Source organism: Choristoneura fumiferana, chromosome 9, assembly GCF_025370935.1.
Source record: "Choristoneura fumiferana chromosome 9, NRCan_CFum_1, whole genome shotgun sequence".
NCBI lineage: Eukaryota > Metazoa > Arthropoda > Insecta > Lepidoptera > Tortricidae > Choristoneura > Choristoneura fumiferana.
The window spans coordinates 4,862,396-4,927,196 of record NC_133480.1 but is presented as its reverse complement, the minus strand read 5'-3'; the positions used below and the strand labels follow the sequence as shown (position 1 = coordinate 4,927,196).

Sequence of the window (64,801 nt, the reverse complement as noted above, 5' to 3'; positions counted from 1 at the left end):
TCTGCCACCTACATTAGTCTGTTCATATTTATTAATTTCTCAGAAATTGGTTGTCTGGAAGAGATCGCTTTTTAGCGATAAGACCGCCTGATTACCTGGTTTTTTATATTTTTGTAATGTCTTTGTACTGCTTTTGGTGATCAATAAAGAATGTTTGTATTGTATTGTATTGTTGTAAAAGCTTGTGGTTGTGGCTCATCATCTCGATTTATACCGGGTGGGCCCTATAAGAGGCGCAAATAATCAAAACATACTCGTAGATCGCACTCGTAAGGTACTCGTCAAACAGAACGACATTATTAAGTATAAGCAACTATTAAAAATAATTCATTCGTCCTCTGAGAATGTGAGGGCTTGTGCCGTAGTTTTCACGCATATCCAGGTATAACTGGTCAAGTTTAAAATAATCAAAAACAAAATTTCAATTTTGGAATTTCTTCTCATGTGGGTATTTATAATATAAAAATATTTAGCCGAATAGAGAGATGGTCAAAGAGTAAAGGTAGACCAAAAGAAAATGGCGGGAAAACCAAAGCGCTTTCGGTGCAATGCTGAGGATAGGGAGGAGTCAAATGGCAGAAAAGAGAAGCCTTTGCCCAATAGGACATAATAACGTCTACATAAAAGAAAAGTAACAATAGTATATCGTAATTTTACATTGAATGCAAAAAAACTTAACTAAACTATATCCCAACCGATTTCATAATACAGTTCACAAATTATAGTAAAATGGGTACACTACATAAATACGAAAAACGAAATTCCGAAAGTCGGAATTCAAAATACCGATTTTTATAATTCCGAAAATTAAAAATAGCTAATATTTAAAATTACGATTTTCAAAATTCCGAATTTTAATAAACCGTTGAAATTACTGGCACTTGAGGTATCCAATCTTAGGCGTCTAGGTTGGCAACGCATCTGTAATACCCCTGGTGTTGCAGATGTTTATGGGCGGTGGTGATCTCTTACCATCAGGAGACCCACTTGCTCGTTTGCCATCCAGTCGAATAATAAAAAAAAACAAACAATAAGAAGTTCGACTCATAATAATCTGAAATGTCAAAAATACGAATTCCGATTACTAAAATACCGATTTTCAAAATATCATTACACCGATCAATAATAAATCACGACTTATTAAATTAACTTAAGCTATAATATGTAAGTAATATTGGCCTAAAACAGTATTTACTGTATGATGATTTCAGCAATGTCACAAGTCGGAAAAATAAATTTCGTTTTTAAGTGATCGGAATTATATGTCTTAGGAATTGTGAAAATCGAGTTATGAAAATCGAATTAGCAAATTCGGAATAAAAATATTCGGAGTATTGGGTGTTCCGGCAAAAAATTAAGGATTCTGTGGTACCTACTACTAAGCCGTGGCGCTTTTGCTTCTTCTAACTAATCTTCCTTCACAAAATCCTAAAACTTATGAAGTTTGGCAAGTTCTAGTCTGGTTCCTGTAATACCGTCGCGGTGAACGGCCGCCGATCCAGTTCATGCGTTTCCAGAACGATATATTAATGTGTTTCCAAAAACGATGTGACAGGGTAAGGATTATGTACATTAGAACAAGAATAGGTATTTCGACTGTTGCAGATTTTATATAATGCAGAAAAGGATGTAAACGGTGCAGGAAACGACGATTATGATAATTCTACTTTCTACTTGTTTTATTCAGGATCTGTTTTACCACTACTATTTGTCAAAATATTTTTTTGTGGCACAATAATGTAATGCCATATTTATTCGGACAAAATAGACAGAGACGTCATCAGGGATATCTGTTAGATACAATTTATCAATGAAGGGTAAAGCAGACCCAAAGTTTATTGAATTCGTGGGGCATGTGTATACGAGTTTGGCCCACTCTCCATACAACATTACCTATAACTGAATACATTTGTGGGCCAGATTTTTGCCGCTCAGTATATATTTAAGCATGGCAAGTATTCAGAGCTCAAGAACAATTACGACTTTGTACCTATAGCAGTCGAGACTGCTGGGCCTTGGTGTGTCGAAGCAAAGCGTTTCATTAGGGATCTGGGGCGGCGTATGAGGGACAGGGGGGGGCGACCCGCGGTCCGGTTCTTTTCTGGTGCAGCGTATATCTTTAGCGATTCAGCGGGGCAATGCGGCAAGTATTTATGGTACGTTTGGGTCTGGATTGCATCGGTCCGGGGATTGCTTTGGGGTTTAGGTTAAGTTAGGTTAGACTAATGACGAAGTATATTGCGGATCTACAATTTGTTTTGTTGACGAAGCCTGTTGCGGATATTGCGATAAAGGTACAAGGACTTCAAACTCCTGTAGTCGCATGATTTTTGAAAGGCATAATGTAATGTTTGTCATATTTTTTTTAGTCCTCATTTTTTTCCCGCCCATACAGCAACATTTTCAATTTTCATTTTTAAATGATCATCATGGAGAGCTCTGTAGGAGTTAGGTTAGGTTAGGTTTAACAATTCTGAACAATAAATTGATTCAGCGAAAAAAGAGTTAAGAGAAACAATAGTCATTATGATAAACTTTACGATTATAATGCAACTTGCACGACTTTTTTTGCAGGTCTTATTTGGGTTTTAGCTGTCAAAAATACTATTACACATCGAAATGTACAGAATACCCGCCCTCCCGTTACCCATTCGCATAAGTTTGGGGCTCGATCTTCGAGCCATTATCCCTCAACCCACATTCGACACGCGCGACAAAATATCTATCGTTTTTATTTATCGATACTATTGCAACTTTGTAGCCACCGGTTGACCTATTTGTTGGATAAATATTGGTTTAATCGCGAGTTTACGAGTAAATTACATCTCAGATATACAAATACTTATGGTGGATTATTTACTTTGACTGATCGATTCAACTTTGAACATAATAACTTGCTTGGTACAATGTCAAGTCTTTTAAATTGAACTGAAGCACACTTCTAGTTTGGTAGAATCTGACGGTTTTTTTATTGAAATATAGAGTAGATAAATATTGAAAGCACAACTGGAGTAAAAACTATGCCAAAAATAATCTAACAATATAAAAAATAAAAATAATAAACAAGTCTTGTCTCTGCGGAAGATTGCGTAAGGTTGGCTGCATTTCCGTGCTGAATTGTGATGCCAATACTCGTACTTTGGGCGATAAATGCACTTTGGTCATAATCTATCTATCTATACTAATATTAGAAAGAGGAAAGATTTGGATTTTTGGATGTTGGTTACGAATAAACTCGAAAACTACTGGACCTATTTCAAAAATTCTTTCGCCATTAGAATGCCTAATTATTCCAAAGTGCCGTAGGCTATATTTACTATCATAAAATATTAGGGTTCCGTACTAAAACTTCAATAATTTAAATCAAGTGGAAAAAATTTGCTGCAAAATATCTTTCATCGCGTGCGCTACGGAAACTATTGATGATAGAACAAAAAAATGTTCTACGATATTAAAGAATATATCGATATCTACAAAAAAATCTCTATATCATACGTCCAACTATTGTAGTTATGTCACTATAACTATTTTTTTGCGTTTTAAAAGTTGATAGAAATGCCGACCAAAATTAGACCACGTTATCTATATCTTTGCAGTAATTTCTCCAAATAAATAATTTCGTATTCGCCTGTTTCACTACCTGTGGATTACCTACTTTTTAAATTGCATGAGATACACCTCTACGTCGATGCGCCCCGGCTTCGCGCGGGTATAGTTTTTGAGAAAAGCAGGTGGAGGCCTTTGAGAAATGTTCGAAGAAGAGTTATTTTGAAAATTGTACCCGTGCGGAGCCGGGGCGGGGCGCTAGTCTATCTTTATATTATAAACTAGCTTTTGCCCGCAGCTTCGCTCGCGTTAAATTTTGAGTAACATACATTTACTTTCTGCGAACCTTTTTTCGTGTTTTGATTAATTTTCGGAGGATTACATGGAAATACAAATACGGACAGATTTTCTTTTAGACAGATGGTGCAAATTTTGTAATACAAAATCTACCTACATACGTAATTAATTATGATTCTTACCAGCTTTGAAACCCTCCTTCGCTGATTCAGGGTTGAAATTTTAGAAAACGTTAAAGTACTACGCGTTTCTTTTGCCCGCGACTTCATACACCATATAGGATTATATCCCGAGAAATTGTAAAGTAGTGCACCCTAGTGCACCTCTGCATTACTTTAGGTCCATCTATGCCAAATTTCACACCGTAGCATGCTGAACGGTTGTGTTGCTCTGAAAATGAGCTCTGGTTGAGTTCGAAACGCGTCAGTGTAAAGTGGTGGTGGTGATAGATGAATTTATGTGATTTGTGTGTTCTTACAGTGTGGAGGTGGAGGAACTGCATGAACACACATTGCATGGGCACAAAAGTAGCTATCATAAAGGTCGCGGGTGGGCAAAGTAATTGTGTCAGCTCGTTGAACGTACATGTAAAATTTCGTATCTATGCTATCAGCCCTTGAGGAGTTCCGTCATCAGCAGACGACCCTAGCTGCAGCATCAGGCGGTGTTTATAATATAAACGCATTGTCATTGATTAACAATCATGTAAAATCTTTTGCGTGTGCCATTAACTTTTGAGGAGTTCCCTTCTATGGAGACGATCCTCGCCAGGATGAGCAGGATGTCACTGCTAAATAATTGTTACCAGATTTACATCAGTTTGCCAAATCTCCAGTACCCAGTTTTATTGGATTAGCTTATGCGTTTTCTGATTCAGTTGGTATATAAAATTCTCTTTATTCGTTTTATTCCGTGGGATATTCGGAATATATTTGGAACAGTTTTTACCTATTAGTATTATCTACCTGCATGCCAAATTTGAAGTCTTTAATATTTACAATTACGGAGTTAGGGCCACTTTGAAGCGAAAATATAAATCCCATTTTATTCCCTATCCCATAGGAATTTTGATAAATCCTAAAAATTGTTTTTAGCTGTTAGTATTACCTACTTGCTCGCCAAATTTGAACTCTCTAATAGTTAGAGTTACGGTAAAAGGGTCAATAATTAAAAGTGAAAAATACAAATCCTTTTTATTCACTATCCCGTGGGAATTTCGTAAAATCCTGAAAGTCGTTTTTAGCTGTTAGTATTACCTACTTGCATGCCAAATTTGAAGTTTCTAATAATTATAGTTACGCAAATAGGGCCATTTTGAAGTGAAAATATAAATCCCATTTTATTTCCTATCCCGTGGGAATTTTGCTAAATCCTGAAAATTGTTTTTAGCTGTTAGTATTACCTACTTTTTCGCCAAATTTGAAGTCCGTTATAATTATAGTTACGGAAATAGGGTCATTAATTAAAAGTGAAAATACAAATCCCATTTATTCACTATCCCGTGGTAATTTCGTAAAATCCTGAAAAGAGTTTTTAGCTGTTAGTACCTATTACCTACTTGCATGCCAAATTTGAAGTTTCTAATAATTATAGTTACGGAAATAGGGCCATTTCAAAGTGAAAATATAAATCCCATTTATTCCCTATCCCGTGGAAATTTCGAAAAATCCTTTCTTAGCGGATGCCTACGTCATAACATCTACCTGCATGCCAAATTTCAGCCCGAACCGTCCAGTGGTTTGGGCTATGCGTTGATAGATCACTATGTCAGTCAGTCACCTTTGAGTTTTATAGATTTAAAGACAAAAATGAATCGCCAAAATATATGTACGCGCATAACTTTCGAACGACGGCACCGAATTGGATAATTATTTTTTTGCCGTATTCCTTATTGTCAGGACAAGATATATGTGCTAAACAAAATTTTTAAAAATGGAATGGGGGAAGCCGCGGGCAACAGCTAGTTTCAAATAATTCTTGTTTTACTTGATCGAAAAGTTTGTAAGCATCCGGGTTCCATGGAGCCGAAGTATTCGTAGCTTTTTGAGTAATACTTCATTTCAAAATCTACTCGTGTACCTACATGAATATTTCTAAAGTGACACAGCACCTATGTAATTAATGGTTCCGAGGGAGATCTTCATAAAATTATTCATGAAATCTCTTCCACAAAGAGAATTTCCAAATTTCAGAATTTATCAATTCTCTTGGGTTTAGGTCATTGAACCGAGATGTATAGCTAAGTGATTCTTAAGTGATTTAAGATGGATAATTGCGTGTTAAGTGTGTAAGTGTTGAGACTGTGAGTGATCTCTCAATTCCAAGATCACTGGCCCTTTGTGTACCCCTCTTATCCAGAATTTATAAAAAAAGTTTGGAAAGCTTCGCGAAAATTTTAGTTAAAAGAAAACTGTGAATCCCATCTCATATCCCGTCAACCTTCGTTCCACTGCTCGGCACAGGCCTCTTTTCAGAATAAGAGAGCTAGAGGTGTAGTTCCCACGCGGGCGCAATGTGGATCAAACTTCACGCACATCACTGAGTTGTTTTGCAAGTGTATGCGGATTTCCCTGCGACGTTTTCCCAAGCCCGAACCCATGATCCTCTCTCTACTTGAGAGGCCATAATAAGCCTTAAGGGTTCGCTGGAACTCCAGCTCAAGCCCAAAACACCAGTGTCCAGTAGTGGGGCAACCTATGGAACAGTCTCATAAAACATACGACGACATTAAAAATACCTAATTTGCGGAAAAATCTCTCCGTACCGCGACCTCGAATACTAGGCTCGCATAAGCTATAAGAGCAACGTAAACCTACCCTTGTAGGTAGGTTCGATCCCTACTCCTAGGGGAGGTTGCTTTAGGGGCGGGCGGAGACTCTACAAGTGAGTTCAGAGGTCAGAGCCCCAATGCGGAAGGATTGCTTAATATTCGATACGGGGTACCAGGAGAGCATAAAATGGAGGACATTTTTGGCTGAAAATAAGAAGAATTGGGCATGTTTTCAAAACAGACAAAACCTTTCAGAGCGCAGGGGTTATTTACCACGGTACCTATACATTATTTTTTGCCAAATGAAGGTGAGAAATAGTACCTCTTCGCAAAGTTGCTCGGAAACTTTCGTGTTCCATTTAAAAATAGAACATAGGAAGTGCTTTTTTATCTTCAAAATTATAAAAAAAACAACACTTTCTTACCTAGGCGTTTAGTAAATAAATGTATTGAAGCACATTTCCCGCTTTGCTAACTTTTTAAAACATGAAACAATGAGGGCTATCGCGTATGAATTCGCCGCTAGAGGCGCTAGTGTAGCGTGAGGTCTCCGAAATGTCAAATCTCATAGTTTTTGGGTGAGCTACGCGGGTTTATTTATAATTAGAATAATATTGTGAATATTTTGCAATATCTGAAATTAATTATGGCAAATATGCGTTCCGGGGCAATGAATGTCTGTGTTTTGAGACAGTTTTGTCTTTCGGAAACCTTTGTCCTCCCTTTTTTCCAAACAAAACGGGGACTATGTAGCACTGTGGCATGCTCGATATTTTTATGGTACGGTTTTAAGGTGTATTAAATATGATTTTAATCTAAACTTTGTTTTCACGCCCGTAATAACAAACTTTGAAAGCCATACTTAAAAACCTCACGCAACAGTGCGCCATCTAGTGAGACAAAAAACGATAGCCCTCATTGCACGTTTACAATGAGCTAGGAAAATTAATAGCTGATATTGTATATAGCGTTGGGGATGCCACAATAATAGGGAAATTAGTCATGTCATCATGATTATGATGGTAACCTAATGCGACAGCTTCTAGTTATTAAGAGAGAAGAGTTGCCTATTTGCTTATAATAAATCCATAGTTACTAATATTATAAATGCGAAAGTGTGTGTGTGTGTTGTCCGTCTTTCACGCCGTAACGGAGCGACGGATCGACGTGATTTTTGGCATAGAGGTAGTTTATGGGCCCGAGAGTGACATAGGCTACTTTTATCTCGGAAAAATGCACAGTTCCCGAGGGAACAGCGCGCGATAACCGAATACCACGCGGGCGGAGCCGCGGGCAAAGCTAGTAAATAAATAAAACTATTTTAGATCAATAGTGAGTAAATAATTGAAAGTGAAAGTGAATCGATGAAAAAAAATTATGCATGTGGTCTAGTGCGCATGTCAAACTTGAATCAGCTCAACGCGGAAGGGTTGTTTAATATTTCTGCATTAAGACCAGGAGAAAATAAAATCAAAATAGTAAATGATTAAAAGTGCAAGTGAATCAATGTAAGAAACAAACAAAATGATGGTTGCGTTTAGATGCGCATGTCAAACAGGGGTCAGCTCAACGCGGAAGGGTTGTTTAATATTTCTGCCTCAAGACCAGGAGAAAATAAAATCAAAATAGTAAATGATTAAAAGTGCAAGTGAATCGATGAAATAAATAAATAAAATGATGCATGTGCTGTGCGCATGTCAAAAGGTCCGGGTCATTGGCTCGAATGCAGAAGGGTTGTTTAAAATTTCTTTCCAGGTACCAGGACGTTATAAAATGAAGGGGTAAATTGTTACAGGTGAAAATATAAAATAACGGCAGACCTCAGTGCACATGTCATAGGGGAGTTAATTAATAGAGTTGAAAATGTGAAATAGTACGTTTGAATAAACTTCGGGCAACTACTGCAGTGATTGCTAGTCTTTGATTGGCTAGTCAAGGTCAAGTAGGATAGTTGTTGTTGAGTTGGGCCACCGGATATTACTATCGGTGTCAGTAGTAAATGTTTAGTCATGACGTCGTGTTAATATTATGGGGAAACTCTGTAGAGATTGACAGAGTATTTGAAATTCATAAAAAGTGCATAAGGGTGTTATGTAATGCTCGGGTGAACGATAGTTGTGTCCCATTATTTAGAAAATTAAACATTTTACCACTGCCATGTTTGTGCATTAGGGATTAGGTAGGGACGTATGTGTTTTTGTTAACTGGCTCCCTGAATACTTTAAAAAATGCAGCGAAGTCATACCGAGGAGGACACGGGCACGGGGGAGATTGCAGATGCGTTGCCAACCTAATAAATAAATATCCTGGGACAAATGACTGACACCAATTGACCTAGTCCCAAACTAAGCAAAGCTTGTACTATGGGTACTAGACAACGGATAAACAAACTTATATAGATAAATACATACTTAAATACATATTAAACATCCAAGACCCCGTCGTCGCCCCGCCTAGGATCGAACCCGTGCCTCAAGCTTCGTTGTCAGGTTCTCTAACCCCTTGGCTTGTCACGTGTCATAGTGAAAACATACAACAGCTAGAAATTAATAAAATTCACTTGAATAAAAAAATATATGTAATCGTAAGTACATAACTCATAATTAACATGAATTAAATCCACGTAAGGTATAGAAGATAAACTCACAAAAACTTTTTTATTGGTTCGGTATTTAGTATTTGACATTGGATAACCCGTATTCCCTCTATTGGTTAATATCCCTGTGGCCCATGTCAAGGCCATGGCTGGAACGCGGAAGAGTTGCTCAAAATGTCTTCCTGCCTACTAGGAAATCATAAAATGAAGAAGTTTATCGAAAAACTCCCTTATTTCGGCCTGTTACGTCCCACTGTAGAGCACAGCAGGCTACTCCGAAACTCGAAACTCGAAGTTCGTGTCGTGCGGTCCCTCTCGCTCTCGTATTAAATAGTATAAGTGTCAGAGGGACCGCACGACACGAACTTCGAGTTTCAAGTTTCGGAGTAGCCCTGCAGGCGTCCTTCAGAATGAGAGGGCTTTGGGATGTAGTTCCCACGTGGATAAGGAACTTTAACACACCACTGAGACACTCAGAGGTGCGAGTCTGGATTCGATCGAACCCACGATCCTCTGCTTGACAGGCCATAGTTATATAGGTCAAACAAACCACTAGGCGTGGACTCTCTATGATGAGTTATGTTGTGTGTATACTTACTTTTAAAAAGCGGCCAAGTGCGAGTCGGACTCGCCCATAAAGGGTTCCGTAGGATCAAGAACATAATATAAAAGTTTCCTTTACGATTTATGACGTATTAAAAAAAAGCTACTTACTAGTACTCGTTCAAATCAATTTTCGGTGAAAGTTTGCATGGTAATGTACATCATATATTTTTTTTAGGTTTATCATTCTCTTATTTTAGAAGTTACAAGAGGGGGGACAACACATTTTACCACTTTGGAAGTGTCTCTCGCGCAAACTATTCAGTTTAGAAAAAAATGATATTAGAAAGCTCAATATAATTTTTTAAGACCTATCCATAGATATCCCACACGTATGGGTTTGATGAAAAAAAAAAATTGAGGTGCAGTTCTTAGTATGGGAACCCCCAGTTTTTTTTTTTTTTTTTGTGTGAAAATCTTAATGCAGTTCACAGGATACATCTACTTACCAAGTTTCAATAGTATAGTTCTTATAGTTTCTGAAAGTGGCTGTGACATACGCACGGACAGACAGACAGACAGACATGACGAATCCATAAGGGTTCCGTTTTTTGCCATTTGGCTACGGAACCATAAAAAACCTAAGCATCCCACAACATCCCACTAATATTATAAATGCAAAAGTTTGTAAGTCTGTTTGTTACTTCATTATATCTAAACCGCTGAACCAATTTAGATGAAATTTGGTATACAGAAAGCATGAGTCCCGGGGAAGGACATAGGATAGTTTCCGAGGGATAAAGATAAACGAATTTTACGCATATGGTCGCGGGCAACATACTTAGGGGAGCTGGTAATACTTACATAACTCTACACACAGGTTGTTAGCGGGAAAGGAAATTATGGTCGCGGGCAACATACTTACTAGGGGAGCTGGTAATACTTACATAACTCTACACACAGGTTGTTAGCGGGAAGGCAACTTTAATTTAGACTAAAATAAAGATAAAGATTAACCATAGACAATAACAATAACATGAAACTACCGTGAGACTCACTCATATTAAATATATTGACCTGGAACGCGACTCAGCGGCTGCTGCAACACGCGCTCTGCGCGCCGCCGCTCTGACGAAGGGCTACCGATTAGTCCGAAACATGTCGACCTAAACTCTATTTAAGATGTGAGTTATCCGTGTCAATATACTTAATAACAATAACACTTTGATGTTTAACAACACCGTAACTTGCGTGACGAAACTGGAGCGGCCTGCTCGCTCCTGCGCCCCTGGGACGTCTATCCGTGTCAGACCAATCTAGTTCGGTCCCCTTTGTTATTTCGTTAACATCTCGAGCACAATTCATTCTAGATAACGATAGATAAGTTAAATTAACATGTTAATATTATGGTTTACAATTATTATGGTTAGAAAGTTGGAGGAAAAAAAAACTCCCAACATAACGACACATATGTGGAAATAACTAACCTAACCAACAAAAAGTTGGAAAACTTTGCACTTCAAAGTTCAATATCTCAAAAACGGCTAAACCAATTTTGATGAAACATATTTAATAACCATCGGTAGAAAACCTGATTTAAATAAAAAAAACTGCATTCAAATCTGTCCACTCGTTTAAGAGCTACGGCGCCTCAGACAGACACACAGATACACATACATACAGAGCGGTCACACTTATAACACTCCTCTTTTTGAGTCGGGGGTTAAAAAAATATGTGACGTGATAGATGCTGCCCGTTTCCACTCTACATCTATAGAATCCCACCTAAGTTTGTTATATAATTACCACGTTACCCTTACGTTTAAGGATTCTTCATTCCATACGGCATAAAATGTCGTTGTCGTATTGGTGTTTTAACTGTAATAAATAAATAAAACGTCGTCTTGAAATGAGATGTTGCTCACACTATAGTTCCTTGATTATTTAGTAAGTAATTATCCTTTATACTTGTGTTATTTATGTATGTAATTTTTATTGCTCTTCTCTACCACTCAAAGGTTGACTGGCAGAGATCCCTGCAGGGATAAGTCCGCCCTTGTACTTAACACTTAACTTTTTTTATGTAACCTTTTCGTTTTTCCTTTTTGTACAGTAAAGAGTATAAACAAACACGTCTAACGCTATCTGTAACGAATTATACATAGTTTAGTCCAGTTTCGAGATATTATTTTTGTGATACTGATAATATAAGTTTAGGGATAGAGCTTGTGAAATTCACACTTTGACAAGTGTATTTTATTTATAGAATCGGGTAGCTTTTACTTGGTAAAGTCTCTAGTAAATGAAGACTTCTTTTTACAAGTTACTTGACCTTTTAGTCAAGATTAATTTGGGACCTTGAAAAAAAAATTAATTATTCGGCGATGGCAATACGTTCAATAAAAACTGTGGTCTACTTCTATACTAGCTGCTTGGCCCGAATTCGCACGGCTATAAAGTTTACAGTTTAGTTTATATGTTTTCCAAAAGATGTCACTACTACGTTCAGACGTATTTTTGAATCACGGTATCGTTTGGTTTGGTCGTATCAGAAACTATTAGTAGTACTGTTAGGTAGAGTTTTGTTGAGAATACATTTTGTTTAGACCTGACAGTCCTTCCCCTTTTACGGCCTAGGTATATACAAATCTACCCCGCAGGCATGGCAATCTTCTGTGAGTGAGTGAATACACTCATTTCTTTGTACGTATGTTGGTCTATTACTTTAGCCTAAACGGCTGGACGAGCTTTAACATAGGTATTGACAATTCTCGCCCTGAGAATGTCGTTGATGAGACGTGCCGTGCGTACGCACCCTGCGTCGTTTACGTATAATACTTAGCCAACCATGCGCTACCTCGCGGGTTCGAAGGGCAGGCCGCGCCTTGGTCTTCGCTATTGATGATGATGCCGAAGTGAAGACAGACCCTCTCCCGAGCCCCTGGGTTCGGTCTGGACAGCCGCCGCCTCCTGTGGCAAGCTGCCGCCGATTCTGGTGATGGGTTTGAGGTTATGATGACGAAATTAAACCACGATTGAGTTTACCACTATATTTTCACGTTACTGATACCGTACAAAAGTATGCTTCTAAAAATATGAATGAGATGACCTTAGATTACTTTAAATGGTACAAATTGCAACGGAGAGCTCCGCTCTGACCCGGGCCGTTTTTGACCAACCGTTTAACTTAGAGAATGACTGAATATCTGAATGACTGACTGTTACACAGACATACTCGTAATGAGTACATACGGGCTGTCAAAACAATAATAACTGATTTAAGGGTCTATCACACATTTCCATAAAGTGACTTCTACACGACCCACTATGTTACGTTTTGCGTAAACAATAGATATAAAGTACTATTAGATTCGTCAGAACTGTCGTAGTGACGTAGGGTAATTCATATTTCGAACTATAAAATAATCAAAAACCTGTCTGCCTGAAAATATACTTTTAATAAAAGTAAGATGGAAAAATCAAGTGTCGTAGTCTAGAACACTGTAAAATTAACTTAAACTTCAAGAGTAAGCGAGCTGCACACATATTGCCGACAGTATTCAAGCCACCATTCTGTGGTTTAAATGGCCGTCCTTTATCTGCCCTAAATTTTGGGTTTCAGGCCTTTCAGTGCGAAATAAACCTGATTCTTTATAGCAGCTCTGATTTGGGGGGTGTTTGGGGGACTCGGTTCTGAAGTAATTCTCTTTTTAGGGTTCCGTAGCCGAAGGGTGATAAACAGAACCATTACTGTTGGTTAGCTATCTTTAACCAATAGTGGATTGGATAACGATGTACCTACACTTCAATTAGGTCTGCTGATTTCACAATTATGTAAATAGTTTCTGAGAAATTGATATAATTCAACTGCCTCGCTGTCGGCCTATGTCTGTCACAGTCACAGGGCTTGACTCCCGAAAAACGTAATTATATATCAGCTGAAATTTATACTTACATAATTTATATTTCTTGTAGCTACAACATACTCAATAATCAATATTAAAAAAAATGAGGGGATCCCCGTAAAGAAAACATACATAGGTAAGTACAGATGTATTAAATAAAGTTTTGCCATCGTATTTTATCGGCAAAGTAGGTACGTATTAAACTTGGTTTCTCAATTAAGTAGCTTCAACAAACTTCAGTAAGCTAGTTGAGAAAGCACGAACAATACGAACTTTTCCGACAAAATACGATGACAAAACATTATTCACGAGACCTGTACCTACTATTTTTTATTGTTGTTTATTTATTCATAGGTAACGTTTAAATGCACAAACTTTAAACTCAAAATAATAAAAGAGACGAATATACTGCATATCAACAAATAATAAGAACTCTTAAGGAAACAATTAAATCCTTGTAAGTTGTCTGCCAGCGGCGGTAATTTATAAACTTAAAACAGATACTTACTCATAGACCTGTATGGTCAGTGGGGCTACGCCGAAATTCGAAAATCAAAGTTCGTGTCGTTCCATCCCTGTGACACATACTATTTAATAAGAGAGTGAAAGGGGCGGTACTACGATACGAATTTCGATTTTAGAATTTCGGAATAGGCCATCTGGTTGATGTTTATCGATATACGGACTCCTCGGCGCGCAAGTATTGTTCGCACTTGGCATGTTTTGCGTTTAAACGCTGCCCTAGAAATCAGGGGATTAGGGGGGGAAATTTGTAACAATTGTTTTGGGAAAACAATTGCTTGAATTTAGTGAAGGTGGATAAGTAACGTAGTAGGTAGTTAGGTACATTTGTGTATTGAAATTGTGTGGATTTTTCGGAACGAAATAGAAAGACGAGCTTAATTTTATTCGGGGCACGTATTTGAATATCGGAAAATGATAGTTAAAACATCAACGACCAAAATATTGAAAATCAGAATGTCGAACGAAGGTCGACATTCAAACCGTCGAAAGTATAAATTATCAAACGGAACAATTATCGAATGCTAAAATTTCGAAAATCCTAACATCGACATGTTGAGCAAATTGGTCTCATTGGTTGCATTTTAGTAGAAAATTAGAAAAAAGGCCATAACTCCTAAACTATGAAAAATCTGGAACATTATATAAGTACATGGGGGTGATTGGATTCCCCTTGAGTTCATCTGCCTCTAGCCTTTTGCTTGACACTATTTCCTGGAACATTCTGTATATGTCGTCACGCAAAGCTGCTAATTGTTAGTAAGAAGGTCGTAATCAATTTAAGACGAACGGATAGAGAACATGGTCGAATGACTAGAGGCTTTATTGTCTAACACACTTGGAATCACAATCGTTTTCACCAGCTCTTTCTGTTACACTGTACCTATTATAAAACTAGAAAGAGACGGCAAATGCGATCGCGAACGTCAGTGCGTTAAACAATTCAGCCTCTGGTTAAGCCGCAGGTTCACGCGGATGTAGGCCGCTTCCAAACGAAGCAGCTGGAGGTTGGGGAAGGAAAGCTCTATGCCCAACAGTGGACGTCATTCGGCTGACCTCATGATGATGACGATGATGGATCAATTCAAAGAACTAAAGCATAATTTCAAATGTGACACAGTTCTTTTCACTTGTAATTTCTTTTAGCTGCGATGAAATATTCTAACCTTATTAGCATATCTCCATTCACGGAATCCAATCCTTAATTCATTAAGTAACACGCGTGTGTACTTAATGTAGAACGATGAATGAAGGCTTGTTTCGTGCCTACTGGGTGTGCTAGCTGAAAACGGTTGCGTTCGTGGAAAGTCCTACGCGATATGTGTTTCCACTGTTTGAATACCCACGATACGACATTTAAATTAACTAAAGTGCCCTCAAGTGGATAAATTTGAAAATAAAGAAAGAAAGAAAAACATATATTCGTGACATTTTATAAAACAAAGAAAAAAGGCAACCGATATAGTATGTGTCAATCTCGCAACTGACGCTGGTCTTTCGTTGGAATCTCAGTTTAAAGTAACACCAACAATAAACAAGACAACTAAAAATTTGGTTCACTAATGTCTAAACAAAACATTTTTTTACAAATGATTTGTTTCACGAATGTTTCATTTAGCCACATGCATTTTATTCTGAAACCTACGTTCTACACAGTGGTCATAAAGCGGCTGCTGATGGAGATCGTTGCGAGTTCTGCCTTCTGGCCGAAAGACGTCGTGTTCCAGTAAATTTCAGGTACCTACCACATCTCTGACAAATACGTAGGAGTCACGTTTCGTCTTTTAAAAAGTATTTTAGTCTGTAAGGTTAGATAACATAAAATAAATGATTTGATGATATTGGTTGTTTTTTTTATTTACAATAATCTAATATTTTTTGAAATAACGGAATGAATTATCAAAATAGAAATAAATTCATTCAGCCAGAAAAAAGAAAAAAAAAATACTACAAAAACAATCAAACTAAGATGTGAAGCCAAAATGGTCTCCACCCAGCGCATCTTAAAACATCTTTTGGAGGGAAAATTTCCTGATGAACTTCGGACATTATTATCACTGGTCTAAGAATACACCTGTAGAAGATATTCGTGTCGTGTAACATTGGAAACAGTCCTTACAACCAAGTGTGATCAGGGCTCGTTAGTTGAGTGGCCCTCGATTCGGCCACATTTTGAGAACCACGTGGGTTGTAGGCGTTCTCAAACAATGCCAAGGCTACGCGATAGCTCCTGGAAGACATCTAATTATATTGAATATAATTGGATTGATTGGTGTGTTGGCATTGAGGAGAAATTTTGGGGTATCCTGTGATTAAATGTTGCGTAATAATGAATGGCCTCTTTTTTGAAACTGGCAAAAAAAATCGACGGAGTTTTGTGAAAATTTGTAGGTATCCTATTACTATACTTTATTGTCAGAGCTTTATTAAGCCGTGGTGGCATAGTGGTTTGACCTATCGCCTCATGTGCGGAATTACATTAGAAATTTACCACGTGCTTTGCGGTGAAGGAAAACATCGTGAGGAAACCTTGCACAAACCTGCGAAGCAATTTAATGGTGTGTGTGAAGTTCCCAATCCGCACTGGGCCCGCGTGGGAACTATGGCCCAAGCCCTCTTGTTCTGAGAGGAGGCCTGTGTCCAGCAGTGGACGTATATAGGCTGGGATGATGATGATGATGATTATCAGAGCTCTGTTCTTGAGAAAAATGTACACAGTTTGGGGTCACTTTAGATTGGTTACTAACTAGACAAAACGATTCTGCACTGCAGTATCGTAGTGTTTCGACTCGGATGCATAAATACTTCGATCGCCAGGCAAACATCTGTCTAGTGTGAGATCTCTCTATTGTTTCGCTTCTCTACAGGTCCATGATATTTAATTTATACTAGTTGTTGCCTGCGGCTTCGCCCCCGTTCCCCTCCTTTTTTTAAATTTAGTTTAGCACGAGCCTTGTCCAGACAGCAGCGAATACAATAAAAAATAATTATCCAATTCGGTGCCGTCATTCGGAAGATACTTATCATTGTAATTTTGTGAATAAATAAATAAATTAGACACAAAACTGTAGGAGCAATACTTATCACATGTCTCAAACGTGTTTATGTTTTTATGGTAAGACCAATATGGTTCTGATGCAACTTTATAAAAGTGGTTATCATTAAGCAGTTTGTAGAAGGGTAATTTATTGGCGTGGCGTATCCATTTGATTATGGAAAACCCAGGTATGGGGGTTTGTTGTTATATGCTGTGTGAGTCATTGATACAAACCGATTTAAATTAATCTTCTTCTTCTTTCTTTAGAATATTAATTACCAGCCTAATTTCGCGGCTTCGTTCGTCTAGTCTAATAAGTCTAGAACTCTGTTAAGTACTCGTAGATAACTTAAGCGGGACCCCCTACTTGTGAGTTCGGAGCTCCTATTTTTTTTAGCGGAGTCCGTTTTGAAATATCCTGCCTGCGACAATTAGGTATGACAAATCTAATTATACCTCATGTGTTGAAAATCCTTTAGCCGTTTAGGCTACAGAGATGATCTAAGAAATAGACATACTTACAAACGGCCGAAAAACATCCCTCAACTCAAAACACAACCCTCCTTCGAGCAGTCAACTAAAAACACACAACCTGCTTTAAAGCATAGTGAAATCGATTCTGTTCCTGATTCTTAACTTGGCAAACTACTTCCAGAATTTCACTTATTTAATTAACACTGTGTTTAGTTTATGATATGAATATCTCAACAACTTTACTGTAAACGTGATTTTGCTCTTGATTTTTGATCTATAAATACAAATATAAATATTTATCACCGTAGTATATATGAAAAGGCTAGTTTCTGCTATTGCTCTTTCTTGCTCGCGCTCTTAATCCTTTTTAAACCTCCAATTCCATATAAAACTCCAGTTTTCTAGCTTTTCGTGTGTCTGTGGGCCGTTCACCCCGTCCCCTTGGGACTGGAATTTATCGCAAAGTGCCCTTTCAGCCCTAAAACCTCTTCCGCTTTACTTAAGTGATTTAAAAGTTTAATTGTATTGTCATTGGTTTCGGTTTATTTATCGCTCGTTGCTCTAACTAAATTGTACGTAGTTGAAATTTCATATTTCTTGAGACGATCAATTCTTGTTTAATTTATTTCTTTTGGGGACCTCGGAAACGGCTCCTAAAGGTATCGATGAAAATTTATAATTGGGGTTTTCGAAAACAATCGATCTAGCTTAGTCAAATCTCTAGAAAACGAGTGTTTTTGAGTTTATTTACGCTATTCTTGAGGCTAAAATTTCACGCGCAATAAGATTGTTAATTTCGATAGCTTTGACATCAGCACGATGGTTCTGCGGCTAAACGTTCAGCTAGCAAGCTGGAGATCTATTATGGTTTCATTTTTGAACAAGCATGATTTAGTTATTTCGTTTTCTTTTTATCTATATTTATTCACTTAACATATTCATTGTAAATAATTTATTGAATCAGGCGTTACTTTGCGGAGGTCCATATCAATGAACTAAAATAATTTCCTTGCTCACCCGCGACCTTACGATAGCTAAGCTTATGCAAAATATGCGTGTTCATGCAGTTCCTCCACCTCCACACTGTAAGAACACACACAAATCACACAAACCCATCTATCACCACCACCACACTACACTGACGCGTTTCGAACTCAAACAGAGCTCATCTTCAGAGTGACACAACCGTACACCATGCTACCAGTTGTTAGACTAACGAACCACAACCACCGTTTTAACTTGTCACTGTAACTCCCCAAGTACCCACATACGTTTTATGAAACAAAACAAAACTACCCACAAATTATTAATAAAAATTTTTAACCGTCCTTCAAAACTACCTTGATTTTTTATTTATTTACTGTCAAGGCATGTTTTATTAACTACCATTGCTGAAATTAGATCCCAGCCCTAGCAAGGGAGATGAAACTAAATTTACCTGCTCATTAATAATAGACCCCATACTGTTGTATCTAATTATCTCCATGCATTCTAAAACATCGAGACGAAACCCCTTGCCACAATAATGTAACACCTCATACGAATCGGAGTCCGATAAAGAATGATTTAGTTCCAACAAATGTTTGGCAAAATTCGACTTATCAGGATGCTCATTCCTATATGCCGAAACATGCTCTTTAAATCTAGCATTAAAACTGCGTCCTGTCTGACCAACAATCTTTTAGGGAAATTTTCTAGGGAAGATTTTGATTTAGAGTTAAATACTATTTATCAGATAGCGTTGTCGAATGGTTATACTAAATCAATGGTCAATAGTTTGGTTCAGAAGAAGCAGGCACGGATAGTGAATAGCATGCTTTACGCCGTGTTACCATCGCAGTCTTCTAACAAATATAGGTGTAGCATTTCATACGTTGGTCGTTTGTCTGATAGAATTTGTGGTATTTTAAAATCAAACAATGTTAAGGTAGCCTTTAAGACTAACAACTCTTTGTACTCTAAACTTTGTAACCACAAAGAGAAGGTAGATAAAGGAACTAGATCGGGTGTATACAAGCTCACTTGTAATGACTGCAGTAAAGTATATGTTGGTCAGACAGGACGCAGTTTTAATGCTAGATTTAAAGAGCATGTTTCGGCATATAGGAATGAGCATCCTGATAAGTCGAATTTTGCCAAACATTTGTTGGAACTAAATCATTCTTTATCGGACTCCGATTCGTATGAGGTGTTACATTATTGTGGCAAGGGGTTTCGTCTCGATGTTTTAGAATGCATGGAGATAATTAGATACAACAGTATGGGGTCTATTATTAATGAGCAGGTAAATTTAGTTTCATCTCCCTTGCTAGGGCTGGGATCTAATTTCAGCAATGGTAGTTAATAAAACATGCCTTGACAGTAAATAAATAAAAAATCAAGGTAGTTTTGAAGGACGGTTAAAAATTTTTATTAATAATTTGTGGGTAGTTTTGTTTTGTTTCATAAAACGTATGTGGGTACTTGGGGAGTTACAGTGACAAGTTAAAACGGTGGTTGTGGTTCGTTAGTCTAACAACTGGTAGCATGGTGTACGGTTGTGTCACTCTGAAGATGAGCTCTGTTTGAGTTCGAAACGCGTCAGTGTAGTGTGGTGGTGGTGATAGATGGGTTTGTGTGATTTGTGTGTGTTCTTACAGTGTGGAGGTGGAGGAACTGCATGAACACGCATATTTTGCATAAGCTTAGCTATCGTAAGGTCGCGGGTGAGCAAGGAAATTATTTTAGTTCATTTATATTCATTGTACATATCATGAAACTAGAATAGAACCTGTTAACGATACGAAATTTTTAGGTATTCGAGTAGATAATAAATTGTCCTGGAAATCCCCATGGATGTATTGTGTAAAAAGCTAAACCGATACGCGTACGCTCTTTTCAAGCTTGCAAAGCAGGCAAGTAGAAAAGCCGTCATGACGGCTTACCATGCTTTTGTAGGTTCATCATTACGATATTGTATTATATACTGGGGTAATTCGACTGATAGGGATATCGTTCTCAAAGCACAGAAACGATGCCTAAGAGCATTTTGTGGACTAAAGCAAACCGATACTTTTAGACCATATTTTAAAAAACTGGGTATCTTGATCTGGGTATCCCTCTTCGTTTACGAATCAGCTGTGTTTGTCAAAACAAATCCAACTCTATTCAGAACATTTTCTGAGGTCTTCAATAGAAACTCTAGGTATGGCCAAAATCTCCACGGATGTATATGCCAAGACAGCGCTTATGCGGAATAGCATATTCTGTCTAGCAAGTAAGATATATAAAAAGCCTTACAAGTTCAACAATTTAAAAATGAGTTATGTAAATTGTTACTATTCAATTCATGATTTCTTGACATGTAAAATAGTATAATGACATTTTCTTTTTAATGAGTGACTTATTAGGATATAGTTTATTCCTGTTTTATTAATTAAATTTTGTTATTCACTTTAAGTATTTTTCATATTTTTTTAGGTTCTTATGACTCATAATACAATTATTCTAATTTCAATTTAATAATGATTTTTTTCTTGTAAAGTTTTATCTGATATTTTGTTCTTTTAATCTGTCTCTTATTTTAAATTATTATTGTACGCCAATTGGCAAAACATGGTGAGACTATAATATTTTCTTTTACCACTGTATACAGTTATACCTATGTTTAACAAATAAAATACTTTGAATTTGACTTTTACGTTTTATTTTAAAAATTTCCTACATTACGCATCTTCTCCGAAAAACAAGATTTAATGAAAAAAACTCTGGAGACAGATGAATGAAAGATGTTGATTAGGGTATTTCTAACCTATGTAGAACGCCTTATATACCAAACGTCACATTACTAACGGAGAAATGACGACTTCATACTTTAGAACAGCAAAATATGGGTAATATGTAGATTTTTTTAAGTCAAAGTCAAAGTAAAAAAAAAAACTACCACCGGTTCGGAAAAACCTCTGTTGAGAAGAATCCGGCAAGAAACTCAACGAGGTATATTTTTTTAAAACAGATTTACAATATTATTAAATGATATCTATACATCACAAGTATTTAACACAACTTTATTTTTAACACAGTAGGTTCGCTATTTGAAGGGATCGCTAATGCGGATCGGAATTATTTCCAAATATCCCTGTCCATGATATAATCATTAACTTTATAATACGCCTTAGATATTAATATCTTCTTGACAATAGATCTGAAATCAAAATCAAAATCTCTGTAATCAAAATCTCTTCTTGGGATTTTGGTCACTGTCCAGAGAGAAAAGATTAGACACGTTGTACATTTACCCCCCCTGTTTCACCATCCATTGCATCCAAGGAAGTGGTAAATTTAATAATTTATCCGACGGATAAATATGACGCCGTCTCTGTTTGTTTTGTTCGAATAGACCAAAGTCAAATAAAATAAGTGATTAAACGAGCTTCACAAGTGAAGTTCTATCATTATTATATGACTCGCTTCATTCGAAGATATAATTAATTACCAGGTAGTCCCTTAATCCTACAGGCAACATCGCACGAATTTAAAGATATGTTTTGACTAGCAATATTTAAAACGATTTCCGGTTCCGCCCTTCTTGGGCCGGAATACCGCCTTGTTGTCTCATTTTTCAGAGATTCGAGCAAAACTTTATATTGGGCAGATTTAGGGGTGGGTGGGTAATTATATCTTCGAATGAAGCGAGTCATATAATAATGATAGAACTTCACTTGTGAAGCTCGTTTAATCACTTATTATATTTCCTCGCTTCATTCTTCGATATAATTAATTACCAGGTAGACTTTCAGAGTCGAAAGTTTTGCCAAGAAAACAATGACTTATTTGGAAGCTTGCTTTATTGTTGATTAACTTTAATGATATGACACTATCTTTAATATTTGAGACTTAATCTTAACTTACTGATTTATTGATTGCAAACACACTGATCTTGCAAATTGGCCTTCATCAATAATTATAGGTCGGTCATAGAAACGAGCGAAGGTATTAGACGAGCTCGTCCAACCGGCTGTTTTTCGGATGGTCTCTAGGCTGACGCCGGCAGCGCGCGCCGCCGAGGTGGCGGCGTGGCGCGTGCTGTGCGCGCCGAACACGGCCGTGTCGACGCCGCTGTCTGCAAGTACTTGTCTGATCCATCTGCTTATGGACTGGGTGGTGGCAGCTCTGTGAGGCTTTTTATGTGTCAGCAAAAGGTTTCCTGTACTATCAGCTCTTATATTTTCGGTTAAAAATATATAGTCTTTCAGAGCTGTAGCAGGACAAATGGCCATATTTTCTACAAAACGTGGTAAATAGAGTACGGGTTGTTCTCGATTAGCTGCTGATGTTTTTATGATGTCCGTTATAGTTATCCTGACGCCGCTCTCCAATATCGTAACGTTTTCTTTCTTAATCAAAGACAGTGTTTGTATTCTGTGCCCTGTGCATAGGGCCAGTAACATTACTAATTTCTTTGATAGTTTTTCTAAAGGCAATGTTGTATTTGGGAACCAATGCGAAATGTGATTTAATACTAGCTGAGGGTCCCAGGTACGAGAATACTTAGGTTTGCTGGGCCTTAGCTTATATGCCCCTTTAAGGAGTAACGATATTGCAGAGCGGTGACTATTAAAACTGCCGTAAGAGCAACCTTTCGTAAACTGTTCCGTTAAAAAAGACAGTACTGATGATTTTGATGGTTGAAAAGGATTTGAACCATTTGAGTCACAGAATTGCCACCAGAGTTTGAAAGAGACGTTGTATTGTTTTACCGTACTGACAGACAGCGACGACAACATTAATTCTAATGCTTCTGGTGGTGTGTTTTTCCGAAGGAACGCTTGCCGCAAAGCCTCGCGGCACCCAGCGTAAGGCTCCGGTGTAAGGGATGGCGTTCCCTGAAATTAGACCGTAAAAGAGACCTATTAGGGCTCAGATAGAGAATATCTGACACCAACATTTTTTGTAAAAGTGGAAACCAAGGTTGAGAAGGCCAATATGGGAAAACTAAGATTCCGTCTGCTTCCTCATCGCATATTTTCCTTAAACACTTCAAAATTAGTGAAAAAGGTGGGAACGCATAAAAAAATAACGATTTCCAATTAATAGTAAACGCGTCCACCTTCACCGCGTCGGGATCCGGTTTCCACGACACGAACTTTTTGCATTTGGCATTGGTGCGGGATGCAAATAGGTCAATCTCGGGTTGGCCTAAGTATTGTGTTATGGAATGGAAAGCCCTATCGGACAATTCCCATTCCGTGTCAGCATTTACAATTCTCGATTCAACGTCTGCCCTGTTATGCTTTGTATTAACGTATGAGGCATACAACCAAATATTCCTTTTCTCGCACCATTGCCAAATTTCTTTAGATAAGTCGTTCAAATGTGGGAACTGGATGCCTCCCATTCGATTTATATAGCTTATTGCGGTAGTGTTGTCGACGCGCAATAGTATTGAACAGTTGGTTTCTTCCCGAACTAGCGTCTTTAATCCTAAAAACACTGCTAGTAGTTCTAATTGATTGATATGATAATTTTGTTCCGTGAGTGTCCACGTGCCTCGGGCGCGAAAATCATTACAAACTGCCCCCCATCCAGTCCTGGATGCATCAGTGTAAATTTCGAATTTAAACCCACGGTGTCTCATAGGGCATACCGCGTTAAATATGTTATCCGACCACCAATTGAGGTCGTTTACTATGACATTGGGTAAAGATATTTTTGTATCATAGTTACCGTATCTTTGTAATAATAAGAATTTATGTCTCTCTAGAATATTTGTGTATAGCCAACCGTATTCAACGGCCGGACAAGCGGACACAAGAACTCCTATAAGTTGTGCAAAGTCGCGGATAGTACATTTGGGCAATTTCAAGTATTTACGAACCAACTGTGCAATATTTTTGCGTTTGTCGTCTGGTAATGACAATGTTAAATTTTTTGTGTCGAACATGAATCCAAGAAATTTGCATATCTGTTTAGGCTGTGGTGAACTCTTTTCGAAGTTTACTACAAATCCTAAGCACTTTAATAGTTTTAAAGTCTCGTGAACATTCCTAAGACAATCGGCAAAGTTATCTCCTATACACAAAATATCGTCTAGGTAGATAACAGATTTAAACCCCCGAGACCGGAGATGTGAAACAAATTCTTTCATGATCTTAGTGCATACTCGGGGTGCTACCGATAAACCGTATGGCATCGCGGTAAACTCATAGGTTAAGACCTTATTTGAATCCCCAGGACAGAACTGAAAACGTAAGAATTTTCTGTCTTCGACGCGTATGGGTACGAGAAGGTATGCTTCCTTTAAATCAATCGTAGCCAAATGACCGTCTAAAGGTATGAGTTTTGCCGCGGTTCGATAGTCTTCCATCTTAAAATGGGATTTACAAATATTTTTATTAAGATTTTTTAAGTTCAAGATGAAACGTTTACTGCCATTCGGTTTAGGTGCCAAAAATATAGGTGATACATATTGATCTGGTAACGGGTCACATTCCACTACGGCGCCTAGATCTATTAAGGTTTCGATAGCTTGTAACATTTCTCGTTTTTCGCCTTGAGAAAATAAATTTTGTGGTACAAGAGACTGTGATACTTTGTTACAAAAAGGAATGGAATAACCATTTTTGATCCAATCAAGTACTACTACGTTATTTGTAATATTAAGCCAACAGTCGTAGTGGTTAGATATTTTCCCTGCATGTACCTGTCCTAATGAGGAGCTGGAGCACGGGGCTTGCCCGGGCCGCAGTCCTGGGCTGCGGCGGCGCCGGCGGGCGCCGGCTGCCGTGGGTCGGCTTGCTGGCACCCCCTCGCCCCCCCCTGTTCGTCGGGTAGCGTGGAGGAGGAGGTGCTGTCCAGTTTCCCTGGTAGGCACGACTGCCCGACGGCTGAGCGGGAGTCGGGGGCTTCTGAGTCCTGATGACCTTCTTAATCTGAAGGCCTTGTTTTTCTATCGCCTTCGAGGCCTTAATCTTGCTTGATAGATCTACGCCGAACAGAGTTTCGTCTCTCTTGGCGTCCTGGAGGACTTGCAAGAATGTTTTATCTAAATTAGGTGTTAGAAGCTTGATTCGATTTTGTGTGCCAGCGTAATGTAAATCGGTCAAAATACGGCAAGCATTACTTAAGTGTTTTATGGCGTGTATTTTGTTGTCCCCTTTTAACAGCAAGTCGATACCTCTGTTGATGGCCGTGACGCCCGAACCGAGTTGCTGCTGGGCTACCACGAGATTTTTGTCCCGGTTTCGGGTCATATCCGGGACGGCTGCCAAGATTTCTACGTTCAACTTCGGCGCTTGGAGCAACCGACAGTTGTCCGGAACTAAGTAATCCTTGACAAGGTTTTCTTTGGCGTCCTTAGACAAACCTTTTTCCAACAAGGGGAGCCATAACTTAGCTAACTTGTCGTGAATTTTTCCCCAAAATCGGGGGTATCCGAAGTTGACTCACCCAAAGCCGACAATATTTCGGGGTCCAATTCGACCTCTTCGGTATGCGTCTCTGCGGGTACGAGGGCGGGCGTCGCGTCGGACGGGGCCGTGGCCGCCTCCAAGGGTCCGTCGACCTGTGCCGTTTCCTTCACGGCATTAGTACCCGTACTCGTTTCCGCGTTGACGGAAGCTTCCGGTTCCAAGGGAGCTTGATGATCATCTTGGACCATCGATTCTGGATTATGGCTTGAACCTCCAGTATCTTCGTTATCTAAAATACAAATGCGTATTTTAAATCGTGAAGAAAGAAAATAAAATAAAATGAGGGTAGGTATGATTCACCTAACCAAAAATGCATTTAGCACGTATGATGTAACAGATTAACGAATATCTACTTTAGATATTCGTACGTTCTGTACAAAAAGCTATCGTTGAAGACTCACGGTCAACCCCGATGCAAAAGCAGTTTGCCGTTACTGATTTTAAAAAAGTGTAACCAAGGTCATGACTAGCGCCTCACGGGCGATCCTCGTGCCTTTTTGTTACGGTTCGGATATTAATCCGGGTATGTAAAACGGCTAATATTGAAGACTAAAAGGTGTGCTTACCTATTTCACTTTCTTCATCCGATGAATCCATGATTGACGACACGGTTCGTCGGCGGTAAGCGTATTCTTCCAATTTTCGTATTTTACTTTTGTAACGGTCGATCAAATCGCGATTACTGCGCTTTGGCATTGCGTACCGGCGGTAGGCGCGTGCGCTCGTTGCCTCGCACGAAAAAGGAATGAGACAACAAGGCGGTATTCCGGCCCAAGAAGGGCGGAACCGGAAATCGTTTTAAATATTGCTAGTCAAAACATATCTTTAAATTCGTGCGATGTTGCCTGTAGGATTAAGGGACTACCTGGTAATTAATTATATCGAAGAATGAAGCGAGGAAATATAATTAATCAATGGGTGGTGAAACAGACCCTTAATCTTAAATTTAAGTAGAATAAACTGCGCGATGGTACAAGTGATTTTAAGTGAGCACCAATGTGGTAGTGACACCAAAATCCTTCCCAGAATTAGGCATGAGTTAAAAAAACGAAAGTACTTGTAAGATCACGTTCCACGGAACAGCGCCTACACGCGTTTGAACAATATAGAACTTTCGTTAACCCAGTATGCGCGTGAGTCGAAATTGACATACTGACTGACATGTCAACGATAATAATAAAAAAAATATATAAATTTATTTCAAGTAACAGACTCATAGAAAATACAAAAATAAATAAATAAATAAATATCACGGGACAATTCACACCAATTGACCTAGTCCCAAAGTAAGCTTAGCAAAGCTTGTGTTATGGGTACTAAGCAACGGATAAATATAATTATATAGATAGATACATACTTAAATACATATTAAACACCCAAGACCCGAGAGCAAACATTCGTATTTTTCATACAAATATCTGCCCCGACACGGGAATCGAACCCGGGACCTCAAGCTTCGTAGTCAGGTTCTCTAACCACTAGGCCATCTAGTCGTCAAAATACACATCATACTCGTAGAAACCAAATACACTTGATAAATAAATAAATTACATTGTCATTATGTCACGTGGTCTCGTCAAATAAAACATCTCGTTCTCTCTCTCTCTCTCGGGTCTCGTTGGTTTTCTAAGTTTTCATCAAGATTCAAATGAGAACGAAAAAGGAAACCGATCTTTTGTTTCGAGTCTCGAACGATATTAGCAAACTAGTGTAGGTTTAGGTACTTTCAGAGATAAGGAAGGAGATTCGAGTTTCGGAGAAGTGGGTGCAAATATTTATTAAAAAGAAACTACGTGTAGGTCAGACTCGCGGACATTTTGTTGTTCCATATTTTGTAGGTATCAAATATGGTACAAATATGGTTTATGTTAGCAGATTCCCTTTCTTTATCCAAAATGTATGCAGTGTTGAGTTATGATTACTGACATAAACGGACAATAAAAGATGTCAGACTTTTAAAGATAAAGTTCACAGGCATTTGTTAAAGGTCAAATAAAACTATTATTAGAAACTAATAATTTAGTCAAATAACCCGCCCCTTGCCATTCCTTGAGCAAAAGTGTCCATAACGCTCGCGGCATGCCCATTTTGGATAGCTATGGACAGCCTTTGCACCAGAACAATATACACCGTGGTTTTCGTGATTTCCGTTAACTTAGCAGACGGCCAGGTCCAGATAAAGACTACCTCTATAAAGATAAAGACTAATATTATTTTTTCGTTTTTTTTTCATACGAGCACATGCAATAACTTTGCGGTCATTGTCAAATTATAAAATTTACAAATTTGACAAGTGACATTGACGTGACATATAAGAGAGACATCACAGAAACACACTTTTTTAACCTTCCATTGTAAAATATGTTTGAATTAAAAACGCTTGAGTTAGGGACATTAAAAAACATCATAAATTAAGAACCTCGACACGGTTTTACTGCTCATAATTAAAATCACAGTTAAATACAATCACAATAACAGTTAGGCGACTAGTATCTTGGAGAAATTAACTTAATTTGCTGTAAATGTTCTCTTAAAGTTAACGAAAATCAAAAATAACACGCTGTAGATAAAGTTGCAGAGTTTAAATATCCCAAAACTTTATACACCCAATAGGATAAAACAGAGAATTATTACTTGAGTGGACACCGATCTAACCTTCAAATTATTTTATTCGATTATATAAATTTGACCCTTACACACTTGTAAGGGTCAAATTGGCCCTCAAAGTTGATTACCTCGATGCTCTAAGGGTGACGCAGTAGAGTTAAAATAAGGGGTCAACGGCCTGCAGGATTAATGGGGATAATATAATGTTTTCCTTTGTGGTGAGAGGGTTAAAAACACACTTATGAATGTATAATATTATCTATACCATATCCTCCTAACGCTCAAAGTCCTTTATAAAGGACTTATCAGTAATTTGACATTGAATTAGTAATTGTTTTGTTGTATTTGTGTGTCTTTGTGAATGTGAATAAATGTCTTCTATTCTATTCTAACTCTCTTAGCAGGTGGTAGGACCATGTGCAAGGTCCGCCCGGATTGCTACCACCATCTTGCTCGCTAATCCTGCCGTGAAGCAGCAGTGCTTGCACTGTTGTGTTTCGGCGTGGAGAGTAAGACAGCCGGTGAAATTACTGGCACTTGAGGTATCCCATCTTGACCTCTAGGTTGGCAACGCATCTGCAATACCCCTGGTGTTGCAGATGTTTATGGGCAGTGGTGATCTCTTACCATCAGGAGACCCACATGCTCGTTTGCCATCTAGTCGAATAAAAAAAAAGTGACATAAAGTTTAATGTTCATAAAACAAAAAATTGACTTGGGCGTTAGGAGGACATAATTTTTTTTTATATTGTTATAACTACTCACAAAAACCCATGAAAATAATTTTCTACCAGTCTGAAGTCGGAGTCTCAGCACGTCCCAGCAGGAGTGGACCTATAGCCGTCTACCTCACCTTATCGAATTTACTATAGGTGTCCATACAATATTTGAAGTTCCCTCGACTTCCTTAAGATTCAATCATCAGATCCTGATTTGGTGCTTGTGGGACCTAATTAAAGGCATTCCTAGACGAACGAAAAAAAATCAAATCGGTTCATAAATAACGGAGTTTTGAGGTAACAAACATAAAAAAATACAACCGAATTGATAACCTCCTTTTTTGAAGTCGGTTAAAAATTCGAGATACTTTCGGTGCGCGAGGCCCCTTAGACCGCGCGCGAGGCCGTAGGCTGTGGCCTATGTCGCCTACGCCTAGACACCTTTCACCTTTTCGCCTTTGTTTTTTTTAAACCCCCGACGCAAAAAGAGGGGTTTTATAAGTTTGACCGGTCTGGGTGTGTGTGTCTGTGTGTCTGTCCGTGGCACCGTAGCTCTGAAACGGGTGCCCCGATTTGGATTCGGTTTATTTTACTTGAAAGCAGGTTTTCTAGCGATGTTTCTTAGATATGATTCATCAAAATCGGTTCAACCCTTTTTGAGATAAACTTGGAAATGACAATGTCGGAGGTTTTTCAACTTATCTAAGGTCTTCAACTTATCTTACTTAGCTTTTCAACTTATCTTTATCAATCATCCCAACCTACGAGTATATACGTCCCACTGCAGCACTGCTGGGCACAGCCCTCCTCTCAGAATGAGAGGGCTTGGGCCGTAGTTCCCACGCGGGCGCAGTGAGGATTGGGAATTTCACACACACCATTGAATTGCTTCGCAGGTTCTTAGTTGGTTAGGTTCTTGTAGCTTGCAACATGCTTCTGGTGCTGCTCCGCATCCTAACCACCAGCGAGGCGGCTCCTGCGCACAATAGCATGGAACCCATGCGTGCGGGCCTCAATGATGATGTCACCACGCCAATACTTGACAATACGCATGCATATAAAACAGTTAATAAATTTTAACAACAACAAGGAAAACAACAAACGAAAATCCAAAATTCTGACTGTACCAAGATTAAGCCCGGACACATGTTTTGTTTAGACAATTTTTAACCTTTTATATGGGGAGTGTTTGTTTTACTGAGTAGTACTCGTACAGTAGATATTAACAAAAGTGTTTTCCTCATTAGAATGTCAATTATAAACTTCATCATTTTAAACGACCAGATGGCCTGGTGGTTAGAGAACCTGACTACGAAGCTTGAGGTCCCGGGTTCGATTCCCGTGTCGGGGCAGATATTTGTATGAAAAATACGAATGCTTGTTCTCGGGTCTTGGGTGTTTACTATGTATTTAAGTATGTATCTATCTATATAATTATATTTATCCGTTGCTTAGTACCCATAACACAAGCTTTGCTAAGCTTACTTTGGGACTAGGTCAATTGGTGTGAATTGTCCCGTGATATTTATTTATTTATTTATTTATCATCCGGCACCCTCTTCTATCGGAGGTCGGCGATCATTAGGGCTATCCTAACCTTAGAGACTGCCGCTCGAAAGTCTGCGGCCTTGTATCTTCCCCTGGATAATAAGCTGAAGCAGACCATACTTGCTGTTACGCATTATATGCCCCAAATACAACAGCTTCCTCAGTTTTATAGTACGTATCACTTCCAAGCTTTTATTCATTCTCTGCAATACCGTTCCGTTTCTTACTCTATCCGTCCATGATATCTTTAACATTTTTCTGTATACCCACATCTCGAAAGCTTCCAACCTCTTGCACATGGCTTGAGTCAACGTCCAAGCTTCCAATCCATACAGAAGAACGGAAAAACATAATAACGCACTAAGCGACATCTTGTGGAGAGTTTGAGATTCCGGTTGCAAAGAAACCTGTTCTATGCGACATTTTACAATTATAAACCCAAAAGAACAATTCTTCGATTCTGTACGGTCAAGGAAACTGAATCACGTACCAGGGTACTTTTTCATGACTATGATCTCGTGTCGTGATCATGGCGCATGCAACTGTGCCGAAATATCGAGCTTCGTTAGAAGCAAGGTGCGCGGAACAAAACCGGAATTTAATTAATACAATTAGTACTGACCGCGATATTTTAAAATCCTCATCATCATCATCATCCCAGCTTATATACTGCCCACTGCAGGGCACAGGCCTCCCCTCAGAATAAGAGGGCTTGGGCAGTAGTTCCCACGCGGGCCCAGAGCGGATTGGGAACTTCACACACACCATTGAATGAGGGCTATCGTTTTTTGTCTCACTAGATGGCGCACTGTTGCGTGAGGTTTTTAAGTATGGCTTTCAAAGCCTGTTATTACGGGTGTGAAAACAAAGTTTACATTAAAATCATATTTAATAAACCTTAAAACCGTGCCATAAAAATATCGAGCATGCCACAGTGCTGCTAGTCCCCGTTTTGTTCCGAAAAAAGGGAGGACAAAGGTTTCCGATAGACAAAACTGTCTCAAAACACAGACATTTATTACCCCCGAACGCAGATTTGCCATAATTAATTTCAGATATTGCAAAATATTCACAAAATTATTCTAATTATAAATAAACCCGCGTAGCTCACCCAAAAACTATGAGATTTGACATTTCGAAGACCTCACGCTACACTAGCGCCTCTAGTCGCGAATTCATACGCGATAGCCCTCATTGCTTCGCAGATTTGTGCGGGTTTATATTTTAAAATATTGTGTTGTAATTTGACTATGATTTCTTTAGTAGATATATCGGATGTCAACATGACATTAGTGCGCGATTCCTTGACTGTGCCTCGAAAAGAAGAAACGGAACCCTTATAGGACCACTTTTTTGTCCGTCTGTCATGGTCATGACCCCATACACGCGTGGAGGTATCCAGCTGAAAGTAATGTTTATTACTCGGATCTGCTACTCTTTGAAGCATTAAAAAAAATAAACTTCTAAATCAATGTATTCAAAAGACATCACTAAAAAAAGGTATTCCGTACAAATTGCCGTAACCAAAAAACCTAGGGTACTTCCGGTTGTCCAAAAAACTTGAACTTTGGTACCTATTAAAGGAGCTCTCATAGCACAACCAATATGAAAACAAAGTGAAAACTATTATAGGGCAGTAAATGAATTTAACATCGAAGCCCTATCGTTTTCGTATCAATAACACCCGAAAATACAAGGAAAATAAAAAAGAACAACACGGGATATTTAACAAAGGTAGTTAAATATTCCACATTAAAACACAAGCCAGAATTAATTCACATCATGCCCTATTTTATTTTCCTCAAAACTAAAGTTACGCCACTTTGACCAGACCCTTGCTTGTGGCGCCACTGTCAACGCAAAACAAAAATTGTATATGAAATAATTTAGTTCCAATTTTCACCGCACGCCTCGGCCGAAACAAAGTGTCGTAAACGGTAATTCACCGAAAAGCAGGAAAGTGCGTGCGTTCTTAATGCATAGATAAGTATTAATTTGAATATTTTAGTTTGACGGATCAAAAAGGTTTATGTCCGATTGACAAAACTTTTAATTTAAAACTTAAGTTCTGACTCTTTAGATCTTAATTTAGTTTTAGTCGATTTGGCGATACGTCCAATAAAAGAAACTTTAAAAATTACGTTTTATGAATGCGTGAATTGTGTTGAACGTAAGGTATGTACCTACGTAATTTTCGTACAATTACATAGTGTTATTTTGTTTGTTTACTTGTATTTGTATGAAATATGGCTAATGATACCGAATGTATTATTAACATAAGTATTAGGTCTACTTATTAAAAAGTATTTCAACCGACAAATGAGATTCATGCCCTAAAATTCTACAAAAAATAATAAGCAGTTATGAAACGTTTCAGAACTAGATTAACCTAAAAAAAATTTTTTTTTATGAGGGTAGAGGAATAGTCTCACCAAAACATAAACGTGAAAAGAGGCCAAGTACGGTAATATTATATAAATAGTTGGTAATTATTCTTACTAAATAGTCCCTAATTCACAATTATACGTCGTTGTTACAGTAAAATTACAAGCTTTGTGTCCTAAAAAATGTAGTTAGGTAGTTAAAATATCAGAAAATGTTGAACAAGTATTTTTTATTTTTAAGTATTTTTTTATTGTTAAAATTCCGCGTGTGTCACGCCGTGCGCCACTTTTCAGGAAGGCGTAAAGATAAACTTTTTAATTATTCTTCTAAAATATTCATTTATAATGTAGGTAGTTCAACAATTTTGAACAAAAAAAAATTAAGTCACATTTTTTTTAACTTTTGTTCCTGATTGGATTTGGGTAAGTAGGGCAGACGTACCGGTTTTGGCCATTAAGCTCGTTTTTGGCCATGCAGTTGACATTTGAAGTCATATATAAAAAAATATAGTATTAAAATAATATGTTTAGTGAGTTTTCAAAAGCTTATACTGAAACGAATTAAGTTTGTAATGATTTATTACTATAATTTTTTTTCAAACGTATATTTAAACAATAAATGGCCACAAACGGTACAGTGGCCACAAACGGTACTTCTGCCCTAATTTATCTAAACTTTTAGACAGTAAAGAAAAAAATATAGGTTTGTATGTTATTTATTTTTTGAAACTTATTTTAGTTTTAAAGACAAGTAAAAATCTTGTTTAATTTTCTACATTAAAATTCCCTTTATTAAAATGATAAAAGAAATTATCGACCGTGACAGGACTCGAACCTGCAATCTTCGGATCCGAAGTCCGACGCCTTATCCATTAGGCCACACGGTCTGTGAACAGAGTTGCTAAATAGCCCAACACGTCCTGCCACGCGAGCCTGCGCAATGATGTCATGAGGTCGTTCACCTTGAACGCTTAGCACAATTGCGACTGTATGGAAAATGTTAGGCAATTAAGTAACTACGTTTTTAGCTAAGAAAGAACCCATCCCATCCCAGCCTATGTACGTCCCACTGCTGGGCACAGGCCTCCTCTCATAACAAGGGGGCTTGGGCCATAGTTCCCACGCGGGCCCAGTGCGGATTCGGAACTTCACACGCACCATTGAATTGCTTCACTGGTTTGTGCAGGTTTCCTCACGATGTTTTCCTTCACCGCAAAGCTCGTGGTAAATTATAAAATGTAAATCCGCACATGAATTTCGAAAAACTCAGAGGTGCGAGCCGGGGTTTGAACCCACGACCCTCTACTTGAGAGGCGAAAGTTCAAACCACTAGGCCACCACGGCTTAAGAAAGAACATTAGCTAGTAATTCATCTACTTACCTGACATAAAACATCGGAAAACGTCTTTGACTTGGTCAAAGCAAGTGAAAACCCAAATATTTATTATTTGTTTTCTGGTTTGTCTAAAGGCTAATTTATTGCTAGGGTGAGATGGGGAAGATACTGTTTTGACAGTATTATGTAGCATTTTAGGCAAAATGCTACATTCAAGGGGAATATATACTGTTTTTAACCCCCGATGCAAAAAGAGGGGTGTTATAAGTTTGACCGCTATGTGTGTTTGTGTGTCTGTCTGTGGCACCGTAGCTCTTAAACGGGTGAACCGATTTGAATGCGGTTTTTTTATTTGAAAGCAGGTTTTCTAGCGATGGTTCTTAGACATGGTTTATTAAAATCGGTTCAGCCGTTTTTGGGTTATTGAACTTTGAAGTGACAATGTCGGGGGTTTTCCAACTATTTCATTGTTGGTTAGGTTAGGTTAGACGGACGGTCTATACAATTAGATTTTTTTAAGGTCTATTCTACCTTCCCTTTCTAATATAAGCACGTTACATGCTTACATGGGGAGCGCTTGTCCGAAACATCGTTTGTCATAAGTTTTCCCATTGAAACCATAATTTTTTCTGAAATTTTTAAATGGTCATCCTATAGAAAACTATGTATAAGTAGGTTAGGTTAGGTTTGTTTTATAACAATTCTGAACAATTATTGGATTCGGAGAAAACAGAGTTATGACAAACGATCATTCTGACAAACAATTACATTCAGACTTTCAACAAGTATGCAAGCCAATATGGATCACCTTACATGCTTAGGCCCCCTGTGGTTTGGTGATGCAACAGTGTGACCTCTGCTCTCCTGGTAGCGAGTGCGTCAGCACAAGGACTGCCGATAACCCAGGGGTTTCCCGGTCGGAGGAATCTTCCACTTATCGCGACTGATTTAGAACGGGCCACTTACTTGATGTTGCAAGAGCTGGTAGACAGTTTTAGGTAGGTATTTGAGGCAGGGTAGAATCTTGTACGCAATGCTTCCTTTATCCCACTAAAAAGTTTGTAAGTTGTCTGTTTTTACCTGATCACGTCTAAACGGCTGAACCGATTTAGATGAAATTCGGAATTCAGATAGTTTGAGTCCCGAAAAATTACGTAGTTCCCGCGGATAGTGATAAACGAAGGAAGCGGACGGAGTCGGGCGCAACATAACAACTAGAACAAATTATCATGTAGTTTGGCAGATAATTAATTTAAAAAAAATGTACCTATTATGTTTATTTGAGAATATAAATTAAAAAAAAGACTGAAGAGTAGGGGGAAAAGGGGAGTAGGGGAAAACATTAGCCTCTCCAGTCAAATATGACTAAATCATCTGTTTACGTAATGAAATGAAATGAAATAGTTTATTTTGCTTTAGACAAAGTAAAATGGTCTTATAAGTAGTGATAATGTGCTATGACATGTGTACATTGGCGTGCAAACATTTTTAACACGAACCGTGAGACTCACTCATATTAACCCTTTGACCATTATTTTTTTAAAGCAATGAATCGAGAACTTTAACGATACGCACAGCATGAATGATTTTTTTTATGATTTTTGAGAAAGAGAAATGTATATATTATTGCAGGGTTTCCGAATTATGAGACGGCAATATGTTTGCCGCTATCAGCCAAGGGCATTAAGTGACAAGACCGTCATGTCAGTTTGCCGGGGGAACTACGGGTGGCACGACGTATCTAAAATAAATAAATTAAAAACCAATAGATGATAAGAAATAATTAAAACCTTTATTTAACTTAAAACTGAATTCTTTCAAATAAATAACCGGGCAAGAGCATATTGGGCCATTTGAAGTATTGAATTAAGCTATTGCTCCATATATAAATCAATAACAATTGTAGCCTAACCCACCCTTTCCTTTAATAAACACCAGACACTTAACGGATAGTGGCAAATATATTGCCGTCTTCATTTTTTAAAATTATCAAATAACAGATTTTTTTTCTTTAAACTTTATATCGCCAATCTTGTCTCTGAAAGTAGAGAATTGTGACTTTCGGATAAATCCAGCAAACAAAATTTTATTTACAAACATTTTTGTTCAATTGTAAGGAATAGTTAAAAATCTAAGTTCAGGCCTAAGAATCATCATTTAACATGGGTTGGAATAACGTTTATCTGCTATTCTTTTTTTCGTAAATTGGTACGAGTATGTTCTCTTATGCGAACCAAAAGTTATATTAACTAACAACACATTCATTGAGAAAAAAATAAAATATCTGAGTCGTATGACGGCAAATATCTTGCCGTTACCCACTAAAGGGTTAAATGATATATTGTAACGGAGTCGGTGATATTGTCGCGTGCTCCCGAGAAGAAGGTCTACGAAATAGTCCGAAACATACAATATAATTTAATACGTTTAATATTTATTTAGCTGATACGAATTTAATATTTACATTGTTTATGTTGAAACCTAGGTTTTTATTTAAAAAAATAATTTAGTTACAGTGTCAATTTGACAGTGGAATAATTTTGTTTGTATTCGTACAGGGTTAGGTAAACACTAAATAATCAGTGAACTGTGGATAGAGAACACAAGGACATTATAAAAAAGTGAATTTAGATTAAGTAAAGTTGTCACCATTTTTAGTGGTTTTATTTTATAGTATTTCTATAATGTTAATAAATACGTGTTCTATCAGACTAGCATCACCACTATTATGTTACTAATATACCTACTTGTTTGTAAAAGAAATGCTAACTTTTTTTTTGTTCGCATTCCTGTTGAACCTGCGAGTTGAACTTTGAGCTATAGAGGTAAAGAACTCAGTTCTTATAATATGCCTGTTTTATGGTAATTTCAAAAATATACCTTTTTTCTACTTTTACTTTGAAAATTAAAATAAAATCGCTAGGGAAACGACACAAGAGACGGTTTTACTAACACGTTTTGATAGTGAATACTTAATTGCAGTTTCTATGGATAAAATAATAAAACGTAATGTGCCCCAAATACTTTTTTTGGAAATTTGAAAAAATTCAGGATCGTAGTTGGTAGGTAGTAAGTATATCAAACTTTCAAGAAAAACTATAACGGCTAAGTTTGCTTGAGAATAATTAGTTGTTTAAGAGTAAATAGCAGCCTAAGGTATAAAATATACCTAAACTTGGAAGATTCGAAGATTGGATAAAATACGAAATCCTTGGAAAAATATTACTATATTTGGTTTCGTAATGGCTACGGAACCCTATTTCGGGCGTGTCCAAAAGCAAATCTACCGTAATTACAATTAAAATTGGCCACAAATAAAAAAAAATCTAATTCAGACAGAAAAAAATACAATTTGGATTTTCTCAGCCTTAACTAGCGCCGTTCCAAAATATAGTTCCGTTCCTTTTACGTTTCCGTATCCCGTCTTTGTGCCGGAATGTACTAGGGCACCATGAACTTAAAACGATACCCATCCATCCAGAACACAATCATAGCGTGTCCCTTACAAGTTCTATTGCTATCATATTATCATACACGCTTCTATCACAAACGTACAAGATTCATAATAGGAATAGCAGTAAATGTAGCATTGTAACGATTGCCACTGCCTTGTTTTCAGAGCTTCACGCGTTTTAAATCGTATTCCTGTGCTGTACAGCTCAGAGTGAGTCAACATTTTGAATGTGAAGTGTTTTATAGAACGTTTATTGCTTCGGATTCATGCTCTCCTGGTAGGTTCGTTTTCTCATTGCGTTCCTAGTCGACCGTCGGATCAGCCGAAGTAACAAAACCGACACAGTCGGAAGTCACTTGTTGTATTTGTTTAGCTTAGTTTTAATATTTGAAACTCTTGTGAATTTCACTAATAATTAATAAGATACCCGATATCTTCTTAACTATCACTATTTATACAGGGTGTCTCTGACCATGGGGCTTTAAATTCAAGCTATAAAACTAAGCTACAACTAATGTCAAAACGATCTCAAAGTTTTTTATTAATCAATTAATGCGAAAGTTTGTGTGTGTGTACCTACTTTTGCGTGTATATGGGTGTTTGTTATTCCTTCACGCTAAAACGGATAGAACGTAATGACGGATGGCTATCGTGTTTTGTCTTTCTAGGTGGCGCCACTGTTGCGTGAGGTTTTTCAGTGTCACAGAGATAATGTCAAAAATGTACTTTCACTTCTCATGCTCGTAAAGTTGGTGTTTATGCTGGATCTAGGCGATATAGCGAATAAATGACTTTTATGCACTAGTGCATAAAATAAAATCTTCGTCTAAGACCAAGGTAATTAGGTGTCAACAGCCACAAACAAAGAAGTTTCTTTATACTTATTTTTTAATACATTTTTTATTTATATAAAACTAAAAATCAATCAAATCAATCAAAATAAATCACTAAAACTAAAAAAAGTATAATTATATAGTAATGCATGAAAAATAATATTTACGTAGTGAGTGAACAATTGTTTTCACTGTTGCTATTTCATTTCCTCGCCATCGAAGTGAAAAGCAGAGTGTAAAACTCGAGCATTAAATCCATTTTCCCCTCGACGTGTCTATCCACCCTCGCCGTACCGACTCGGGTGGCTATATGAACGTCTTGGGTAAAATGGCTTGTTTTATGCTCTTGTTGTACAATCTACTATTTTTTTTATTTTTTTTTCAAACTCGTTTTTCTCCTAATCCATAGCAGCTAAAGCATTGAAACAAAATCACAGCTACGTGGTTTGAGTGGGAGCATACTTTACAATTTTATTCATATTTTATACGTGAGAAATAAAATCAAAAATGACAATTAATTTTTTGACACCTTGTAACAAGTTTTTTTAAGGTACAACTATGAAAAAATCATATGAATTACAAATAGTATTAGCTACTACCATACGAAAAATCAATTAATTATAATAGGTGCAACATACTGAAAAAAAAACTAACGAAAGTATTTCACGTATCAAGATTGGAGCCTTCTGAAGGTTCGCTTTTAAAGTTTCATGTTCGTTGCCTAGCAACAAAGAGTGTATTATTTTGAATTTGACGTATGGCTGTCACAAAAGGTTACTGAACTGCTGTGTTTGAAAAGTGATTACTAGTAATAGTTATGAGGCGACAAACAATTGACATTCACCAATTTAACTATTCCTAACAGGGGCCACATGACCTTCCTTAGCCTGCTAAACCCTTTTGAATCTTAGATAGCTGAAAGTCTTGGATAAACATATTAATATTTTATTCCCACGAAATCCAAGAAAAATCCCAAAAACTTAAACGCTAACCCCCTTATTCATAAACGACAATCAAACCTATTTTAGTTAAAATGCCGCTAAAATTCGTTTGTCCTTATCTGTCACTTCGACATTTGTATTTGTTAGAAAGGGACAAAGCATTTGTTAGTTAACATAGGCTTGTTAAGTTTTATGAATAAGGGGGTAAGTCACGAGATTTTGCACAAGTGTTTGTCATACAACGTAAATAAAGACCACGTATGTTTTGCGATTTCTCATGGTAATTTTCTAAAATTCCGTTATTTCAATTCATTTATAGAATTATTCTTTCCTACACATTCCTTGCACAACTAAGTCGTAATAATAAGAAGCTATGTCATTGATAGAACCACTATGAACCGAATAATAATAAATAATCATTATCAGTTACTACGTTGCTCCCGCTACAGAGGTCAGTCGTGTTGTTAAAGGAATATTTTTATCGCATGTGGCGCCATCTTTGATAGCTATAAATAACCATTACTATAAATCATCAACTATTTAAAAGAGCAATGAACTTGAATTTGAACTGTTTGTAATTATGAAAGGTATCGTCATGTTTTAGTATTTAAGAGGCTTAATTTGTACCAAAGTACAGTGGGGCTTAAATTTCAGTCGGTATCTTCTCGAATATCTAAAGGTTACAAGATATCAATTCATTGCCTTACTCTTATAATTTTATTGGAAAACATTTTTGACGGAAATTCGCTGAAAATCTTCCTCATCGACATCAAAAGTTTTATCTATGAAATACCTTGCTTCTTTTATTTCAGATCCAGGCGTTACTTTGCGGAGATCTAAGTATTTTATCAATGAACCATAACCGTGCCTTTCTCTTGAAAGTTGTACCCCTAACTTTTTCCTGGGATTTTGAAATTTTTATGTTACATCTACTCTGAATCACTAGTACTATCGATTTTAATAGGTGGAAAAAAAGTGTCCCAAAATTTTGTATTCCATTCCGTTACCCTTCCCAATACACTTAATATGAAAGTAACGGAACGGAAGTACAAAAATATATGCAAATTTTGGGACACTCTTTTTTACCTATTTCAATCGATAGTACTCGTGATTCTGAGTAGATGTAGCATAAAAATTTCAAATCCCAGAAAAAAGTTAGGGGTACAACTTTTAAGAGAAAGGCCCAATTACATGACATAGCTTTTTGTGATAAAATACTTAGATCTCGTCAATATACGTTATCTGAATTTTTCTTGAAGCAATTATTTTCATAAATTCAAATACTTTTGGTGATATGGCAAGACAAATATTTTCAACGAATTTCGATCAAAAATTTATTCAATAAAGTTATTTAGTAATACAATAATTGATATTATTTAAAATAAAATTCTTGTAGGTTAATTACTAATTACTCTATTAAAACAAAAATGTTCACGCAGGTATGTGTTATGATCAATAAATGGGTGATTTACACACATGATGAAAAGACACACCCACGATCTATTCACGTGCGTGGTAAATAGGTGCAACTGAAAGGTCTTAATTAGGCGAATCTTGGCGGCATATAAAAGAAACAGAATGCCAAACTCACGCTTAAATCAATTCGCATTTTAATTCCGTAAATTCCCGACTCGGAATTGCTGAACTAGGCATTAAAAAATTATCTATGAAAAAACTACACCGTTACCACTTCCCGTTTTACTATTTTAAGTATCATCATCAACATTTTACGGTTTCAAAAAGTTTACAACTTTTTCTGTGAACTTTAGCGTCCAATGTTATCCTGAATCACTATAGGATGTAACGAACCAGGTACAAAATTTCCCATTAATTTACAATACCTTAATATAGGAACGTGCGGAACGAATATTTCAAATTTTGGGACACCCTTTTTTACATTTCCATGTAGATTGTGATTTCGGAGTAGACAATATAGCTCTTAAGCACAGTAAATATTCCACACTGGTTAGGGGTACAACTTTTAAGAGAAAGGCCCAATTACATGACATAGCTTTTTGTTAGCGGAAGAACAAGGTACATATCACGTCAATAATATTTTTCCATCGTACTTTGTCGGATAAGTTTGTATTTTTCTTGCTTTCTTAATTATTAGCTTCAGTAAACTTCGGTAAGCTATTTGGTTGATATGGCAAACTCGGTACAAACTTTTCCAACGAAACACGATGGCAAAACATTATTCAATACAAGTTATTGTGGCTCATACATTAAAAACAAATTATTTAAATAAAATATTTAGGTTAATTAATAATTACTCGTATTGCTCTCAAATAACCTTCTTGTAGGTACCTACTTCGATAACTCCCACCGTTACCCCCTGCATGTTGTTAAACAGTAAACGATAAGTCGGTGCAAATATTTTCTTTGCAATATTTATGTGTCTTATGTCTTATCGTAATAAATGACCTCGTGCATTATCAGTCACATAGATGGAAAAGACACACCCATTTATCTATTCACGTTATTTTGGTAAATAGGTGCAACTTTTGAAAAGAATGAAAGTAAAAGATTAAGGGAAATGAGAATTTCGAGACATACTAATTTGTGTATCTCTAGAGTAAAGGTTGATTTAGATTCAGAATTTTAGAAGATGAGCTCGGTCATTTCTCGGTCGTTCAGATTTTTGTTCTAATTCTAATTAACGCGTCGCTTTTTTTCAACTTACATTTTAATTAATTTTATCTCGAATATAGTAACATATCGACCATTGAAACTTAAATGTTTATAGGGCACTTCATAATTATTAAAGGATAGGTATGATTTAAAAAAATAATTATAAGACCCGTGAATTAGAAAAACGACGTGTTTATTAGAATATTTTACTTTTGCATGATGCGTGAATTAGAAAAATGACGTTCTAATTAGTATATTTTACTTTTGCTTGCCGCGTGAATTAAAAAAGTGGCGCGTTTATTTATTATTATTATTTATTTATTCTCATAAAAGTTACATAGCCAAACCATGACGTAGACAAATTTGCTTAATTTTGTTTTGATTAAGACAAAAAGATATTTTTTTTAACTACTAATTCTAATTAACGCGTTCATTTTTGACGCTTGAATTGGACGTGTGAATGAGGGATTCTTGAAAACACAAAATAACTTATTTTAGGACCATTTAATAAACTACAGAATCTAGTATCTATTAAATAATGCGGCCTTTAATGTATACTATATTTATTATAGTTTTAGCTCATTTAATTTTATTGTACCTAATATACCTTTTATATTTATAAACACTTATTATAGTAAATTAGTGTAATATTTTTTATTTTTATTCGACTGGTTGGCAAACGAGCAAGTGGGTCTCTTGATGGTAAGAGATCACCACCGCTCATAAACATGCGTTGCCAACCTAGAGAAAACTAGATATAAAACTGAAAATGAAACATCTAATTAAGATATGGATCAGACAGAAGCACGAACGCATTAATAATGTTAAAACACGTGGAAAGGTTTGATGGACTTGAATTTAAACGTAAATCAATGAATGCGTAATTTTTAACCAAGGTTTCTGATACAGCCAAGCTCCAAGCTGTCAACTTATCTTATCACGTTGCACCTCGATTCGTTCCGGCGTGGCGGGTAACCTCGGTGCAAAATTTGCAATAGTAAAATGATAACAGTGGCTCTTTACAGATCATTTTGTGTTTTTGTTTACAATAATAAAAGCTCTAGTGGAGAAAAGTTCAAAATTTGGTAATATAAGACGAGGCGTTCAAAAATATAGCCACTGACTGATCAATGATCATACAATTGGGTGTACATCGGCTGGTGTAAAGTTCTTTAGTAACATATTTTTTTGCATAACAACGTTTTGTCTAAAGATTGAATTGTCTACAACTTTTTGCTCGAAATTGTTTTTCATAATATTTTTTGGTAGATAAATTGTTTAGTCATTTGTATGGTATAAAATTGTTTTGTCGATTGTAAAGCAAATATTCATATGAATTTAACGACTCTGAGGCGAAGTTGACGGAGCTCCGCTAAGCGGAGCTCTTATTCTTCTTAGTTAAGGCATTTCACGCCTTGACAAAATACTAACCTAACCTAACCTATAGTTGAGCAATCATGTTACCTGGGTTTTATATATTGCGGGGGGCTCTGCCCCCCATCCCCCCTTTACTAATTCGCCTATCCAAGTATCAAATATTCATTTTTTTTTAAAAAGCGTATGATTAAAAATGTTTCTTGCTTCACGCTGATAAATTTAGTGCCTAGTATAAAAGTGTGAGCAAAGAAAAAGGTGTAATATTTTAACAATAGAATGAATTATAATTCGAAATTTGATTTCCTGATGGCGGTTGCAATGCAACTAATATTACTTTGATGTAATACACTCACCTACTTATATAAATACCTTTTGTGTAATTTTCGAAATAAACGTAAAAATGTTACACATTGTTTTTTTTTCTCTTAAACATACTCGTAAGAAACAGCGAATGAAAGCTAATTCGTCAAATTGGAATAAAAATGCTGTCAGTATTTTAATTTTAGGACATTGAATATTAGACTGAGTAATAATTAGATCTATAGTAATAAAACTTTTAGACTAAACAATTATAGACCAAAAGTGCTCTAGGGAAAAAAAGGTATGCAAAAAGATCTTTATGCAAAAAAAATAAGTACCTATACCATACAATATTATACCAAATAATTTCGATCAAAAGATTTTAGGAAAAAAAAATTAGACCTTGCTTAGGGCACCCCATACAATTCGCTCAGTGAAATCGTATAACTCAACAACAGCTGGACCAATTTAAAAACGTATTCATAAATGATTTTTGTGTTTTTGGATTTGTTTTCGCCAGGAATAGGAGTAATACTTGTGAGTATTAAAAACATTGGAAATTATGGGAAAAAAATAAATAAAAGAAAAAACATTTTCCCATACAAAATGTTCATGGGTTTCGTAACTGTCAGTAATATACCACATCCCCATAACTTAGTTACTTTATATTTGCCTAGAAAAACATTCACTAAATATGATATTATAGCAAAACAACGTTGGTACCGGTACAGCAATTGGACCCGCTAGATTGCGCTGTTGTTGGTGTTTTATCATAATTTTAATGTATGTAGTTTTTTTCGGACAGTACGACATCTTCCGGGTCCGCTAATAATTTATAAAATAAACTACTTCAGGGGAAGTTGGGTGGTTGAGTTAAATCACCTTTGTCGGGCTAACTTGAACTCTCTCGAACTGCTCTGAACTGCTCTGACTGATTTTAATCACATTACATGCTAGCTTATATACAAGAATATACCTATCTAAGATAATCTATGGTGGGGTTCATCTGGATCGATCGCGCGTGAGGTCGATATCGCGGCATTCCAAATCTATCGACACGATCCAGATAAACCATGTGCATGGGGCACATATATATCTTTCTCCTTAGGAAAAAAAAACAATATTAATAACTAACTACTTACAACGAAATTACAATTAAAAACAAGAACAATACGACAACAACAACAACAACATTACAATTACAAGAACAATAGAATATACTGATTAAACATAATGTAGGTACCTATACTTCGACTTAGGAGGCGTACGAGCATGTGGGCCGGTTTCTGTGACATTGCTTCGTCTCCTGCCTATATAACAATTGATATGAGTACACTAAACACAATAACGTGATACAAATATCTTTGATTTGACCCTCGTACGCCTGCGTACGTAACGCCTGCACGTTGTAGGCTCTGCAACTCATGTCATGCCTTATTATTACGTATTAACCCATCCCACTAATATTATAAACGCGAAAGTTTGTAAATCTGTTTGTTTGTTTGTTACCTCATCACGTCTAAACCGCTGAACCGATTTAGATGAAATCAGTATACAGATAGTTGTCCCGGAGAAGTACATAGAATAGTTTTTATCCCGTAAAATTGCATAGTTCCCGCGGGATACTGATAAACGAATTCGGAGTCGCGGGTAACGGCTAGTATACAAATATACAAATAAGTATGAACAAACACGATATAAAAACTTACAATAGGTACGCTCTACAGACTAATATTTACCACTCACATACATCGTGAACAACAAAATAAAAATTTAAATCGCATTGCAAGGCAGGAAATTTACAGCTGGTATGTTTCCATATAAGAATCTGTTCATAATAAGTAGTAGATACTTCGAAAATCAACTCTATGCTTGACCATAACAAACACAAGGTCCAAGTTTACGTCTTGTCTCAAGTTGTCTCTTGTGCTGTGTTAATTTATTGAATCAGGCGCTACTTTGCGGAGGTAAAATAGCTACGTTTATGCAAGAAATGTGTGTTCATGCAATTCCTCCACCTCCACACACTGTAAGAACACACACAAATCACACAAACCTATCACCACCACCACACTACACTGACGTTTCGAACTCAACCAGAGCTCATCTTCAGAGCAACACAACCATTCACGATGATCGTAAAATGACCATCGAATGTTATTGTTGCGGTTTTCCGTAATGCATTTGATTATTATCTGAGATCGTTCTTAGATAGGTGTTAGTATTAGCTTGCAAGGGGTCGCTACAGCAAACATTTTTCCATTTATCTCTAGAAAGGTTTGACTATCTTTGATATGAGTTTTTGTAAGGGTTTGATTTCTGCCTGTAATGGTTTTAGGAAGGCGTTAGGTTGTATGTAGGTATATTAATATGGGGCAAGGCAGGGCCCCCGCCAAGACGAACAAAAAAGAAGGCTGGCACTTCCTACCTATTTTCGACCCTTTTCGTCTTAACTGTATATCTGGATACTTATGTAAATCTGGTGACAATACTATAATCTGGTAGTGGCATCCTGGTTGAGCACCCAGGATCGCCTCCGCAGAAAGAAACTCTTCAATAGTTTACGGCACAGGCGCGAAACTTATCATGGTTATTAAATTTTAATGGCAATGAGTTTATGATAAAACACAACTTGATGTTGCAGCTAGCTAGGTCGTCCTCACAAGGAAACTCCTCAATGGTTGATAGCACAAATATACAACTGCATGATTGTTCAGCTTCAATGACAATGCGTTTATATGATGGACACCACCTAATGCTGTAGTTAGGGTTATCTCCTCTTCCCGACACTTCCAAGAAAGCAAAAATTTTGTACGCTTACTGAGATTTCTTTTTTTTTATTCGACTCGATGGCAAACGAGCAAGTGGGTCTCCTGATGCTAAGAGATCACCACCGCCCATAGACATGCAACACCAGGGGTATTGCAGACGCGTTGCCAACCTAGAGGCCTAAGATGGGATACCTCAAGTGCCAGTAGTTTCACCGGCTGTCTTACTCTCCACGCCGAAACACAACAGTGCAAGCACTGCTGCTCCACGGCAGGATTAGCGAGCAAGATGGTGAACTGAGAATTGCACATAAAAACCTCGAATCCTATTTTTTTTTACATAAAACTGACCGTGGTTGACCCCTATCTCTCTTAATGAAAAGTGCAGATGAGGTCAAAGGTGTATCTCACTGGTTCAGTAACAGCCTATTCACTCTAGCCTTGAAGAGCCCTAGGTTGTATTTATCCGGAAATACAGACGTAAGCGAATTCCATTCCTTCGCAGTTCGCATTATGAAAGATGAAGCAAACCGCTTTGTGAGGGCCGATGGAACACTAGCTACATAAGGGTGAATACGCTCCCCCTGCCTGGAAGTCAGTTGGAAAAATGAGTGAGGTGATATGAGGTGAAATTAATGAGGCGAGGGCTTGCTTGACCTAGTAAAATTTTAGGATAAGCCCTACACCTTGGTTTAAAAAGTGTGGCTTGGCCGTTTCATAACTATTTAGATCAGTTTGTATGTCATGATAAGTATTGAAGACCTGTGGAGTAATTTCCTACCGTAAGTAAGTCCATCAGAAAGTCTGACCGATACGAGTATAGGTATGGTAAGAAATTGAGTGTTATGTCATGAAATAGATCTATAAACGGCCAAGCTATACTTTTTAAATCAAGATATAGGGTAAGTAAAGTCAGGGCACATACATGCAGCCACTTGGCTTTTCCTAGCGTTTGAAAACGTTTATTCATCACACTTGCTCGTAAAAAGTGTCGTAACATGAAGGCTACCTTAGTTGGAAGCCCCCAAATAAAACCCTCGACCATAATATGCTTGTCATGAATGAAACCCGTGGTCGGTAAAGAGTCATTGCGCGTAATAATTTTCTTGTCATGAAGCCCAAGGTCGGTAAATGAGTCAATGTGCGTAGTATACTGCTGCGCGCGCTGCTGCTGCAAGCCCACCTGCACACGCACGTCAGGCGCATGCTACGGGAGAGGGAGGGCGGCGCTTTACCTTAATATTTGGAAGAATTATATTTTTCCTTTTAGAAATATAAAATTTTACTCGCAAATGTGATGAAAAACATTGTATGTCGCATGGGTGGTACTATAATTCCGAACATCGACTCATTAAAGCCCTTATCAGTCTTCGACTTCAGGCTTCTAATAGACCCTCGTTCGTAATTCCTTATTTACCGCCCTTAAGGCACAATGTAAAAATACATTTTTCAGTTATTATTGGATTGATTAATAGGTACGTATGTACGAGTATGCACTTTTATTTAACTGCATCTCTCACAGTGATTTTACCTACTTTCTCCTCCCGGAATACCAGGAGCGCATAAACAGAAGGCGCTTATCCGAACCTTTTCCTTACCTCGACAGGGTATTTGCCTGCCCACGTGTTCTATTCACCTCAGAGTTCTATATTTACAGCACAGCATGGCTTTAAGCTTAGCCAAGTCTAATTTAGGGAAAGGTTGGGAAAAATCGTAAACTGAAATGTGTTTGTGGTAAAGGTTAAATGTGTAGATAATAATAATATACTAGCTTTTGCTCGCTACTGCTTTTAAAATGAATTCATTTATACCTATCGCGTGGGAACTATACTATAGCTTAGCGAAAATCCTTCGATGATTTTCAGCGTTTTACTGTCAAGTGTCAATGAAACACTAATTAGAATACTTAAGACTCTTGCCTGTAAGGGTTCCTTGTACGGCTACAAACTTGTCTCATAATAGTTTAAAGTTCCACCCTTAACGTGGCAGTGTATCTCATAAGATACACGACCAGATGGCCTAGTGGTTAGAGAACCTGACTACGAAGCTTGAGGTCCCGGGTTCGATTCCCGTGTCGGGGCAGATATTTGTATGAAAAATACGAATGTTTGTTCTCGGGTCTTGGGTGTTTAATATGTATTTAAGTATGTATCTATCTATATAATTATATTTATCCGTTGCTTAGTACCCATAACACAAGCTTTGCTAAGCTTACTTTGGGACTAGGTCAATTGGTGTGAATTGTCCCTTGATATTTATTTATTTATTTATATAATTTTAGATCATCCTTCTGTATTTTTTTAAAGTTAATTATGTTAGCTCTACAAGAATCCAACGATTCTTGAATTCAGTAAACTTGACTCACCTTGCCAAGTTTAGGGTACAAAGAAGTTTGATCAAATTTCACATTAAAATATTAACTACAATACAATAACTCTTTATTGCACACCAACACATGGTAAGCAGTACAGAAAACAAGTATATACACAGAGATTTTCTGAGGTAAGCAATAGGCGGCCGTATCGCTTCAGAGCGATCTCTTCCAGGCAACCTATAGAAGAATTCCTCGTTTAAAAGTATAAGATTACTAGCTGTTGCCCGCGACTCCGTCCGCGTAGAAGTAGGAAAGATAGTTTACGTCCTACCGAATATACACAAAAAAAAAACATAAATATCCGTCAAGCGTTTCGGAGGTGTTTGGTCACAAACATTGTGGCAAGAGAATTTTAGATATGTATTAGATGTAGTTGACGTAATACTGAGTCTATTATCAAAATATTTTGATGGCACCCTTAGGTTATCGCCATCTATCAAGGGTATAACACTTATCATTTTTTCCTTGAAGTTAAATCGTGATGCAATGTCATAGAATGACACGTGAATTACAGTAGGAGTGACCTTAACCACCTATCAATTACCTTATCATGACCAAAACTTGAAACGTATAAAATCATAGTAGTTTGAAGGAACAGTATACGAACATTACGTTTTCATTCAATTTTTATGGACAAAATTCACGTTGGCTTAGATTTCGCCAGTATAACTTCTTAATATACCGCTAAACGCGGGTTCTGCCTTTTCACAGAATCATTGTTTGCCAAATGTTTCTTTTCCCAACTCTCAATTTACTCTGAAACCAAAAAAAAATCTCAGTGTATTTTCTTATGCTTTTATAGAACTTAGTAAATTTCTGAAAAAAGTATAGTTTCAGAGACAATCCTTAGTTGGAAAATAAACCGTTTGGCAAATGAAACATTTGGGTTGTTGGAAAAGGCAGAGAACCCCCTAAACGCTATTTGTTGTGTAACTGTTAAAGTGCATGTAAGTTTTGTAGCTAATTTATAACTACATATTGTATACATTTGCATCTGTTTGCTCTTCTTGAAATAAATAAATAAAGTTTAACCTTCTACTACCTGAATCACATGTCGAATGTGTTCTAAATACATCCTTTGTCCGAATCGAATGTGTTCTATCAGGAAACGTGCCTCTTTTGTTTCGCATAAGAAACTTTACACGTACTTACTGAATTACAACTGTGCTCTAAGACAAGCGCACGTGCTTAACATTTGAGGCTGCGCATCACGCGCAGTCATCGGGTCAAGGACATAGATCATCTCCTTATTTAGGTACTTGATGACAACTCCGTTTAGTAAAACGGGATATCTGCACAGTCATAGTCCCTAAATTAGGAAGGGCATGTTATGTGAGCTCTAGAAAGATATCAAAGATCCAAAAAAATATTAAATTATGTTTAAGTATTTAAAAAGATTCACTGTTTTTACTTAAGCCTTTATTCAACTTGCAATGTTCGTATATTCACATCACACACATGTCGATTCCAAGAGATAGTGCGAATGAGTTGAAGGAATCTATTGTCTCCTGTCACTGTGTGAGTGCCGTATTTATACAGGGGGTCTCCTGATATTTTGTGAAAAAGTACTACTTAATATTTCTTTAACTTGCAGTCCGTCATTCACGTTACTTTTTATAGAATACTGACCGAGTTTTGTAGACATTTTTCTTTGAATTTTTTTTTTCGTGAAATTATACAGTATAACAGTAAAACTAAAACACATGAGTTTTAGACTACATTTACATAAATTAAAAATAACACAAGCAGAAAAATAACAAAATCAAAAACATTGAGTGTAGAAGTATGAATAGCTTTAAGACTCGGATTCAAAACCCAAAAGGATAAAATATCTAAAAAAAGAAAGAAAGAAAGAAGACATTTATTCACATTCACAAAGACACACAAATAAAACAAAAAGAATAACAAAAATAAAAATACACGATTTTGTGCAAAAGTGAAACGGCCGCTGACTCAGCATGATGCAATGTATTTAGTACCCAATCTAGAAGTCTTACTTTGTATGAGATTTGATCAACATTGATAAAATAAAATCAAAGATATTAATGGTTTAATTTAAGTAGTCTTGTGCTACTGTTTTGACGTGGTGCACTGTGACCTGTGCACGCGCCGGACATATTCGGATTAGCGTCCCAGAGTCTCCCGGTCAAGGGCATAGATCACAGCTTTGTTCACGCAGCAATAAAAAAATACTTTGATTCCCGTATTTCTTTAAATATTTTTGTTTGTAATGTGTTGTTATAAAAAGAGGCCCTGTACAAACAAGCTAAAATCTAGTTCTAATGTTTAAGAAATATGTTGATACTGATATATTTTTCAGTATGTATGTGTGCATTTCAATGAGTGTAAAAGCTTTCTTTATAAGATTTTGTTTCAAATTAAAATATAGGCAAATAACCCCTACCTTAAAGGCCGGCAACTCACTTGTGACTCTTCTGGTGTTGCAGGTGTCCATGGGCGACGGTAATCGCTTACCATCTGGCGATCCGCCTGCTCGTTTGCCCCCTATACCATAAAAAAATAACGATTGGATCCTATAAGGAGCAAATAATTAAAACAAAGATCATATTCGGAAAACTGAACGACATATGCATCTTGCAGCTACGCATTCGTATTCTACGGACATATGCACACCGACACCGTGCAGAAATTTTGCTGGTGTTTTATCTATTTACAAGCATAATTATTATATGTTCTGCAGAAATGGTTCTTTATCCTTTGCCTAATTTGACGTACAAATGTATCGTTTCATATTATTTTTATATTTATAGTAAAGTTTATTTCCAAACCAGTACCTACTTTTTTGAATTTTGATTGAAGCAACCTAAAATACCCCACCTTATTTTTAAAGCTTTGTATTATTTTTAAAAGACTTGTCTAGGAGGTTAGTTTTGGCCTCGGGGGACTCTAGAGCTGGCGGTTATCTCGCACAAAGAATAGGGATAGCCAAAGGTACAAAGAGGTAGTGCGGCCTGCGTTCTGTGGTCCATACCAGTGACGTCTCTTGACGACGTGTTTGCCATATAAAATAATGCTACTTAGGTTAGTTAGTTAATATAACAATTAGTTGTATAACAGTTAGTTGAATTAATAATATTGTAAATCATTCATCCTCATTAGGTGACGATATAAGGGCTTATTAAGTAGAAATGAATGCGCATGGATAAACATTCTTTTTTTGAGAATTCCAATTTGAAAAATTTTAAGTTTTGTAATAAATTGGATTCATTACTATTTATGCCACGGTCAACGAAAATGTCGCTGTCGACGAAAATTATGTTTTAAAATTTAAATCATCTAACAACTTTATCAGTAAAATAACTTAGCAACAGCCAACAGCTAAATAATTCCCTGGAAGTGTAAAAAGTAATACCATTACAAGTAAAATTCAAAGATTATTTTTAGCACAGAAATTTGTTCTCGTCTCTTTGATGACTCTTCAAAGAAGCCATTTAATTACTTAAAGAGATCTTAAAAATTATTAAAATATCACTAGCAGTCTGTCATTATTGATAGGTATTAATTTGGTAGGTATTCAGTTTACCAGAGGTGAGACAGGGCAAATTTATTGTTTTTCGATATTTTAAGTGACCTTAACTTTTGAGGTTAAAAGTAATGGCAAAGGTTATGTTAGGTAATAATTGTACGCCAAGAGCAGCGAATGGATTCGCGGACGAGTTTTTTTCAAAGAATCACTTTCTAGCTCGCTACGGTGTGATGGGCACACTGATCATGTACAGTACGGCCGTGTAGAAGAAATGGTAAATGTTTACAATTGAAAAGTTGTAGGTTTCTATTTAACATGTTAAACATTGAGAACACCCTGCGCACACTGTAAGTTTCAAAGTTATAAATAAAATGCGTCTTACGACAGAGCTGTCGATTGTAATTTATAAGGTGTTCATCATCATCATCCCAGCCTATATACTTCCCACTGCTGGGCACAGGCCTCCTCTCAGAATGAGCGGGCTTGGGCAGTAGTTCCCACGCGGGCCGGGAACTTCACACACACCGTTGAATTGCTTCGCAGGTTTGTGCAGGTTTCCTCACGATGTTTTCCTTCACCGTAGAGCTCGTGGTAAATTTAAAATTAAATTCCGCACATGAATTTCGAAAAACACAGAGGTGCGAGCCGGGGTTTGAACCCGCGAGCGATCCTCTGCTTGAGAGGCCATAGGTCAAACCACTCTGCCACCACGGCTTCGGCTTATAAGGTGTTACTCGTAATGAAATAGCAACTGAATACCTATTGATTAGTAGTTTGTTCAGAATCGAGAGTAGAACCGATTACCTTTACTACCATAATACTTTAAAGCAATTTGTGTTGTCCTTATATTATTATCTCTTTTTGACCGTGTCCAGTCTAAAAGTTACGAATGCAGCGTAAGCCAATAATAGTACATTGTGTCTTAAGGGCGGTAAATAAGGAATTACGAACGAGAGTCTATTAGAAGCCCGAAGTCGAAGACTGAGGGCTTTAATGAGTCGATGTTCGTAATTCTAGTACCGCCCGTGCGACATACAATGTTTTTCATCACATTTGCAAGTAAAATTTTATATTTGTAAAAGAAAAAATAAAATTCTTCCAAATATTGGCGATACCTTAGGCTGTGCTCTTGGCAGCGTCGCCCTCTACCTCCCTCGGCATGCGCCGCAACGTGCGTGTGCATGTAGTCCTGCAGCAGCGCCCGCACGCGCACGCGGCACGGCGCAGCGCCATCAGTACGGGCACCGACTCATTGACCGACCTTGGGCTTCATGGCAAGAAAATGTGTACGCGCAATGACTCATTTACCGACCACGGTTTTCATGACAAGCACATTAAGGTCGAGGGTTTTATTTGGGGGGTTGCAACCAAGATAGCCTGCATGTTACGACACTGTTTACGAGCAAGTGTGATGAAAAATGTTTTAGCGATGTTGCATACTACGAGTATTTAGATATTATATAGAGCATGTACTACGAAGTACAAAATTCGGACTTCGTATCTGGCCGTCCCGCTTACTCTTATATCAATATAAAGAGTGAAAGGGATGGAACGACACGAACTTCTGCGCGTTTTTGCATCAGTTTGTTTTTTTTTAAACGGCGAAGAGCAACTATTTAACTACGGATTGCGAGAGTAGAGTTAGAAATCAAGTTGAATTATTGTCTTAGAAAAACATACGAAAAATAATAAGCAACAAATATTGACACTTTGACTCTCTAGTCTTGTGATATTGACAGCTGTCACCCGCAACATGCTATAATGAAAGTACTGTAGTCGATGTCCCATATCAATTATGTACAGTACTACTACTACTACCTATTGGTACACAACAACAGATAATTTATATTTAAGTTTTTCACCTTCAGCAACTTTGAAAAGAGACTAAGTAATGGATACCCAGCACCACTACCATATGGAAGAATCAAACAAAAATTCAACATTGTTTTGGAAACATTAGTCATGCGATACTGTTTTCGTCCAAGTTCACTCCGATACCGCACGAACGTCCGACCACGTGTCTCCTAGGAACTGGCGTAACACTGCGCGTGCGCCACAGAACACAGAATAAGACGAAAACTGGCAGCTTTCTCGGACAATGAATTAAGTAGCTTAGCTATTCAGAGAGGGAATGCTGCCAATTTAACATCTACGAAACCTTGCCTAAAGGGACTCCTGCAAGTAATATAATGCTTTATCTTGAAATCTGTAAAAACGCAAAACAATGTGTGATCATTGGCAAAGGGGGTGAAAAACTGACGACTTTATTGAGAAAGGAAATAAAAATGATAACAGTTATTTTCTTCTTGTTAATAGTTCAATGTGCGCATTGCGCGGTACTGGACAATGGGTCCAAATTCCGAGAATTATCACGCATGCGTATTGGATGCGTATGAAAAAACATCTGTTCCCTAATTGTAGGTACCTATACTGTGTAACGTTAAATGTACCATTTAATACGAATATTCTTTACAAACTTCACTTCTTCAGGGAAGTTGTTCAAACTCATACCTACTCACAACATTTACTGACATAAAAAAACACACTACATCACAACAAAGACACAGTATAAACATAAATAGAAGAAGAGAGAAAAACCGGCCAAGAGCATGTCGGACACGCCCAAATAGGGTTCCGTAGACATTACGAAAAAAATAAGTAATATTTTTCTAACGATTTCGTATTTTATACCTTAGGCTGTTATTTACTCTTAAAGTACTAATAATTATCAAGCAAACATAGCCGTTAAAGTTTTCCTTGAAAGTTTGATAAAATTACTACCATTCTGAATTTATTCAAAATTTTCCACCTACCGGTTTAGATTTTAGAGGGGGGGGGGGACGCTAGATTTTAATGAAAATTTGCACTTTAAAGTTGAATATTTTGCAAACGAATCACTGAATCGAAAAATAATTTTAGCAACCCCCTAATGATTTTGAAAGATATATTCAACGATACCCCACACTACAAGTTTGGATGAGAAAAAAAAAATCACCCCCACATTACGTCTATGCGAGGTACACTAAAAAAATACATTTTTAAAATTTTTATTGTACCATTGTGTCGGCATAGTTTACATACATATTCGTGCAAAATTACAGCTTTCTAGCATTGACAGTCCATGAGCAAAGCCGCGGACGGACGGACAGACAGACAGACAGACAGAGACAGACATGGCGAATCTATAAGGGTTCCGTTTTTGCCATTTTGGCTCCGGGACCCCTTAAAATCAGAGACGTTGTGCTGTAGTGCCATGCCAAAAGGACTCAGCTCAGCATGTGCCGTAGCCCTGTAACCAGGGCTACAGCGCTGGTTTTCAGCTGAGCCCCGGAACTACTACAGGGAAAGTAACAAATCTTCGTTTAAAATTGCATTAAGAACACTCGTTTCAAATACATGTAACTTGAGCTAGCAGTTATAATTTTGTATTTGTGGAAATTCTGATTTCGTGGGAACAAATTGATTTTGAACAGTTAGCCTATTTCGGATATATTATTATACTAGCTTTTGCCCGCGGCTTCGTCAGCGTGTAATTCGGTTATCGCGCGCTGTTCCCTCGGGAACTGCATTTTTCCGGGATAAAAAGTCGCCTATGTCACTCTCTGGCCCATAAACTATCTCTATGCCAAAGTCACGTCGATCCGTCGCTCTATTTCGACGTGAAAAACGGACACACATTTAAACATGCAAACACACACACTTTTGCATTTATAATATTATAAGTAAGTATGGATATTATGTATATAAAAAAAGTTTATTCTATAAGTAAATCGGAAAGGGCTTTTTTACTTGTGTTTTTTTTTAATTATACTGAAATGTACCATTCCCCTCCACTTACCACCGAAACTACTGGGCCTAAAATATTTATGATAAAAAATACAAGAAAAAAGATATAAACCTATAGATTACAGGAAAATCTTCATTCTACATGATATTTAAAGTAACATGGGAAATTTTCGGAATATTTAGGAAACTTCGGGACCCTGCCAACACGAGATTTACTCGCACTGATCAGGTTTTTCCTGTTAAGTTTCCATAGCGTCATGGACGATTTTCATTGCATACAGTCATTCCTTTCATGTCACGATTACTCAAATTATGTCACAAATTACTGTGTATGAGTAACAACCTGTCAGTTAGTCAAGTTAAATATACAAATTAAGCTACCACAATCTCCACGCATTCATTCTAAATAGATATTTACAGAATTTTCCAGTTGTAAAATAATAATGTGAAACTGGGTGGGCAAGGATCCAAGAACATAATACAGCAATATCACGAGAGCTAGTATATGTTTTAGAGTAGGTATTTGAGACAGCGTGAGATTTTATAATGTATACTTGGTTTGAAATGCTACCGTACCTATGTTCTTTTGTAATCGCATTTCTCAACCGATTCTAGTACAATTTTGAGTATTGTATGAAAATTATCGTCGATTCAGTTTTTGGAAATTTTTATCTGTATATAGGTACGGTCAGCATCAAAAGTAGCTGATTACTTTTTTACTCTGTCACATTAACACATTTGTCAATCGCGTATGGCGCTAAGTACGTGCGTGGCTGCAAAACGACAAAGTACATACCTACAAAAGTAACCAGCTACTTTTGATGCTAACTGTACCATGGGGGTTGAAAATATCTCAAGGGCCTCTGGGTAGAGTAAAGCAAAAGGCTTGAAAAATCTGAAAAATTCATCACATCACGAATTTAAAAGGAAAACTATCACAACGCAACGTAGCACAAGCTTTACAAGTTAACAAGTAATAGTCGATCAAATCTTAATATTTGCGGCGTATTAATACGGAACTAAAAAGCCGTGGTGGCCTAGTGGTTTGACCTATCGCCTCTCAAGCAGAGGGTCGTGGGTTCAAACCCCGGCTCGCACCTCTGAGTTTTTCGAAATTCATGTGCGGAGTTACATTTGAAATTCACCACGAGCTTTGCGGTGAAGGAAAACATCGTGGGAAACCTGCACAAACCTGCGAAGCAATTCAATGGTGCGTGTGAAGTTCCCAATCCGCACTGGGCCCGCGTGGGAACTATGGCCCAAGCCCTCTTGTTCTGAGAGGAGGCCTGTGCCCAGCAGTGGGACGTATATAGGCTGAGATGAATACGGAACCCTACACTGCGCATGGCCCGTCACGTACTTGACCAGATTTTTTATTTAATGAAATGAAAAGTTTTTAATGTAGGTAGGTAGGTATTTTTATCAGGTAGGTCGTGTCAGAGATGGGGTCCAATTTCTGTATTTCTCATTCTGCTCGATTTACCAGATTCAGTTTTATACGGAATCGTTTATGACCAAATTATTAATTTCACATTTTCCGAATTTTCCACATCCTATATTTTTACAATTATAGATTTTACCAAATACATATTTTACACATTTGTTTTTTTCCAAATCCGATCTTTATCATATTCTGAATTTTTCGCTTTATTGAATTTCCATAATATTATTTTGTACATAGCGTGTCAGCGAGGTATCAATCATTAAAATGTCAGCTTGCTTGAAACCAATTTTTTTGTCTTTTGAAAGTACGAGTATGGTCCTTGCACCGACTGAGCTACGTTCAAAAGCTAGTCAATATTTACTGTAATATTGTGCGTCGTAATTTAATCTCCACAATCACAGTCAGGCTTGTATAATAAACTTTAATGTAATACATAACAATTGCTTTCGTTTGAAGTCAATTGTGAAATAACAGTGGTATTATGGTGAATTATGCTTTCATATTTTGGTGATCGTTGACCTCTTGTTCTAGACGACCGTTTAGGCCGTGAACAGGGGGCCTACTACGAAACTCGAAAATCGAAGTTTGTATCGTACCTACCGTCCCTCTCACTCTCGTATTAAATATTATAAGCGTCAGCGGGACGGCAAGATACGAAGTTCGAATTTTGCACTTCGTACTACAGGCCCATGGCCCATGACGTAAGCGGGTAGCGGGGCGGGGAGCGGGGCGGTGAGCGTTTTCTCTTTGATTGCGTGTAGGGTGTAGGTCCGGATTCCGCCGGAAGCCAAGGTGGTCTAGTGGTTTGACCTATGGCATCTCAAGCAGGGGATCGTGGGTTGAAACCCAGGCCCGCACCTCAGAGTTTTTCGAAATTCATATGCGGCATTACATTTAAAATTTGCCACGAGCCTTAACGGAATCCATAGCTTGTCCGAGAGGCTGGAAATCATCGAACCTGCACTCGAGACGATTCGTAATGACCCTTGAAAACAACTTGTATACATGACTTAGGAGTGAAATGGGTCTATTCTATAGTTCTTCAATAGGTGTCTAAGGTATTGTCACCTTTATTGAAGAAGAGCACCACCACACTCCATTGCCATGCTTCTATACTATATTAATTAATATGTTCACACACATAATTTTAAAATGTCTTTTAAAATCTTAAACGGTAAAAAAATGCAAGCCACTGCAATCACCTGCAAATCTGACAAGTGCAAGCGCAGCGCAACTTTAGATTTGCCGTCGAAAGCGTCTCCCTCGTCTAACAAACTCATGAAAAACTATGCAACTATTTTAATTCACGCTTTCGCCGTCTCGCACTTTAACTTTGTAACTTAGATTCAGAACAACTATGAAAATTAAGACGAAGTAAGCAAAAATGATACTTATGTTGTAGTGTTTAAGGTTTTGCGCGTGAGAGTCCTCGTTGTACTTTAATAAAACTGTGTTACACGCGCCAAGAGAAGCTTACGCATATTTTAGGCCAATGCGAAGCAGTTAGTGGTTAGGGCACGTGTATAATGATAGAAAATCTATCGTCTCGAATGGGTTCCCTTATTTCGCATAACATTAATTGTCCTAATATGAATTCGCATAACATAATTGTACATAAGCGCGAACTTGCATAACTATAAAGAAGCATAACACTTATTTAGCATAATAATGAATCCGCCTAATTGTAATATGCATAACATTATTAACTATAACTTAAACTGTTATTAAAATGAATAGACGTAATTTTATCAAGCGAGTGAATTAGCTTGTTCAGGGTAAAACAGACTCGATATGTTAGGTTCAAAAGGCAATGGCTCCAGCTATGCTAAGTTTCGCTACCGCCTTAGTCTTCGATGTTAGGTATTTTTTTATACGAGTAATCGCCCAATTATAGATATTTTTACATATTAGTTCACTTCTCAGATCTAATTGAATTGAGTAAGTAAAACAATAATCACTTTACTTTTAGTAATATTTTTTCACTTAATCACTTCACTTGTTTGACAAATACAATTTACAATTTCATTTGAATAATCATTTTATTTTTATACTCTTTTATACTTAAGCAAATTAATGTTATGCTAATTAAATTTATGCCAACTTACCTACTGTTATGCCAATCCACATTATGCGGATTTACTTTATGCGTATTCAGTTATGCGAAATAACGTTACGCCAATTTCAATTAGGACAATTAATTTATGCGGATTAATATAGACCCGTCTCGAATGCCATAGCGAAACGGCAAATATCCCGTTTAAGGGCTCATCATCATCCCAGCATGCGCCCCACTGGTGGGCACAGCCTTTTCGGCGGTTTATTTTTTTTTAAAAAGTTTTTATGTATTTAATCCAGCGATTTAAGCAACGATATGTAATTTGAATGGCAATGCAAGTACTTACAGTAAAAAAAAATGCATTAAATATTTTTTGACAAACTTATTGTTTGCTTGCTTTTAAGTTTATACGCAACCCTCAGTGCACGAGTTCTAGGTAGCCTAATTTGACTTATGGACACTCAGCCAGAAGTTCGTGGGTTCAAACTAGGGCTCACACTTCTGAATGTACGTACGCAATTACGTTTCAACTTTACCACAAACTTTACACTAAGAAAATGTTGCATAACACTTATTTAGCATAATAATGAATCCGCCTAATTGTAGTATGCATAACATTATTAACTATAACTTAAACGGTTATAAAATGAATAAACGTCATTTTATCAAGAGAGTGAATTGAATGAATATTTTGTAAAATAATGAAGGTTTTCAAAAATAAATACAACCAACTGACTAATTATTAGAGAACGGATTTGAGGTAGCGATGGAACAAGTAAGTAAGTACTTACAAACTAAACGAAATTACGACTTCATCGTATTACTTCTTTTATTCATCATCATTATTATTATTACGACTTCACAAAAAGTGTTTAGAACCCCTTCTTTTCTTTTTACATTTTCTTACACTGTGCCTTTGTCCTCCCTTTTTCCGAACAAAACGGGACTACGCAATACTGTGGTTGCTCGATATTTTTATGGTACGGTTTTAAGACATTAATTATGTAATTTTGTTTTTACGCCCGTAATAACAAACTAACCACTATAACTTCAGGCAGGACCTTTGTCTACAGTGGCGCCAACTGGTGAGCGCGAAAACGGTAGCCCTCATTCTATGGTATGCGTAAAATTCACATGTGAATACAACTTTAGAAAAAAATATTTTTTTACAGGTACTATCTGTGTTCTATAAATACACTTATGCAAGAGTGCAGATTTGCAGACGCGTCTATCATTGAGTCATCTTGGTTCAGTGACGTAACATTGCACATTGCTTAGATGCAGCAGGGCTACTACGAAACTCGAAACTCGAAGTTCGTATCGTACCGTCCCTCTCGCTCTCGTATTAAATAGAATAAGTGTCAGAGGGACCGCACGACACGAACTTCGAGTTTCGTAGTAGCCCCGCAGTTGCGGACATTTCTTAACTACTCATTAGTCAAGAGGCATTGTGTAAAACAAGTAAATTTATTACTATTGTCTGCGTAAAATCTTGCTCAGCTACTTTCATCCGCGTCCGACTTGAAATTGGGAACCTGTACTCGTAACAAAAAAAACAACATTCAACAAAGCCAGCTATCATCGTAGGTTGCCTGGAAGAGATCGCTCTGAAGCGATAAGGCCGCCTATTGCTTATCTCAAAAAATCTCTGTGTACACCTGTGTTTTTCTGTACTGCTTACTATGGTGTTGGTGTGCAATAAAGAGTTATTTAACCGCACACTGAATCTACCGAACAACGACTAAACTGATAGTGTCTTTTCCAACCTCGACATTGGCGGAATCATCGATAGTATCGATGGAGCTATACTTGCAAGAATTGAATTGAATTGCAAGAGTTATTTAGATTGTATCGTATCACGTCCCACTGCTGGGCAAAGGCCTCCAGAATGTGGCCATAGCAGTTTCGTTTTATCTTACGTTTTTCTAAGGCTAGTTTTAGTAACTCAAAGCGTGTATACTCGTAGGCATAAACAATGAAAGCCAGCAGGGCTAACTACGAAACTCGAAACTCGAAGTTCGTGTCGTGCGGTCCCTCTGACACTTATACTATTTAATACGAAAGCGAGAGGGACCGCACGAAACGAACTTCGAGTTTCGAGTTTCGTAGTAGCCCTGCTGGGCGATTATTCGAGCGTTTCAACGGGCTCATTGTTTTACGACTTAGAAAGAAAGAAAAGAAAGAAAGAAAGAAAGAAAGAAAGAAAAAAAAATATTTTATAACAGCAATGACACATTAAGGTTAGGAAAAATAACAATAAGAAGTTTTGTGTGTATGGGTAAGGCCGCGAATTTTGACCAATTTGGACGTTTCAAATTTGGAAGGCTGATAAAAAAAACTGATAACACCTAGAGGTTTGATTTTTTTTTTTATATGACACGATATAAACTCTCAAGGTCGCAAATGAGATAATTGATTTAAACCCTTTTAAAAATAATAAAAATATATTACCGTCAAACGTAACGAAAATTGACTATTTTTTTTGACCACGAGTACTTGATACCTTATTATTTTCATGCTATTTACTTCTCATGATCATGATTTTGTTTAAACGAAATTTTATGATATAACGATAGTCCTACCGATTGCGGAATCATGATAATCAAATAATTTTCATGTTTTATATTTATTCTTTTCACGTGCCAAAAAACCACGTTTTCGTTACGAATACTTAGGTGACGCTTTTTTAAGCTACCTTTAACGCCAATTTCGGTAGAAATTAGTTTTTTGTACACTGGCAACTAATTCTAATAGGGCAAACATCGATGAGATAAATAAATCTCATCAGTTTGTTGACAAACAGCCATCAAAAGTGACGCGGAGGTTTTTTTCGAAAAAACGTCGAAAGTGCTTGTTCGATTTTAAGGGTAAGTAGTGATTATTTTTAACTGGTTGTTTTTTCATACGATAGGGTAATCTTTTCCATGTAAGTGGCATGTGTTATTTGTTCAAAATGTCGTTATTCACCATGATAAAACGATTTTTTGTATAAAATACGTTACACTTTCGTTACGATTACGTTACATTTTTACAAAATGCTACGTATTTTGTACATAACCGTAACGAAAAAATGTGGTAAAGGGAAGTTCACACAAAAAATTCTAACTTACACCATTATTATTAGGTTTCCAATGACTGCACGCACAGTAAGTTAGTTAGATGGATATTTTGAAGTTAAATAAATTTAATCTGTAGGTGCAGGGATCGGCACAAGAGAATTGTGGCGAGTTCTGTGTTCACGTCCTGCTACATGCATAGCGTATTTAAAGTGGGAGACAAACGGAGAGATTCACTTACCTACTTAGTTCATTTGTTACCTAAACTTAATAATCATAATAATTTATTTCAAAAACATCTTTTTACATTATCCACTTAACTAAGATACTACTTCCTAAATTGGTAAAACCTGTGATTTAGGGTTTTGGCCATTTCTTGAGGTATTTAATAGCTTGTACAGTCGAAGTCACAAGCATGCTCACAACTAGGTGGTAGGACTTGTGCAAGGTCCGCCCGGATTGCTACCACCATCTTCCTCGCTAATCCTGCCGTGAAGCAGCAATGCTTGCACTGTTGTGTTTCGGCGTGGTGAGTAAGACAGCCGGTGAAATTACTGGCACGAGGATCCCATCATAGGCCTCTAGGTTGGCAACGCGTCTGCAATACCCCTGGTGTTGCAGATTTTTATGGGCGGTGGTGATCTCTTACTCATTTGATCGTTTGCCATCCAGTCGAATAAAAAAAACCACATCCAGATTCGTTATGCTTATAATGTGCACCTTATTGTCAGTGTTAGAGAGGCATGTAAAGATACACTTTTGGAAGATGTTCGTCAACTAGAGGGTACTTCTTACTTCCACATTCTCATGTTTAGCTCTATAGATCTCATATAGGACAGATTTAAGATCAGTATCGTCAGAAAGTTCTAGTAAAAATAAAAACTTCACTTTATTATATGAGATGTATTTTTTTTCATACATACGTTATCTAATGGGAATTTTTACCAGTTTGATCTAGGCTTTATAAAAATTTGCGTTAGTTTTATGGTAACGTCACGTATTTTTTTATGTTATTTCTATGTCACATTGGTCAAAATTCGCGGCCTTACCCGTATGTGAATTAGCTATAGATTTTGATGTCATTTTTGATTATTTATTAGAGTTCCTGTATTTATAGCGGATAACTAAAAACTGTATCAGAATTGTATCTAGAAAAACGAGACGTTTGAGGCCTTAAAAACGTGCCGCGAGACGGGCGCAGGCTGAAAATCAGCGCCGCCGGTTGTCGACCGGCAGCGTGTGAATGCTGAGCTTGAGCCTATTGCCACATATTTGTAACGTGTCTGTTGTTTTTGTTTTTGTATTTTGTTATGTTCATTGTATTTTTTTTAATGTGGCAATAAATGTCTTTTTATTTTATTTTTATTTTATTTTATTGGAATCACAATCGTTTTCACCACTTCATTCTATCACACGACATAAGACGAGGATAGAAAGAGATGGTGAATCACGAAAGTTAACGCGTTAGACGATACAGCCTCTGAGGCAGTATGACTACAGAGCTTATATGACTAAAAGACCGCTCGCTCACGTATTTTCTTCTCGAAAAAATAAAATAAA

At 37.2% G+C, this 64,801-nt stretch overlaps 1 non-coding gene and 1 pseudogene across 1 annotated transcript; both read right to left on the bottom strand.

Moving 5' to 3' along the window:
* Positions 1-12,577: 12,577 nt before the first annotated feature.
* On the bottom strand, positions 12,578-26,836 carry LOC141431476 (uncharacterized; annotated as a pseudogene).
* Positions 26,837-34,212: 7,376 nt separating this feature from the next.
* TRNAR-UCG (transfer RNA arginine (anticodon UCG)) lies at positions 34,213-34,285 on the bottom strand. Its single transcript has one exon. It is a non-coding gene; the product is annotated as a tRNA-Arg (tRNA).
* Between the last annotated feature and the right edge of the window lie 30,516 nt (positions 34,286-64,801).